Raw genomic sequence first — 72,089 nt, forward strand, 5'->3', positions numbered from 1 at the left:
ACTGGAACCATTAACACATCCAGATACCTCTGTATTTGCAAATATAGGCTTTGCTAATGGAAGGCCTGGTTGTATTGCTATCCTATCTGAGCCACAGAGATCTTCCAGAGACCAATGCATGGATTTGTAGTCAACTAGAACATTAAGGCATCTTATGGCATCTCAGATAATGCTTTTTTTTTTACATTTGAAGAAACTGAGGCTCATAGAGAAATGACTTGCCTAAGGTTAGGGACAGGGGAAAGAACAGAGCCAGGTCTCTGATTCTCAGCCTTCTTTCCTCTGTGTCTTAGTTTCTGGGGCTACCTTAGCAAGTTGCCACAAACAGGGTGGTTTTAAGAAACAGAAATTTATTTTCTCATAGTTTTGGAGGCTAGCAGTTCAAATTCAAGGTGGCAGCAGTTAGTTTATTCTGGAGTGTCAGAGGGAGAATCCATTCCATGCTTCTTTCCTAGCTTCTGGTGGCCGCTGGCAAGCTCAAGCATCTCATGGCTTGCAGAGGCATTACTTTAATCTCTGCCTCCATCTTCACATCCCCTTCTTCTTAGTCTCTGTGTTCTCTCTCTCATAAGGACACTCATCCTTGGATTTAAGGCTCTTCCTAAATCCAGGACGATCACATCTCAAGAACCTTAATTATATCTGTCAAGATCCTTTTTCCAAATAAAGTCATTTTTACAGTTTCTGGGGGTTAAGATGTGGACATCCCTTTTGAAAGGCTAATATTTCGCCCATTATACACCTTCCCATGCCACTCAAACTTGTCCCAGACACCTGCCAGAGCCTTTCCTTTTGGCATTGATTTTGATTCCATTTTCTCTCTTGCTTCCATTTGTTTCATCAAACAGCTCCAGGATGCCTAAGGAGGCTTAATTTCTTCTGGATTCAGTAAATATTTAATATTTTTCTGCTACTGAAATCCCAACAAGTCACTGTGTTATAGAGCAGAGAGAAAATCCCATCCAGGCTAAAGCATTGTGGCATTCTTTACCCATAGGCTTTGTAAGGATGTGGGAAAGTCATGTGTACACAGCTGGTCCCGTTTGGTTTTATGCCTTCTAGCTCTCCTTAAAAACAAAACAAAACAATGCAGAAAGACAACATGAAAATAATGCCACCAGAGAATCCTGCAGTGCACACCACCCAGTCCTGTCTTGGAGCCAGGAAGCCATGCTTTTCTGGAGGCTGAAAATTTATAGGCAGATGGGCTGACCTGGATATCTGCCATCATCTTACTGATGCTAAGTGTCCTGGGAACAGCCGGTGCTCTCGCTTTGTGAGTGGCTTGTCTCCTTTGGGTGCTCTTGCTCCCCAAGTCTAGGAGGAGACTTGGACCTTGCCCTGGGCTGTGATCTCCTCATTTTCAATTTCAGGATTCCTGTCGAGGGCTCAGCTTGGAGACATTTTTCCAAAGCCTTCTGTACTTACAAGTCTTTCTTCCCTCTTAATTTGCCTGGAGCCAGGCTTTCATCTCGACTTATAGCCAAGAGGCACCTGCTGAAATATTCATCAGCAGAAATTGTGCCACATGGGTGCTTTTTCCTATTTGTCCAGTTCTATGTCATTAGAACAAGGGTGAGGCAAGTGGAAATTGATTTTGACACTAGAGAATGAGATTCACTCAGAACTCTAGGTAAGAGGCAATTAACCCTTTTAAGCATAGGAAGCTAAGTACTAAGAACCAGACCTGTTCAGACATTCATTCACTCACCTGTGGTTCAGGTATTCCTAGTATCCATCTATTCTTTCGATATACTTTATTGAGTGGCTACTGTGTATGAAACCTCCAGTGCTAGGTCCTGGACATACCCAGATGAAGGCAGTTTAGTCCCTGCTCACCAAGGCTCACTGGCTAATGAGATTTGATAGGTAGAATTATGTTCTACAGAAAAACATGCTCTTAATCTTAATCCATTCCTGTATGTGTGAACCCATTGTAATTAGTACCTTTTGAAGATGTTATTTTTAGTTAAAGTGTGACCCAATTGAATCAAAATGTGTAGTAATCTTGTAATTGGAGGCCTTATAGAGATCACAGAAAGAAAGCCACCAAAAAAAAGTAGAAGCAGGAAATCAATAGAACTTGGAAGAGACAGGAGAAGACATCACCATGTGTACTACCACATGATTGAAAAGCCAAGGACCAAGAAGCAGCCAGCCCCAAAACACCCTAGTTTTGGGGGAGAAAGCATCACCTTGCTGATGGCTCGATTTTGGATGTCTACTAGTTTCAAAACCATGAGCAAATAAGTTCCCATTGTTTAAGCCAACACATTTCATGATATTTGTGATCATAGCTGGAAAACTAAGATATGAGGGAGAACAGACTGGGGTACAGATAACTGTAAAATAATCAAGGCACATGTAGTTATGAAGATAGATGCACAGGAGTACAAAGCATGACTTAGATTTAGGGAAGGATAGGAGAAATAGATAAGATTCCCTGGAGACAAAGAGCTCCAAACTAATTATTTTAATAAATTTCATTTTATTAATTTTTCTTATTCACATTCTATATTGACCAAATATACATCCCTTCCCTCACTCCCTCCATCCCCTGGTAAACATTACTCTACTTTCTGTCACACTGAATTTGATATTTCTAGCCATTTTTTCCTAAGTAACATTTTCTATAACTGTTCTTTAATTCCTTCCCTATTACACTGAATCTAACATTTTCAAGGTTCTTCCATGTTGCAGCATATCTCTGAATTTAGTATTTCTTATGACTGAATAATATTCCATTATGTAATATGCATCATATTTTGTTTATCTTTTCATTTGCAGTACGACACGGGTATTTTTCACCTTTTGACTATTGTAAAAATGCTACTATAAACATTAATGTGCAAGTGTCTTTTTTGCAGCCAAGTTCCTACTCTTTTGGGGAATGTACCTAGAAGTGGGATAGCCAGATTATATGGTGACTTGAACCACCATATTGCTTTCCACAGTGGCTGCAACTTTTTACGTTTGCACCAACAATGTACCAGAGTTCCAATTTCTCTGTATCCTTTCTAACACTTGTTATTTTGCATTTTTTTAAAACAAGGGCTATTCTTATGGGTGTGAAGTGGTATCATTATGATTTTGATTTGCATTTCCTTAATGGTTAATGATGTTGAAGATCTTTTCATATGTGTACTGGCCATTCACAAATGTTCTTTGGTATATTGTCTACTCAAGCTGATTTTTTAAAGGCTAATATGAATTTTTCAGCTGCATAGAAATTGGGTGGCAGGTAGAAATTGGTAGGAAAGATAAATGGACCCTCAGACAAAATCAACATCAGGCCCCAAAACATGGATGCAATGAAAAACAGCATCATGTATATAACTTATGAGATTTCTGGAATGCTGAGGAATATAATGTTATTAGATGGTAAGAGATCTGGAAAGAGAAATAGCCCCAGTCAGGTAGGGGTCTTGGTTGCATGCTAAGGAACTTAAGCATTGTCCTCTATTCCTTGGGACAGCCACAGCTGAAAGGTTGCAAGTAAGAGAGGTTTAGTTAGATTTGTGCTTTGGAAATATCATTCATGTTTCAATAAAAGAATACACTGGGAAAAGATTAGTTGGAAGGTTGTTAAAAATCAGCAAGAAATTACAAAAGTTTAAATGACACAGAGGTAGTAGGGAAAGACTGAGTTTAGAGATTCAAGAATATTAGACAGAACTTTTTAAATTCAGTTCAATAAGCATTTACTGATCTCCTACTATCTGTCAGTTGTTATTCTAGTAAAGAGTGTAGAACAGCAAAATCAATATCAAAGTCTGTTTTCTGCTATACAATTTCTTAAACTTCTAAAGTGGATTTCATGGTCTAACCTAGTTTCATAAGAGAATCTTATAATTATCATTGTGCTTAAAAAAAATTCAAGGAACTACATTGATCTTTCACCAAAGGCAAGGGAGTTGGAGTATTGAGAATCAGTTATTTTAAGTTTTGTACAGTGGGCATCCTATTTCCGAAAGAAAGATTCAGTCTACACAAGGCCCTTAAATGAGATTTCTGGTTGGGATGGGGTTGGTAAGAATTCTGCAGGCCTTTCACATCACCAGTGATGAAGGGATGACTGAATCAACTCAAACCACAGCAAAGACCTGGCAGACCCAAATGAGTGTTGCTTGTCTTTTTTTCCTATTCCCATCTCCATTGAAGAATTCCAGCTAACATCCCAGACAGCATTTTTTTTTGCATGGGCAGGCACCGGGAATCGAACCCGGGTCTCCAGCATGGCAGGCGAGAACTCTGCCTGCTGGACCACCATGGCCCACCCACCAGTCAGCATTTTAACAAAACAAATCACTGGTTCTTATAGGCTGGACAATGTTAGTATTTAGAGAGGAGCAATGATTTAAAAAAAAAAATTTTTTTGTCTATAAAGTAGAATGAAGCAGGGTCTGATTTCCAGTTTATCCCCACAGGCAGTCTCATTTTTTTTTGTGCTTATGCCCACATATGCATAAATGCACATCTGAATTTTAGTTGGAGTTAAATCACTCTGAATGTTCCTGGCTGTATACAGTGGGACAATATTGTACTAGGAAGCCTGGCATGGTAAACAAGAATTTTGAAGTTGCTTCTGCACAATTGAAATGTGTATATATATATATATATATATATATATATATATAAGATACCTATGTACACATAGTGGTAACTGAGAAGGAAAAAGCAAGCCACTTGAATTTTGAGTCAGGTTTTTTCTCTGTTCCTGCTACAAATTCACAGTGTCCACATCCCTATGACCTAATTTCCTCATCTGTAAAATGAGGATAATTATATCTGTGAATAAAACACTAGGAGTTCTTTGGATGAAAGGGAATGCATGATTGGGAGGAAGCAATTTTATGACAAACTATAAAAACTGTGCATTATTGGGCACCCAGGCACATGCTCATCCTGAGGCCAGATTATTTCATTGGTAGTCAGTAGATGAAAAATACTGAGAGAAACTCTACTGAAATGCAAGTTGCAGTAACTGCTGTTGCAAAAGGATGCATTTTAAGTCATGTTAGCATGGCTGGTTGTCTGTGGAATACTTACCAGTTTAGTCCCTAGCAGAAGTCTCATGACATAGTGTGGCTGGTTAAAAACTGTGCCACTTGTGAACTTGAGTGAAGCCTTTGTCTATCTTATTGCACTCCATGGAATCTGAATTAGGTCAGTGTCCTGCCAAGGTGGAGGCTCCAGGTTTTCTATAAAATGTTTCTGTGTTCACCTCCCTCATTATATTAGTTCATGTAATGCTGCATAACAAATTGCCACAGAGTTAGCAGCTTAAAAACAAGGCAAATTCATAATCTAACAATCTCTTTGAATCAGGAGTCGGGCTACACTTAGCTGTGTTCCCTGCTCAGAAAATCTACAAGTTGAAGCCAAGGTAGAATCTCTCTCTTCAGACCTATGTAACATCATCTAATCAAGGGGTGACTGTCAAATTCACATGCACCCCCCCGCCACACACACACACACATTCAAGAAGGTGGGGGTTGTGCAGGCTGCATACACCAGGGAACAGCAATCTTGAGGGCCATCTCAGAATTGTACTTGCCACATTTGTCATTCCTGATGACTGTTGTTCTATGATGTTTAAGTTCATATGTTAACTTGGCTAGGTCATGGTGTCCAAGTGTTTCGTCATGCAAACACTGGCCTGATTGTAATGGTGAGGACATTTTGTGGACTTAAATCATCAGTAAGTTGATTGCATCTATGGTTGATTACATCTACAATCAACTGAGCAGATTTCTTTCAACAATGAGAGAAGTTTCATCCAATCGGTTGAAGGCTTTATAAGCAGTGATGATTTCAGCAGTCAGAAGAGAGAATTTTCAGCTCCACTTCAGCCAGTCAACTTCTCCTGAGGAATATATCAAAACTTTCATTGAAGTTTCCCAACATCCAGCCTGCCCTACAGAATTTGACTTACCCATCCACAACATCATGAGACAGTTCTTATAAAAACTCATATATTTACATTAGATAGATAGATAGATCTCCTGTTGGTTCTGTTTCCCTAGAGAACCCTGACTAATACACTATCAGTTCAGGGATCTGAACACATTTTAGAGAGGGGATGATTCTAACTTGAGTTCTGAAGTAGGCGTTATAGTTTAAAAAGAAAGAAGACCATGACGGGAAAAGGACCCAGAGGGTATTATGATTTGATCCAGGGTTAATAGCCATGACTCCTGCTGTTCTCTTTTCTGGTTCATTTCTTCTGCTGGGATGTACAAATGATCTCTGAGAGTCTTTACTTTTCATGTTTCTGTATATGTGTCCAATTGCCCTAACAATCTCAAATCTTATAGTATAGCTAGAAAAAGACAGTTGAAGGCAAAAACAAAGTTACCTTCCTGCATGATTCTAACACAATAAGAATGAACATTTATATACAGCTGCATTCCCAGGCCTTAATACGTGTGCAAATTACCTGGTATACTTGAAAAATATGTGAATTCCTGAATCCCAACCCAAGAGATACTGTATAGCAGGGCAGAAATGATATCCAGGAATCGGCATTTTAATATGTCTTCAGTTATTTCTAATGCAGGAGATTCAAGGGCAATGCTTGAAGACAGAGGTTTAATGTTTTCCCAAGCTCTTTCACAAACATTTTCAAACATTTCCATTTTCCCCTCGCTGGTCTACTCAATGTGCTATGAGGCTCATAATACAGATGGGGCCAACTGAAGCTTAGAAAGCTATTTGCTAAAACTGCTAAACCATTCTATAATAAGAATAGGGGACAAGTTCAGGTGTTGTTTCAACATTCAAGTTTTCACTGTACTGTCTCTCAATGCATGATTTATAGTTGCTGTTATTGATTTGGTCTACTTTCAATGGCAGTTTGGGGTTCTTATCCTTTTTTCTTTCTTTCTTTCTTTCTTTTTTTATTACTACATTTCCTTAATATTTATGCAACCTGGACCAAAGGCCTACCCTTGCTTCATTCTTAGAAAAGCCCTGTGGAATTCACATTAGCACTTCCGTAAAAGTCATAAAGTTCCAGCAAACTACTCAGAATTTAAATATGAAAGTCAAAACCCTAATCACAATTTAATATAACTAAATATGTACATACTTTATGGTCAATCATCCAGACCATTTACAGGGTCCCTTGGCTTTGAAATTACTAAATCTCAAATGGTGTCGCAGATGAGCCTTGCCTGACATGACAGATATTGAAATAGACTGTGGAGCAATCACTTAGGGATGAAAACCTCGCTACAGTCTTAGTGAACCAAAGCTAAGAGGCAAATTATTCAATTACAGTAAATTTACAGTAGCTTAATATTGGATAAAAGTGGTTCTTCCATCATCAGAGCATCTTATTGAAAACCCTTGAGCAGCAAAATAGCGCCGGAAACTCTTAAGATGTTTTAACCACTTATTAAGAAAATTCATCTAGCTTGATCTTTTATGAGCAGTTTAGTTTCAATACGTTTTTCTTTCTTACTTTCTTTCTTTTTTTTTTTTTTGGTGGTAATTTTCTGGTCCTTTGTGCATGCAGTCATGGCCTGGAAATCAGCTAGCTAATTTTTCTACTGCCAGGGTGGGGGTGGGATGCAGGCATGGGCATGGAGTATGCAATGACACTCTGGAGAAGAGGTTGGCCTTGTGAGAGGGTGAAGGGGTCCACTCTTTGGGCTTTAAGTGAGGTCTCCATTTCTGAGGCCTGTCCTTATGATACCTACATGGCAAGGGACAAACCACTGCTTTGTGAGGCAGTGAGCTATACGTCACTGAACATGTTCAAGAAGAAGCCACTTGTCTGTCAAAGAAAACTCTAAAGCAGCACTTTCTAAATTTCAACATACAGATGAGTCACCTGGGCATTTATTTGGTTAAAGTGCCTTCAATTCAACCTGAGACTCTGCTTTCTTACAAGCTCCAGGGTCCTGGATGCCCACACTGCTGGTCTGCAGACTGCCCTGTGAGTATAGGTTGCTGTAGGATGCTGCTCAGTCCCCTGGATTAGGCACCTTTATAAAGGTGGACCAAGTGACATGGCACCTGGCTTGCAAGACAATATATTATACCAGACACAACTCTGCTGGAGCCACAATTTCTAGCTATGCAGTTTGGAAGAATTTTTTTCCCCATTTGGGAACATTCTGTTGCACTTGATTTGAGGTACAAAACTGAACTCCAAACCAACTCTGGCCAGCTAGATTGAGGGATCATTAAGGAAGTTTATCTAGCCCTCTAGTTTCCTTCAATGGGTGCATTTAAATACAAAAGCCTGCAATACAGCTCTCCTAAGAGTCACCACCATATAAATAAATACTCCCTCTGCCCAAACCCCTTCCCTGTCAAGCAACACCCGCTGGGAATGTTGATTTTTCTAACTTCCAGAACCGGAGTGCGACTTTTTAATCTGGGTTTAGTTAAACTTCCCCTACTGCTCAGGCACTTGTCGTCAAATATAAAAGAAGCAAAGAGAGGGGGTGGAAATGCTAATTAGGCCCTGTCACAATGCCAGCTACTGTTGTGTGAATTCACAGTATGCAAATCAGATTAAACCTACCCTGAGCTTCACAGGGGCTGTGAGGGCAGGGGCGGGGGATTGGATTGACAATCCTAGGGTGAAAAGGTAAAAGCTGATCCTCAGTTGCCTCCCCCGGTTGTCTCCTGAGCACCGGAGCTGAGAGATATCCCAGAGGAAAAGCAGAATCCGATCAGATGTGAGTGTGGTATGTGTGCTTAAATAAAACACTTTCTGCTCCCCAATATTGTAGCTGCATTCAGAGTAAAAGTGAGCTAAATATCTTTAAATATGCATGTACACACATACACACACACACACACACACATACATGCAGCCGCCATTCAGCTCAGTATAAATGTCACAGCATCAAATACCAAATACAGAGAATTATTAACGTAAGTGGCCTCCTATAATAAAGCTCATTATTAATAGGCCTATTAGCCCAGCATTCATTTGAACTGACAGCAACTTCTTTCTGCAGCAGCTGTTTGCTCCCTTTTTACATCCAAGACCCCTTCTGACACCTCAACATATATTAAGAGGGGGAGGATGGGCTGGGGATGGCAGGGAGGCAGTGATGGAAGTAATGTACATTATTTTAAAAGGGGAAGCAAGGTGGGGAGTTACTACTTATTGAACACACATTATAAAATAATGGTGAGCATTAGTGAGCATATATCAAGTGCAAACTTACTGCCTGAATTATTTTATCTAATTCCTGAACCACTCTCTGTAAGGTTGTCAGAGAAAATATAGGCTAAGCAGTTAAATGGAATTTCAGATAAACATTTTGTTTTAGTGTAAGCATGTCCCAAATACTCTATGGGACATACTGATACTAAAACTATTCATTGTACATCTGAAATTCTAATTCACCTGGGTGTTCTGTAATTTTAGTTGCTAAATAGTGGACAATTTCTATTATTAACCATATTTTACAAATTGGGAAACTGAGGTTTAAGGGATAAAATAATTACGCGAAGGTCAGACTCCAGGTTAAGGTTAAAGTCTTTGACCTTAAATCTGATTTATTTTAGAGCTCGCTTTCCCACCACTGTTCACAGTAGGCTTCCACTTGTGAGCAGTTATGACATGCACCGCTCACAAGTGTTGTATCATTTCATTTTCCCAAAGTTTTTTGTGGTTGCTCTTTTTGTACCCTTTTTGCAGATGAAATTAAAGTTATGTGCTGTTAAGTGACAGCAGAGAGTCATTTTGGTCATTTGTTGAACATTTATGGAGCAGCTACTCTGTACAAGTACTCTGTTATATATACAGGGGATACAAAATCAGACACAGGCTCAGTCCTCAAACCTTCTGAATACAGGAGATGGAATCAGCCAAGAATACAAACCACATATGTGAAATGCACAATGAGACAGATGCTATCATTACTCCCCCAAATTGTTAAGCTAGATGTCAGTATGTCAGTTCCCCTTTTCCAAAAAGGGTCCACTTGGTGAAGATCTTTTAGGGGCAAATAACCTAGAGTGATTATTTTAAAATACAATCTTAAAGGAAACCCTGGGTTATTACATGTAAAAAAAAGTCATATTTTCAGCTTTAAAATACTGTAAAAGTCAAAGTCCTGGGGGGATGAATCGTAAGGGAAACATATGAGAAATTTAATAAATGGGAATTTGCAGAGATCAATTTCATATCACACAGAAAATGACATGAAAAGATGGCGGCTCCTTCATTCATCCATCTCAATTCAGTATCGAAGGATAGAGAACAAACTGACATTCATTTAACTAATATTTATGAAACACCTAGTATATGACAAGCCTTATGACAAGAAAGCCCATATCTTGCTCTCAAGAAGTTTAAAATCGTTATGTACCTTCTCTGACCCTCATTTTCCTCCTCTCTAAAATGTGAATATAACAATATTTATATCAGAGGGCTGTTGTGGATATGAAACAAGTTATACTTACGCTAATAAAACAGAGCCTGACACATAGAAGGTGCTCAGTAAACGTTAGCTCTCATTAGTATTTGTTGGGGACTGGGAGAGTTATATGATGAGATAAACATATTACACTGTGAAAAGAAACATCTGGGGTAGACACATGGTGAAGTCAGTTCTCTCCACAAGGCCCTGTAGACCTAAAGGGAGGCCTCACAGAGGAGAGGAGAGGTGGCCTTTCCCTAAAAGATAGGAAGAAAAGACATCTGAGCCTTCACATGGGCTAACATTGAGTACCTATTGAGTGTTTATTCTTGTATGAACCATCTGAGGTGGGTGCTATTTTCACATACAGAAAAGAAACACAGGCTGTATATTGTAGATCTGCTTGTGGACCAGACAGTGTCACAGCTCTTGCTCCTAATCACCTTCTCTATTAAATAGGAAGAGAGATGCTCTGGGGCAGCAGGTGCCCAGTCACAATGGAAATGAAATGGAGGCTGGCCGATGGGAAAGTGCGAGACCAGAGACAGCCTTGATGTTCAAATAAACAGGTTGATTATTGAAGAGTTTATAACATGGGAATGAGTTGACCAGAAGTTGGGTTGTAAAAAGAAAATAGTGGCAATGACAAAAATGCTTTGGAAAAAAAAGATTAAGAGAGATTGAAACATACATGCATGCACATACATGTACATCCACTTGAGAGAGAGAGAGGGAGAAAGAGGGAGTGGAAGAGGCAGAGGGAAAATCAGGACATAGTTTTCAAGTTAAGCCTTTTTTATATAGCTTGGAAGTCCAGTGCTTTGCCAAATAGCTCTAAATTTCATTAACAAAATGTATGTGGGCTTGTGGTTCAAAGGGAGGCAGATTTCCAAACTCCTTTTCTTTCTTTTAAGAATAGTTGTAGTTCTGAAGACCATCTTTTTGTTTGTTTGATTCTCTAATTTCTACTATTAAATTACATGTAGCTCTTTTTTCACACTAAGGACATCTTCTATGGAGACAAATACCCCAGGAATAATAAGTTGAAAACCCTAAGCTCACATATTCATTAATCATTTGTTCAACTACTCATCCATTAAACCAGATTCCTATCCATTTATCTTTCCATCTTTCAGTCTGTCCAACCATTCAATTTTCTGTCCATCTGTATTTATATCCACATTTCATGCATCCATCTATTCATCCATCCATTTCATTTCATTCACCAAATGCTTACTGAGCATCCATTATGTGCAAGCACAGCATTAGGATTTACTGAGCAGAGTCGATCTCTCACAGGACTCTCCAGCTTACTAAGGAAAACAAGTGGGCAGCCATATTACACTACCTTGAGAAGAGTTCAGCAGGAAGGTGTTTCCAAAGTCCAGAGACAGAACAAAGCAAAAGTGACCAACTCGGGGCCATAAAGAAGACGTTAGCCTTCTTTGGAAGCAACTCTGTTGTTGCCTAACAAGTTTTAGAACTATGTCAGCAAATGCACAATGGCTAAACGCATTTGTTTTACTTGGCATCTATCCCTCTTTCCCAAATCTCAAGTGTTTTCAGGGGAAAATGTCTTTACTACACTAAATATTTCAGAGTCACCAACACAGCAGGTTCTGGTGAAAAAGTAGAATTTCCCCTACCCCACCTGATCCACCCACTTTTTTTTTGTTTTTTGGAGAAAGTAATTTATTTCCCTTGGGCTCTACTTACCAGTGTTCTGCCTATTCAGCAGTGAGACACTTAGGAAAGAGTTTACTTGAGACAGTTCTTCTGCCTTGGAAAGGTTGGCAGTAGGAAATGAGGGGAGGTTTCTGGAGAGCTGGGCACTGTCTTACTGGTCCTACACACATGATTTATTGTCCAGGTCAGCATGCTCTAACTGGAAGTAAGAGAGCCATTTCATTTAGCTTGTTGGTGAAAAATGTAGGTTATGACTGCAAGCTTGAGACCTGGATCTGGAGCCAAAAGTACTTAGAAATTATTGCAGGTAAGAACAAGGAACACCTATCAAATATCTAAAACTAACTCCTTTTATATCTGGCTACTTTTCTTTTAATATGTTTAATGAATTAACATTCTTAGACACATGGCAGAATTTAGGCAAATTTGCTTTTGGAGGCAACAAATACCCATTCTCCCTGGATCTTTCAAATGATTAAAATGGGCCTTGGGCTCCTTCTCTTTCTCCTTGTTTTCTCTTTGGTATTTAGAGAGGATCTAGGGTTCCCCGGACCAGTGCAAAACTCTTGTGCCTTGAGGGCATCTCCCACATTGTATTTGGAGTTTGGTCATTAAAGAGCTAATTTTCCAAGAGAAAGATATTCCTGGTGGGTATGGTGCACTTGATTATCAACGTGGAAGTTTTAAATTTACTTGGGAGCCTGGTTTTGAGGGCATTGGCCCCTCTGTGACAACACATGGAGAAGTTAAAATCAAATATGAAAATGAAAACAGAGTCAGAGAAGGTGGATAGTGAGGAAAGGAGCAGGGCATGAGTAGTAAATCCCCTCTACCTCACAAAGGGACCTCCCTGCATTGCACCCCAAGCTATTACCAGGCTACGCTGCTGCCGCTGTCCTGTTCCAAAACCACCCCACCACCGTTACCCATCCATCCATCCATCTAACTATGAACTCCCTGAGGACAAGAATATTGTTTTAGTCATTTTTTTAATTCCCCAACACCTAATAGCACTTGGCACAGAAATATTTATTTCTTGTGTGGATGGAGACTAAATGAGAAGATTCCAAGAAACTGATTACGTGCCAAAGGTAAAAATTATATAAACATCAAAGAAGAGCAAGATGCAGTTGAATCTGTATGATAAAGTAAATTTGAAGAGTTATCATAAAGGAATCATCAGATCTCTATATCACCTCTTCAATGTGAGGTGTGGAACTCACTGGAAACGCAGAGTCTGATGGATGTGGGATGCAGAACTCTGTGTTCCAACAAATGCTGCAAGTGGTCCTCTCAAGTCTGAGAAACACCAGAATAAGCTGCATCACCTTTAATTACTGCACTAGTTAGTTAAGGGATTCAACCTGATATGTACACAACCAAACATGGAAACAGCCTTTACTCCTAGCCTTCTAGAATTGGTACAGTCTGTAGTTTTTCTGATAAATTTTTGGCAGATTTTACAATGAAAGGGAGGAAGAGGACATAGGGAGGAAAAGGGGAGATTAGAAGGGGTTATTTATGATGTAAATCCACCGTATGTTGTTTGCTGTGATTGGTACTTCTCATGTGTTAGAGTTGAAGTTGACATAGGAGTGAGTATCTCCTTCTTCGGATCCCACAGTCAAGACTCCTCTGCACCAGGGATTTTGCCATTAATCATGGAGTTGGGTGTGTTCCTGATGTGGTTTGCTTTAATGGCCTATCTGGGGCTCAGATCAGATTAGACCAGCCTAGTGTCAACTGCTCTGATCACCTTGATGATCTTACAGTGCCTGACTAAACTCTTCACGTGACAGCCATGGGAACAGCTCATTTATCTTCAAAATGCAACACAAAAACCCACTTGACAATGTTATAAGGATTAAATGTGTTGATAAATATGAAAGCCCTTAGAATTATGCCCAACACTTGTTAGAAACGTAACGATGGTTGAATATGGATGAACTAATGGCTAATCTTTAATGCCTAGGTTTAATTAATTTTCAAACTGGCAAAGATTTTAATCTTACTCACATTACAGGTTCAACATATTGCAGGTCAACACTCAGGGACCTAGGCTGGTGGAAATTCCATGATCATGCAGTTGACCCACCTGAAAGATGTGGTTATTGAAGTCAACAGGACAGTGGAAGAGATAGAGGTGGTGAAAGCATACCTGCTCTAACTGCTATGGTCTGACAGTGTCCTTGTCACTTCCTCTCACAGTCAGTTGGGCAGAATCTGCCACATGTAATGGAGATATCCTTTTGCTTCCTCACACCTCCATCAGGATAATTCTATGTTACCTTCTACACTGGTTCCTGAGTCTCCTGATGGGATTAAACTTCAGTTGTCCAAGGTGAAAATGGATTGATAACAGACTTTTTATTGGCGTCTATCCCTTTCCCTTTCCACTGGGAATGTTGCCATAGATGATGTCCCCAAGGTACAACTAGCACATTCATTTTGTCTTGGAGTTTTCTCCTGGGAAACCCATACCGTGAAACCATCCTACAACCTTAGTGGGAAATTTGGAGGAATACTGGAGATGATTAGACTCTACTGTCTCTGCCATACCTATGTCTTAGTTTGCCAAGTCTGCTATGGCAAACATTATGCTGTGAGTTGGCTTAAACAACAAGAATTTATTGTGTCATAATTTTGAATGTTTGAAACCCGATATTAAGGTATTGTTTTCTCCTGAAGTCTGTAACATTTTGGTAATGGCAACCCTCTGTAACATAGTGCTCTCTCTCTCTTTATGTTTGTTCCTCTGATTTCCAATGATTTCTGGTGTCTACTAGCATGCCCAATTTTCTCTGCTCATAAGGACTCCAATCACATGGATTAAGTCCTGCCCTAATTCAATTTGGCCTCATCTAAATGGGATCTTCAAAGATTCTATTCACAAATGAGTTCACACCTTAACTAATAATAACATCTTCAAAGGTCCTATTTACAAATGCATTCACACCCATAGGACTGGGGATTAGGACTTGCCTTTAGTGGGGATGTAATTCAATCCTCAGCACCACAAATTCTAGCCCAGGGAGGAATGCCAGCCTGTTTGCAATCTATCTCCAAGTCCATAGAGTTGGAATAGAATTTAAAAACTTGTGGTTTCAAAGAATGGGTTCTTAGAGTCAGTAATACTTGAATATGCCCCCATAATGGGGCTTTGTAATCACACCCACCCTCTTTACACTCAATGCTAAGCTATGGCTCAAGTAGTGATACCCATTGCACAGATAGGAAGAGTGATTCAGGGCTGGGTACTTCCACTCAATTGCCCACGGTTCCTGTGATAATTGATATAGCATACCAACAATTCCCTATTCAGAGTCCATTCCTCTTTTTTTCTTTGCTTCCTTGTCTCTTCATATTACAACTAAGTCCAGAGTTATTCATCCTGGTATAAAGCCTTTAATTCCTGTCTGCACATAAAAGAGCAGAGAGAACAACACTGCTCAGGGCTTTAAGCTGTTACTTAACCTTGAATCTTCTTGGCTCCTGATTTAAAGTCTTTCAAACCTGTTTTAAGAGGAAAAGGCATTTCTTCTTCTAAAATGAATATCCTCACTCTTCTTTCCCACTTGATGAAAGTTATATGATGCTTAGGGCATGAGTATAGGCCAGAATAACCAAGAAAGGATCCAGCTTCATTCATTAATTCATTCATTTATTCATCATATACTCATTGAGCACCTTGTGTGCTAGACACTGTGATGAGAAAAGAAGTGAATGTGATTCTGCCCCTGAGACATACCAAGCTTAATAAAGGCAACACAATGCAAACATATGGCTAATACAAGATAAATAGTGATATGTAGCCAAAGAAGGGTACTTTAACATGAGTTCAGAGAAAGGATTATTTCCAGCTCCTTAGATATGTAATTTCATATAGAATTCAACAGGTATTTATTTATTCATTCATTTAAAACAATGTTGGTTATCTACCATGTGCTAGGTAATGTGCTAGCTCAAGGGATGATATGGATGGCTAAAAACAACCCAGTGCTGCTCCCTTGTAATACTGAGAGCCTAGTGAAATGAAAAGGTGGACAATATTTGGTTACACTGAAGTGAATCAGATGGATGAGGTGTGGGGAGATGAAAGCAGAGGTCACAAAATGGATATGCACAGTACAGTGAAAAGTAAACAGTCCAATTGGTGGGAAAGAAAACTCTAGGAGAGGATTAAGCAGAAATCAAGTATTTCTGTCAGATCTTGGAGGAACTTGGCTACCAGTCCAAAGAGCTTGGCAATTATGTGATAGATAAATAGAAGCCTCTGAAGTTGTCTTAGCAAGAAAAGAGCATGAGGTTGCAGGATTGACTTGTCAGAATAGAAAAATGGAGGCTGGAATCAAGAGTGTGGAGAGGATGTAGTTTTAACAATTGAAGTGGAAACTGCAGAAGCTGACTCAGGGTCCTGGAGGGAATTACGGGAAGGATGTAAGAGGTGTTGAGGAGAGACAGTCTTCCTTCATCCCCATGGATATGGCTGTTGAAGACAAGAGCAAAAGATTGGACAGAGACTACTGGTGACCACTGATACTGGTTCTCCTTCCTCCTGGCACTAGGATAGACTGTTTTCTGTATTCTGAGAGATGTATATGTGTGGATATGTGGCTAAGTTCTGGTCAACAGAATTTGAGCAAAAGTTTTGCAGATCCCTTCCATTCTTAACCCATTAAAAACCTCCTACATGGGAGCCCTTGCTGTCTCTCAGCAGCTGCCAGCAGATTGGGGAGACTTCAAGAACCCAGGAGGCAGTAGAACCACAAAACTGAAGGAGAGTGAGTCCCTCAATGGCTGCCTAGAACAGAGACAAATAAAGTTTTTCAGGAAAGGGCCAGATTTAGTAAAAATTGTAGGCATTGCAGACATTCGATCTCCATCACAAATACTCAACTATTGACCTGGTGGCAAAAAAGCAGCCATAGACAAAATACAAAGACGTGGGCAAGTGCTGTGTCCCAGTAAAACTTTATTCATGAAAACAGGCAAAGGGCTGGATCAGGTGTGTGAGCCATAGTTTGCTAACTCCTGCCATGGAGTAAAATGCCTCCTCCCACTGACTTCATTGGGAAAGAGACAGAAGGTTAACATATTTGTTAAACTTCTGAGCCTTGGGAATTTATGTTATGGCAGTTATCCTTGACATATACAAGAGCAGAGAAAACAGGCCATAAAATCTTCAAATGTTCCTCAGTGAAAATGAGATAATCTATGGGTTATAAGGCACAAAAGACTACCACATATTCTAAATACTCCCTTGAAAACAAATCTGACAGGGGATTTGCAAGGAAAGAGCCCCCCAAAACATAAAAAATTCATGGAAGTCATAACCTGCAAATACCATAAGGACTCAGTTCTTCACTTTTTAAAAGTGGAGAAAATTGATGGCTAAGAGATCCTTTTGCTGACATGGCATGATAATTGGGTTTAGACATATTCGTTTACTGATGGAAAACTCTGCTGTCTGCATTCCAGGATTGAAAAGAAAAAAAGGACTAAGAAACCTTGGATTTGTGCCAGATGGAGGAGAACTGAAGCAAGTCTGTCAGCAAGCCCTCAGGTAACAATATCATAATTTAAAATTTTTCCCAACAATGAGGGAGTAATTAATAGTACAGCTTTACCTTTTCTTGTTTCCATTTCAGTCAAGCAGAATTCACTGGGTGTATGTGTGACTGAGAGAAGGGGGGGGGGGCGGGGCGTCAGAGGCAGAACAAATGGAGGCATTGGTCTCTGAAAGTCTTGAAAAGTGGATTTATTTACTTGAGAATCATCATCACCGAAGAGGGGCTACATTTTTCCCCTGTTGTAACTTGCACAGTGTTTTAATAGACCTGTGGCCTGTGCAACCCATTGCTGGTTGCCCCAAACCATCCATGAAGCATTTTTGAAGGACAGATTTGAAGGTCTTTTGTATCTGAAAGGAGAGTAGGCAAAAAAATATCATTCTTTCTGGCAACTCCATTGCTTTTTCACAGAGAGATTTCCCCTTACGTCCAAGTGGACAAGAGATTTCAAGACTCCTTAAACGTCCAGTGACAAATGTTCCAGGACAAGGTTACCTAAAATAGCTCAGTTTCTCTGTTCATGAGGTACTCTACCATTTATCATTCATAAATTGGGTGGATCTAACATTATTTAGAATTGATCTGGAAAATGAGTGTGAGAATGGCAAGAGCAAAGCACTAATTAGCAGGTTATTGGGCCAAAAATCCAGATTTTAAGTCGCTTCTTTTCTCAGGGCCTTGGTTTCCTTCTGCAGATGCAAATGCTGAAGGCAGAGTCAGATCTGTCTTATCCAATGTGTATTCTGTGGGCTGCAAATTAAGCCAGGAATTGGGTTTCAGGACTAATAAAAGAGACCAGAAGTACTGAGATTGCAATTTAATTTTCTCTCAACTTAAAGAACTCCAGAGGTTAACAGCCATGTGTTGGTATGATGACCAGCCAAGACTCCTTCTATCTTTCTTTTCCACCATCCTTAGCACATAAATTCCATCTTGAAAATCACTCTGTGGTTCAGGGCAAAATAGTGCCTCTCTTAAATAAGCCATCTCCCTTTAAATAGTCTTTCCTGAAATCCCCAAAACACTTCTATTTTATATCACAGTCAAAAATGCAGTCATATGACCATACACATCTTCAAGAAATTCTGGGAAATGTGATATTTTAACTAGGGGTATTGCTTATGTGAATGAAATCAGTTTCTCTTACCAAGGAAACTGAAGAGAACAGATACCAAAAGGCAACTGACAATACCTGTCATAGTGACCAAGGAAGGGTATAATAACCGGGTGACAACTGTGTAGATTTCTTTACTGTACTTTTCAGAAATTTTTATTTGGATATGTACATTATGACACTTCCAGTATGAGAAGTGTCCCATAATTTAGGCTTTTCCTAAAATGGGAAACCATTATTCCTGCCAACCTTTCCCTCCTGCCACCCCTCTGGGTACTCCTGATAATCTCAGGCATGATTTTGGAGCCTGCTGTGGACATTGCCTTCTCTGCAATGGAGGGGACATGTAGGATCTCTTCTCTTTCACTGGCATGTTTAGTCATGCTTTGATGGGTTTTTATTGAGATGAGATCATGGGGGTGTTAGGCAGCAAAGTCTTGATTTGATTCACATCAAGTGAGTAAGTAATTGGAAGCAATCAGGATGAAGTGTCCCATTTTAGGAAAAGCCTTTTTTATATAACAAAACTTAGTGGCAGTGTAGTAGTGATTTAAAGGGACAGTTTGAATTAAAAAAAGAAAATAAAGAGAAAATTACTCTGCCACAAGTTCCCTTTATGCAAGTCTCTGCATTTTTTTCCATCAGCAACACCATGATACATGATGATGTCAACATATCCTTCTAAGTTTCAAAACCTTTAATGGGCATCACTACCTCATTTATAAAATTTTGTTGAATCCCTCCCATGTGGAAAGCCTTTTGTCTTGTCCTTCAGAAGCTCATAGTCAAGCAAGAGAGAAGAATGTCAAACCATAAAGTCAGAAAATAGTTCAGAGGTCTTCACAGAGTTGTGGATGGATAGCAAAGAGGTATGCCTGATGGTGAGAATGCAAGTTCTAGAATTAGACATGCAAGGAATTGAATCTTGGCTACACCCTTTCCTAGACTTAGGGAACATTGTGTAATTTCTCTGTGCCTCAGTTCCTAACCTGTTAAATGCAGTAAAGGTGAATGTGAACCCTCATAAGAAAGTTCTAGAGAACAAATGAAATAATGTGCTTAGCATTGTGCTTGGCATCTGAGCATTCAACCAATAATAGCATTATTGTTATTATTATTTCCATAGCAGTATAACAATGGGAAATGCAAAAGATGAAAGGACAATTATATGTTGGGGAGGGAGTTGAATTAAGAATAAATAGGCTTGTGGGTTTAAAACTTTACACTCAGTTGCAGAAGAAAAAAAGAAGTTCTAAGAGATGAAGATAGTTCAGGGGTCATCTAGACCATCTGAAAATGAATATGTAGGCTATTTTAGTTTGCTCATGCTACCTGACTGCAATATACCCGAAATGGAATGGCCCACATAAAGGGGATTCATTAAGTTACAAGTTTACAGTTCTAAAGGCCTTAAAAATGTCCAAACTAAAGCATCTAGAGAAAGATACCTTGACTTCGAAGAAGGCATATGGGTGGCATCTGAGGTCCTTGCTCTTGGTTCATTGCTTTGTGCTTCTTATTCCATTGGCTTGCTCCCTAAGTGTCTGTGGGCCCTCACCTAGATGCTCTGGGGCAAAACTCTGGGTTCTGGCTTACTTATCATCTCATGGGAAGGCACATGGCAATGTCTGCTGGCCTCATCTCCTGGCTTCTGATTTCAAACAGCTACCTCAGATTCAGTGGGTCCTTCTGGTGTTTCCTCTGCATCTTCAAATGTCTGTCTGTCAGCTCTCCAATCATCTTCAAATGTCTGCGTCTAAGTCGGCTCTGAACTATTTCTCCATGAGCTCTCTTAAAGACTCAGTAAGCCAATTAAGACCCACTTGAATAGGGTGGAGTCACATCTCCATTTAATCAAAGGATCACACCCACAATTGGGCATGTCACAGTTCCATGGAACTAACGCAATCAAAGGTCACAACCACAATTTGGTTTGTTGCATTTCCATGAAAACAACCTAATCAAGAAGTCCTACCCTACACTATTAAGTCAAGATCAAAGAATATGGCTTTTCTGGGGCACACAATGATTTCAAACCAGTGCATAGGCTCTGGTATCACCATTATCCCTTCCAGCCTCTGATTTCATGTGCATAGTTTTCTAAAGTCAGAAAAGAAGGGTTTTTTTTCAGAAGAAAGTTTATTTCTTCACCCATAGATCCACATATGCTGCCCAGAAGCTTCTTGGAATTTCTTGGACGAGGTCCCACCATCCAAAGAATAATCCCCAACCTCACAGGTTCTTTTAATAAGCAGTTACATCATCTTTTTAGACACTACCACCCACGACCTCACCACAGATGCGTTGTTTGTAAAAACGAAGTCTTCGGGTGTCAAGGTCACCCAGAGGAATGCAGTATATGAACATCAGGTTCTGCCCTCCTACTCTCAGCCCCCTTCCTTCTGCTCACAGACCAAAGCAGCAGGGCAAGATGAGTTCAGAGTTTTTAAAGAAGATGGTTCCATACATGTCAGCTTTATTCCTGTTTGCCCTGAAACGGGCTTAGCAATGTTCCACAGTATTGCTGTTGATAAAGTGTATATGGGGGCACAAATAAATGTAGAGCTTGTGATGAACATAATAATTCTTTCCTTAAAGTTATTCTTAAGGTGTATTGGGGATTTATTTATTTATTTTTCTTTTCATGTATTGGGGATTTTTAAATGACTTGTCCTAAGTCCTCATTTTAGTTTACTAAACCTGATCAAATGCAGTCTACCAAAAATGGGTTGGCTTTTAAAATGGGTATTTATTAATTTACAAGCTTACAATTTTAGGCCATGAAAATGTCAAACTCAAGGCATCAACAGGCAAAGATTTCTCTCCAAAGCTCCGCTACTGTTGATACTTAGCTCTTCTGCCACATGGTGTCTACAGGTCTTTTTCTCAGGTTTCATTGCCTCAGCTTCTTGGCTTCTTCATCTGTAGCTTATCTCCCTCAGCTTCTCTAGTTTTCCTGTCAACTTCTCTCTTTTTTTTGTTTGTGTGTTTGTTTTTTTCTTTATCTTTCCTCTGTCTTTTGTCCTCTCATAAAAGACTCGACTTTGAGGATTAAGACCCCCCCTGGGGCATGAATGGACTGAAATAATGTAATAAAAGTGTCCCACCTGCAATAGGTCTACACCCACAGAAATGGGTTGAAAGAACATGATCTTTTCTGGGGTACATACAGTTTCAAACCACCACAGTCATGTACCTTGCTCTTCCCATTTATGTAATGAAATGTCATGGTTAATTTTATGTGTCAACGTGACAAGATATTGGTATCCATTTTTTTGGTCAAACGCTGGTCTAGATGCTGCTGTAGAGGCATTTTGTAGCTGGGATTAGCACTGACAATCAATTGACCTTAGGTAACGGAGATCACTCTCCATATTGTGGGTGGGCCTCATCCAATCAGTTGGGGGCCATAAGAGCAAAGAACTGAGGATCTCAAATGAAGAAAAATTTTACCTCAAAACTGCACCATCTACTCCTTTCTGAATTTCCAGCCTGCTGGCCTACCCCATGGATTTCAGACTTGCCAACCCTCACAACTGTGTGAGCCAATTCCTTAAAATAAATTTCTTTATGTATAAAATCTGTTGGTTCTGTTTCTCTGGAGAGCCCTGACTAATACATGGGGGTACTAATCAGTAACACTTTACTGTGAGGTCTGGGAACAAGCGAGCGAAAAAGCGAGTGAACAAGGAGGCTTCCAGAATGTCTCTGATAAGCTCTCACTTATCAGAGCCACAGAAGAGAGAAAAATTGCACGTTGAAAAGTGCTCTTTTCAAGGCAGACCTATTCAAAGGTCTTGGAAGCAAATGTCATCTGGGTTGTGTCTTCTTGTGTGGGAGTCAGTGTGGGGTTTGGGAAGGAATTCATGGCCTTGGCTAGACTCCTCCCCTACTCGATAGCCATACAACTATACCAATCTGGCTTAAAATCTATATTTGAAATTTGAGGATTATCATAATTTTCTCGTGGGATGGCTATGCAGATTAAATGAAAGAGCAGATGCTTGACATATAGTAGGGACCAAAAACTTGCTGTCTTCATTTCTTTTTGCCTATTCACAGAATGGATTCGAGTGATGTTCATCTCAAAAAAAAAAAAAAGAGTCCCTTCTGTATTACTGTAGCTTTAGAGGAATGCGGTAGCACTTCCTCTCCTTACTGGTCAAAGCAGCAGTCACAGATGTTACCCAGGTTCAAGGAGAGGAGACACAGACTCTACCTTTGGATTGGGAGTGACAGAGTTTTGGAAGACCAAACTGGAAATAATATTTTGCCATATTTGGAAAATCATTCCCAAGTATGAGTACATGAATGAATGCTTTGAGCTGTGTCTCACTCTGGTTTATGCTGCAGTGAATTGATTGGAACAGGTGTTTCAGGAAACATGGGGCAGGGAGATCCTGGAAGTAGAATTCGATCAGGATGTTGAAGAATTAGTAAGCTTTTTGAAAGTCAGTAGTGAAGGGCTTTCTCGGAATTTATGAGCTAAGGGCAAACTGAAAGACTTGTGCTAAAGGGAGATTGGTTTGGCTAGAGAACTAGAATCATGTGAAAGAAAATCCAGAGGGAGAGCTGGCTGGGAGAACATTTAGGGCAAGGTATTCATGGCCTTGGAAGCTCCATCTAGACTCACGTGCTTTCCTGCCCTTTGCATCTACATTCCTCGAAGATGGTGGAGAGGCACATCGGCTATATCTTAGGTCAGCATATAGGGAATCAGCAAAACATGCCTGATAGATGATGAGAGAGAAGGAGTGGACATAAAGGAATAACTCCTAGTACCCTGGAAGATGGGAAGAAACTACAGAAAAGACAGTTGCTCAACTGCTTTCATTTAAACCCACACAAACATTTTCTTTCTTGAAGGAAACAGAAAAAGGGAAAAAAATAATCTACCTAATTTTTTTTTTAACATCAGAGGCCAGCATAGAGCCTGAAAGTGTTCTCCAAGGAAAGCAATGTAAGGTCACTGCAGTTACCTAACTTTGTCCCCTGAGCACAGAAAGCAGGCTGATGTAGGAAGAACTTTCATTTTTCCTCCAATACTAATGGACTGTGCAGATAGGGAGGTACCAAAGTGACTCCATTAAAATGAAATATGTCCCCCAAGTACCTACCTCCATCCATGCTCTCTCCCACTGCCCTCCACCCCCATAGAGTGATAACATTTTTCTGGCCAGCAAAAACTAACTTCTGTTATTATTTCTCTTTGTCTCTTTTCATATCCCTTAATGGAAACATTCCAGTAGCTTCTGGCTAGAAAGTTAGCCATCTGAACTCTGATTCTCTCTCTCTCTCTCTCTCTCTCTCTCTCTCTCTCTCTCATTTTCTTTCTTTCCATGTCTCTCTTTACTCATCAGATTAGTGAGAAAATTCAGCATTGAATCTCTTTCAAACTCTTTGCTCTGCACAGTCTGGTTAACACATGGAAGGGGCTAAGATTAAACCTTAATTTAACTCTGTCTCTCACCCAAACGTCACCAGACTCCTGGCCCATTTTAACTTTCAATCATCTTCTAAATAGTCTGGAGAAGTGCAGCTCCCCATCACTCGCTTCTCCACCATGGCCTTTGCCTGGTCACATGCCTGTGGTGATATCCAAAATGGCATTAAGGAGGATAAGGGGGGTGAGAAAAAATGAATATTTATTGAGTTCCTGTATACGCCAGGCACTCTAAGTGCATTATCTCATTAGATAGAACAATCTAAGAAGTAATTACATGTATCTCTATTTTTCTTGGAGAAACTGAGGCTCACAGAGACAACTATCCTGTTCAAGTTCATACAGATAGTAAGTAACAGTGTCATGCTTTTTCAACACCAACTGCCAATGCTGCAATTGTCTACCAGGTTCAATTAGCCAATAGAGTGCACAATGGCCAGGGGAGATTCAGTGATAAGAAGTCCTCACAGAAGTCTTCTTCCAGGTAGGTGTTACCATCCTCCACTTTCAGTTAGAAAACTACAGTTCACAGAAATTCAATAACTTTGTCACCTACACACTCATAGGAAGTAGAAGAGTTGAGAGTGGAATTCAGCTCTGCTGTAACTCTAAGCTCGTACTTTTCCCAAGTAGAATCATGATTCTGAATGGTTGTACCATAGGCACCTACCCCAAACTAAATTAGAGTCCACTTCAATTTAGGCATACCTGGAGTTCCTGATAGTTTTATATTTAAAATCAAATTAGAGAAAATAGAGAGGCCAAAATGCCTTCAACAAAAAGGTGCTTATTTGAGAGAAAGAAGATTAAAAAAATAAATAAATTGAGACTAGGAACTTTAACTCTAGTATGACTAGCAAGAAAAGATGGGACAGGAGTCCAGGCCAGTGAGGGGAAGAACATGGAACTCAGAGACTTGAGAAGAAAATAGTAGCCAAACAAAAAATTGTTATCCAGCAGTGATGAAATTTACAAGCGTAGAGGAGTGAAACTGAAGGATGGAGTTTATGACCTTCAGAAATCCAGGCAAGAAAATAAGAACCTAACTTTAGGTAAATCTGTCTGTAAGTCCTTACTCATCCCCAAGTTATATGGATGAGAACAAATTCATCACATTGTTTTTCATCCATGGGAACAAAAAATGAAAATAAAAAACGATTAAACAAGAAAGAAACACCGAACCTTAAAAAATCAGCAAATAACTGAAAATAAATAGAGTTGTGACTGTATTTCAAATTATGAGGAGAGCCTTCAGTACAAGAGTCATGGAATGCATGTGTATACTGCTCCCTAAAGGACTATTAAGCAGCCATTATAAAAAGTTAAAAAAATGACAAAGGGAAATGCTTTATTGGCTCTTTCTACTCCCCCATTAAATAAATTGATATAAAATGGTTCTTATTGAATAAGCCTACCTTTCTAAAAATAGGTCAAATAAACCTGGAAGAAATTCCTCCAAAATATTCATAGCGTGATTCCAGGCACATCATAATTGAAGGATTTTTTTTTCCTTTCTTATTTATACATTTCTTTGCTCTTATTTATTCAAAGTAAATATCTGCCTTTAAAACTTATAATGTGAAAAAAGATTAGAGACCAGAGCAGACTATAGGTATAGGTCAGGTAGTCTAAGCCCTATGCTACTGACAGATAGGAGAGGCTGGCAGTGTGTGAAAGTCAAGAGGCACGAAGGAGGGAAATCTACTCTGTCCCAGGCCTATGAAACATGCAGTCTCAGCTGGTCTTCTTAGTGGCTTACCAAGTGGATATGATTATTCCCATTTTTGTGTATGCAGTTTTTGAAATTAATAAAGATTAAATCATATGTCCTGATTCAGTCAACTCAAATTCATAACAATAGGTAATATTTATTGACACTTATGCTAGGGGGTTTTCGATCCATTGTATCATTGAATCCTAGCAGTACCCCATGCAGTAGGTATAATAATTACCTCAATTCAGCAGACAGGAAACTGGAAGCACAACCAACTCAAACTCCTACAGGTAATCAAGATAGTGTCAGTATTGGGCAGTTGATGCCAGGTTGTGCCATAGACTAATTCAAGACACAACCAGCAAAGTCTACAGCAAGCAAGCTCGAGATTCAAATCACAACTGTCTCTCCAAAGAGTGTGCTCTCTCCAATATAGAGTACTTCTTTCAACTTAGCTTATGTAAGAAGGAAAAAAAAAGCAAACCAGTGCCGCAGTCTGTTATTTCATTTCCACTCAATCACTAATGCTTTATATGAGCCCAGTTAGTCTTCACTGGGATTCTATTTAATTCTTTGCACAATGGAGAAGGGTTTGATTTGAAAATCTTTGAAGAGCCTTCAAAATCTAGCCTTATTAGAAAGTACTCCTATACCCAGTAGTTTCCACTGGCTCCCTGAGACATTGATGCCTTAATGTCCTTTTAAAAATGTATTTGTAAATGTTTTAATGTTTTTCCTTTGAAATAATTTTAAAATGACAAGAAATTGCAAAAATAGTATACAGTTCCTGTGTACCCTTCCCTCAGCTTCCTCCAGTGATAACCAGAAGACTGACATTAACACAACACTATTAATTCGATCCCAGATCCCGTTCAGATTCACATGTTGTTACCTGCACTCATCTGCTTAGCATCCTTTTATGTCATGTGAGGCCCCTCAAAATACAAAACCCACCATACCGTCCATCCCATTTCCATCACAACCCCCTGTCTTCACATTCTACCCTTCAGCAACCTTGACCTTCTTCTGGCTCCTTAGCACACTGTATTCTTTGCATACACCCCAAAAGCCCTCTCTCAACATTATTGCCCTCAAATGTCTCAGCTCAAGAGCTGCCTCCATGTAAAGCCTTCCTTGCCTCCCTTCTCGCAATGCCCCACTTCCACTTTTACATCACCTTGTTGTAATTGCTTACTCGAAGGCCAGTCTCTCCTCTTTATCTCTCCACACTGGCAGGGATTTATCTTCCCTTCCCTGTAATTCCTGTGTTTAAACCATGCCTGAGACCTGGTAGACATGTAATACATATTTGTGGATGCAATGAACAAATGTAACCTAAAGAACCATTCACTTCATATCTTGAAGTGTCCCTTAAAAGAGAGATCCCTTCATTTTTAACCACTTTCCACTGAAGGATAATCAATTGGGGAATAAAAATATACATATATATATTTGATATAGTACAAAAAAGAAAGAATAACTTGTTACTCAAGTTATCACCACTCTTAAAGCTCTATAAGACCACTTTAACATTTAAGAGAGCAAAATCACTGTGCATATAATTGAATTTAAATGGTAAAAATAATATTCATTCTCACTATGCATTAGAGATACTATTTTAAAATTATTTCTAATATAAACACGTTCTCTCCAGCTCTCATTTTTCCCCCTTTTTGTCCCTGCTCTGAGGCACAAATTACTGTTAAGTTGGGCTGAATAATGAATGAAATCAGTCAGTGTTGTTAATGCAAAGGGTAATATTGAGCTGATGAGACCTCTTATTTGCAAAGCTTTTCTTTCTTTCTTTTTTTTTTTTTTTAAATTCCTCAGCAAGGATCACTGGCAAAATGATTTATATTCAACTGAGTATCTAATGGAAAGATTATGAACCCGTGGAAATGTAGACTAGCAGGTCTGATATCCTGAGGAAAAATAAATAAATAAAACAACCTTCTTTTCAGATAATCACACTTACTGGTGCATGGCCGTCTCCTATTTGGAAGAGGAGCCTTCGTTTAGAGCATGCAAGTCTCACAAAGATAAGCTCTCAGCTTATTAGCCTCCATCACTGCATTTAGGAAGGGTTTACTTGCGCAGACGTTAATTTTGCCCTATTACAGCTGCTGAAGTGTAGTGTGCCTTGACATCAATTTCCTGTCCAACACATGTTTGCTGAGATGTGAGGTTCATGTATATGAACATGGCTTTGGTGAGAACCAAACATCTGCCCGTATGGAGATGATCGGGAAGCAATAGGTATGTGTGGGGGGTCTAGGTCTGAAGGATTGAGGGCTGGGAAGATCTGAGCAGACCAAGGCTTCACTCCCATCTGCAGTGATTTTTATATTTATTTCTTGATCTAGTAAGTTAGGTACTATTACTTCCCCCAGCCTTGTACTCTTACAGGCCAAAAATACTAAGATTCTGAATGGTAATAGAATTGCAAAAGTAATTCAACTGATAATACCACATCAGAAAAGAGTAGAAGTTCAATAAATAAAGGACCATTTCCTTCTTTTACCCCCGAGTTATTCACTCAACAAACACTTACATGAGTGTTAGCGTATAAGCGCAGTTAACATGGCTAGAGATTGGGTCCCAAGGATGCAGAGATCATCTTACAGTATCCCTGCTCCTTGGGAGCTTACACAGGATGGTCAGGAGGGAGGTAAGTGAACCCCGCAGATGAGGACTCCTGAAGGCTTCCAGACGAAAAATCTACAAACGGGAAAAACGAATAACACAGAAGTGTGGGTAGATTATTCAGATGGATCTCTCTACTCCAGAATTTGATGGCTGGACTTCGGGGAGATCATTTCCAATGTTGAAGTCCAGCACGTAGGTGGTGTGAGCAAGTACACACATGCATGCCTGTGCGTGTTTGTGCATGTGGGTGCATGCATCTCAGTGTGTTCCAATGTGTGACTGTAGGTGTGACTCTGGGAACAAGACTCAGAAGCCTGTAGCCCATCCTGACCCATATGCGAAGGAAGGAGGAGTCCAATGAGTGAATACTGAATTGTTTACATGGTTGAAGAGTACGTCGGGTTTAACAATCTACTGCAGGAATTGGGAAGCAGATAGAGGGGCTTTTCCTCCACTCTTGGAGGGTGTCTAGCTCTGAAGTGACAAGAGGAGCCATGTCTCCTGAAGGCAGCAGGAGCAAGCATCTGTGGGGATCCCACAGGTTCACACTCACTGGGCTCAAGTACACAGAGCACATTCTTGAAGTCTTGGACATAAGAGGCCTTATTTCTGCTTCAGCTGAAAGAGTGAATCACCTTTCTCTCACCTTTGTCTTCTGCTTCCCAAGTTTAACAAGTCTACATTCTATTGTAGACTCTGCAATAAAATAGAAATGGGCCTACCAAGGCAGTGTTTTGGGAAGGTGTCATAGGGGCCTCTTGAGGGTGTGGATGTCTAAACTGGGGGTGGTCAGAGAAGGCTACATGGAAGTGGTGCTGAGGGTCTGGATAAATGAGCATAAGTTTTGTTATTCATTTATCCAACCAAAATTGATTAAGATCACAGTGCAGAGGTGGGAGTGAATATTCCAGGTTTGTATCTGATAGTAAAAAAATAATGATAATAATAAATATTGTAACCAAAGTAACAATGCCTAGAATAAAATACCAGACATTAACTACTACTGTATTCTAGACAAGAAATACACAGATAGACTTGAGATATCTACATTACTGTAGGCACGGGTAACGGGCCAGGGGAGACAGAAGAAGGCATCAGGGTAGGTTGGTTCAGGTTGTATAATGGTCTCTCGAATGCATGTGCTTCATTTTAGAACACTTTGTACAAAACCTTAAGAATTAGGTTGAGGAATTTCATTTTGACTAGGTAGGATGGTTGTGCAGACTAATCAAATGTTTAGGAGAGAAGGAAAGTGCTCATCTGTAGAGCAGACAGAGAGGATAGATAGAAAAAGCACGTATCTGTAGGATTCTCCTGCAGGCGGATGGAGCTCTTTGTATTATGTGCAGAGATAAAAGTCTTGTGGGATCAGGATGGGGCTCTTAAGACCAACAAGCTCACAATGTGATAGTGTACCTTTACAAAAACCCATAAGGCTCCATTCACCTGGTGTCATCAGCTCAAAGGCCTGAGACATCCTGGGCTCCTCTCCTTCCCATGTGCCCAAGGTGGATAGTTCTTCATAAGCCCAGTAGACTCAAACTCTAGCGAGTTTCTCATCTCTGGGTCTGCCACTTCTCTCATCCTGGTCCAAACCAGCCCATCCTCACCTAACCCACTTTGTTGGCTGCAGAATAGTCCTTCAGTTTTCCCCTACTTTCTTGCAAGATGCTCTTCCTTTTCCTGAGAGCTCTCTAAGAACTACAAAGCTGAATATATTACTCCTCTACTTAAAACCTTCTAGTGGTTCCTCCATCATACTTTGAATTCTGTTAAAACTCCTGAATCACTTGCTAGGTGTCTCAGAATCCAATCCTTGGACATCTCTCTGCCTCTCTTACCTCACTGTTGCTCACCAAACTCAGCAACAGAGGCCCCCTCTGAGCTCATGCCTGCTTTAATGCACTTGCAACAGGGGTGCCTCTGCCCTCCTGTCTCATCCTGATCCTGACATAACTGGGTTCTGTTCAGTTCCTTAGGGAAGTCACCCTGTCCCCTCCCCTGCAGTAGTCACTCAGTCACTGCCCTCTTCATCTCTCTTTCTTAACTCTCTGCATAGCACTTTTCACTGTTGGATATTGTTCTGATTATCTGTTCCTTTTTATATTATCTATCCACCAAGTTGTAAAGCAAGATCCTTGAAGGCCTAGCTTTGACTGTCTTCTTCAGTTCTTACTGGACAGCTCATGACCCAGGGTGGGTAACTCGAAAATTATGTGAAGAGGGGAGTGTGCATATGTTTTTTATTTTCTAGGTGGGGAAACATCTACCAGTGTTTAGTGTGATCAGAGGCCACATGGAGAAAGTGTTTGCCCCAACAACGATAGTACAAATTTCAATAATATTAGATAACGCTGATTAAACTTTCACATCAAACACGGAGCTCAGCACCACCTAGGTTAAAAACATTACAACTACTCTGTGAGGTGATAATATTAGCATGACCATTTTTTTAGTCAAGGAAACAGAAGGTCAGAGACAAGAAGAGGGAGATCTAGAAACTGGCAGTTTTGGGCCATGAACCCGGCTGTTTGGACTCATATTGCTTGCAGTGCAGTATGTCCATGAGTTGCTCTGTGTCACTTTTATGAGTTGTGATATAATCAAGTATTTCCAGGAAATATTTCTCTGACTTGATAAATGTGTATTTCCTCCTTTTATGCAAGAGGTTTTTGCTGCTGCTGTTGAAATGGCAAATAAATACATCTCAGCATCGTTCTCTTTTTGCCATTTGCTGCAAAGCTCAGGGCTGAATCTCTGCTCAATCCGAGTCATTTTATCAACTTGAACTCTTTTGTTATGTTTTCTGGTACTGTGGTCACTGTCTTACGCATGTTTTATTCTAATCCCCTCTGAGTCACCTTTGAGAAGATGTATATAATTAGCAAAAACTTCCAAGTCGATTAACCTTGTTTTCCTATAACGTAAGAGCACAGATGACTACTTTCCTTTTACAGACCAGGAAACAAAGGAAGAAATGGGTTTGCCCAAAATTAAATGAGTTGGTACATTCCAGAACCAAGACACTTTTCAATTCTCCCTATTCTCTCCTATTCACTACATAATGTTGCCTTCTGCATATAGAATATAATTATTAAAAGTAGGGCAGGCAGCGGTGGCACAGTGGCAAAGTTCTTGCTTGCCATGCCAGAGACCTGGGTTTGATTCCCGGTGCCTATGTCCCCCCCCTCAAAAAAATTACATATATATATATATGTATATACACACACACATGTTCAGGGGGTACAAGGGTGGTTCATTGGTAGAATTCTGGGTTCAGTTCCTGGTCCATGGACTAGCCCTCCCCCCAATAAAAGGGAGTACATGGGTGGTTCAGTGGTAAAATGCTCGCCTTTCATGAAGGAGACCCAGGTTCAGTTCTTGGACCATGCACCCCCCCAAAATATATATATATATTTATATATATATATGTATGTATATCATATATATTTATATATATATGTATGTATAACATATATATATATGTTCAGAAAAATGATTAGAAAAAGAGCAGACATTTACTGAGTGTGCTGAATGCCATGTTCCATGGCAAATGTTCTATTTATGCTATTTCAATGTTTTGTCCCTTCAGCATTGATGTATTTGTATTAGTTTTCTATGCTGTGTCACAAATTGCCATACATCTAGCAGCTAACGACAAGGCACATTTATGATTTCCCAATTGCTATGGGTCAGGAGTCCAGAGTGTTTTAACTGGTGCCTTACTTAGGGACTCACAAGCTGAAATTAAGGTGTCAGCCAGGTACTGCCTCATCTGGAGGTTCAACTAGAGAAAGATCTGCTTCCAGTTTCCCTTCTACTGTTGACAGAATTCATTTACTTACAGTTTCAGGACCGAGATCCCTATTTCTAGCTAGCTGTATGCTGGGGACTTCTCAAGTCCTTGCCATATGTCAATCTTCCTTCAAGAAGACTCCAGTTCTTTTCAATACCCAGCTGATTAGATCAGACCCACCTGGCATAACTCCCTTTTGATTTACTTATTTGATTATTTGATTAGAGAATTTACATTTGCATAATGCCTTGTGCCATGCAACATAGCATAATCATGGGAGAGATGGTTCATTATATTCACAAGTCCTCTTCAAAGAAAAAGGGAGGGGGTTATACAGGTTACACACACCAAGGGACAGGAGTCTTCAGGGTCACTATGGAATTCTGCCACCTCAGTATTTCTTAAGAATTTTTATTAATCAGTCCCACAAACAGTCAATGAACTCCTTCTGTGTTCCAGGCATAGTTCCGCTCACTAAAGATATGAAGGAAGTTTCACTGCCCCATTAAGAGAGCTACCTATGCTCACACAAACTGCACACACATCCACATAATTAAATTATAATTTGAAACTACCTTAGGAGTTGTCAAACTGGGGTTCTCTGCGTGCATAAAGGACAAAGGGACCAATTCTACCAGCTGAAATTCAGGAAGACTTTGCAGAAGTGGGGACATTGGAAGTGGACTTTGTAGGTTGAGTAGGGGTTTTCTAGAAGGAGAAGCCAGGGAAAGGAACCCCAGGTCCAGATTAAGGGAACAGTATTAAAAGACTCAAGTTAGTAAAGGAAAAGGGAAATATTTCTTATTACTATTCTAATAACTTGAAGCCCCTGAAATCCTGGTCAGAAAGGAGAACTTCTAGGATTCAAGAAACATCCCAATGTTTTATTCCTCATTTCAGGATGATGCTCTGGGGAAAATATGGACAGAAGTTTAAAGAGTTTAGAAGAATTTGAGGAAATGAGATTCCATTCACTTCACCATATTCTTCAAGTTTAATTTTTAAAGCTACATATTTTTATAGAAGAAAAAGAGATTTTTTTATATGTAGAAAATTCAGAGCATACTGAATTTTGAAAACAAGCAAAAATTGTATCTGGTGGAAGCCTCATAGACACACCACAAAATTTTGCTTTATAAGCTTACATTTAAGGAATTATAAATAAACAGAAAGATAAATGCTTAAATTCAGAAAACCCAATCTATAAGATCTGTGAACTTTTTCATATGAATCTATTTTCAAAACACTAAATATTCATTTGCAGAATTATTTCTAATGGCTGCACAGTTCTTCATTGCATAAGCACATTAAAGATTGTTTAGCCAATATCCTACTATTGACCATTGAAATTTGCATTTTATTCAATATTAAATACTAATAGGTCTGACCATGATTCAAATGCATATGGATACAAAAATGTTGTCAGAATAATTCATCAGTATCCAAATTGTAATGTCTCCTAGCTCCTGCTTGTTTATGCAGGAATCTTGCCTCCTTATGGTGCCTCTAGTTGTCATTTTATTTTTTCTTCTTTTCATTGCACCTTATATAAGGAATATAAGGAAATACAAAAAATATAAGGAAAACAGACTTATATTTATATAATTCCACCTTCTTGAGGAGACACATGTCCCCAAGTTTGCTGCCTGAGCCTCTTAAGGATTGGTGTACTGCTGGGCCAGTGCCATCTATCGCCACTCTGGCTTGGGGAAAGAGTCAACCTTACCAGTTATTGAGCCTCAAACCCACTTTTCTATGTTCTGCTTCATGATGCTAGAGTAAAACCCTTCAAGCTACCTTTCTCCTTTTCTGGTTGGTTCCCTGTTAAGTTTGTCAATCACAGATGATAGAGAGATTTTGGATGGAGGATTATGGGGAGAAAACAAGCTTCTTCTCTTTCCCCTTGCTATTTCTACCAGTGCTGTCTCAACAAAGTGTCATCACACGGCAGCAGAAGTTGGTTCCAACATCCAGACCCTTCTTCCTCCTAGTATGTACAGATTTGGGCTCAGCATGCCTTCTCGAGGTAGCGGCACCAGCCAGGGTTCTGGGTCCCATAACTCCCTTGCTCCTCGTTGTAGCTCCAGAAGTGCCAGTACCAGTCTGGGGGCTCCTTAACCTCTCCAAGCCCCAGATCTGCAAGGCCTTCCTCCAAGTCCTAGGTGCTTATTTCAGTTTCCCCAAACTGCCCTAATACAATGTACCAGAAATGGATTGCCTTTTACAAAGGGGATTTATTGGGTTACAAATTTACAGTTACCAGGCCATGAAAATGTCCAAATTAAGGCATCAAGTGGGAGATGCCTTCTCTGAGGAAAGGCTGATCCCATCTGGGGTTCCTCTGCCGCATGGAAGGCACATGGTGATGTTCGCTGGTCATTCTCTCCTGGGTTCCAGTTTCAAAGTGGCTCCCTCTGCTCTTGTGGGTCCTTCTTGCTTCTCCTGGGATAGTTTCTTGCTCTCTGCTCTTTCCAAAATGTTTCTGCCTTTTATCCTTTCAAAAAGGACTCCAGCAAGAGGATTAAGACCCACCTTGAATGGGCTGGGTCCTATCTTCATGGAAACAACCTAAGAGAAAGTCTCACCCACAACAGATCTGCCCCTACAGGGACGGATTAAAAGAACATGGCGTTTTCTGGGGTACATAATACATTCAAATCAGCACATTGCTAATAACCCACCTCTTCAGTGCTCGCCGGCTCTGAGAATTTCCTGTAATCATTACTCCTCCCTGCACTACTCCACTATTCCCTTTCTTTCAGTTCTTCAGTACTGTTCAGCTAATTACTTATAATATATTCTCTCATTAACATAAGAGAAGCTTCTATGTTTGAGCTGACCTTTATCGCCGTACCTAAATACTCCTATTCAAGCATGTCCTAGTTTGCATTTTTATACATAGTAGATAAAATGCTTCCACTCTTGGCAAAACTTTACAGAATACTTGTAGATGAAAGAAAAGGCACATAAAATAAAGCCTAATTAATGTCAGTCCTAAAATAGAGAGTTTGGGCATCCTGATCTGTCTTCAACACATTTAAAGTGACTCTTGAATGTCTTAGGTACAAGCTCAGGTGACAAGGTCAGGATAACTGTTATCTCAGGCTGTACTCTGAGCTCATTCACACTTGTTTGCTCTAGTTAAATAGACCACATAGGACCTCATCTCTTGTAACATACTCTTTTCAGAATGATTGACAGTGGGGAAGTTTCATACTTAAGAAGAAAACACACTCTTCCCCAGATATGTGTGTGCATATGTGTGTGTGTGTAGGGGAGGGGTAGGGTGGGTGTTATCACTGTCTGAACTTAATTGCAGACTTATTTCAAAATGTGACAGACCCCTTCCCCATTTTTGGCTATGTTAAAAGAAGCATACCAGACTAGCCCATCTTTTGTCGTAAACTATATAACTGGATGATCTGGGGTGGGCCACGGTGGCTCAGCAGACAGAGTGCTTGCCTGCCATGCCAGAGGACCTGGGTTTGATTCCCGGTGCCTGCCCATGTAACAAAACAAAACAAAATTGGATGATCTGAACTAATTTCAGTCATTTCAGCAAGCCTCATAGGATTGTAATACCTGGGTAAAATGAAGCATATAAGGTGAGGCCCACGTTTGCCTAGGATATCTACTCAAAGGCAATTTTGGACAACATGGAAAAAATTTTACACCAAATACAACACAGTAATATTACTGAGCTGAATTCAAAGAAAGTTCAGGCCTGCATTTTGAGGTTCAGAATAGCTGAGAGGCTGGAGTTTGGCAGGGAATGTACTTAAAAACCATGAAGACAGCTACTTTAAGTCTAAGGCCAAATACTAAACTGCACATGTATAAGAAGAGAGTCTGTGAAGCCTGGGAGAGAATAACTACTGGGGCAGGGGGGCAATGAGCACAACAGGTATTTTAGAATTTGTATGGAACTAAGAGGTGTTGGAGGTCTGACAGGACAGAGTGGAGAATGCTCACTCAACATTTGAATAAACATTTGATACCCCAGAAAAAAATTTTAGGGATAGAGTTACTCTAGCCTAAAATAAGGACTAACTTAGACTGGTTGTCCTCAATCAGCGTGATTTTGCCCCATCTCCTTTGCCCCCAGGAGTATTTGGCCTTCTTAAACAACATTTTGACTGTCACAGCAGGGGGTTAAGGTGTTATTGATATTTATCGGACAGAGGCCAAGGATGCTGCTAAACATTCTATAATAAATAAGACAAACTCCTGCAGTGAAAAACTAAAGTACAACATTTTGAAAAAATCATGACTGAAATGTATTCAAATGTGAAAAAAAATAAAAATTCACAAGGCCAAGAATCTCAATAAAACTAAAGCAGGATGATATAAAGAAAACTACACTTAGGTTCACCATAATCAAATTTCATAAAACAAAGGAGGAGATGAAAATCTTAAAAACATCCAGAGAAAAAAGAAAAATTGCATAGGAGGAAAAGATAGAAGAATTATTGCTGACTTTCCATCTGAATTAATGCAAGTCAGAATACAATTAGCATGACTACTCTAAAATGCTTAAATATGAAGAAAAAACTTTCAACCTAGAATTTCATGTCCAACAAAAATATGCCTCAGATACAAAAGTGAAAAAAAAAGTCAGATTATGTAGAGAAAATCTGACACCAGTAAATCTCCACGACAAAATATGTATGCAAGTTCTTCAGATTGAAGGAAAATGATATCAGATGGAAATATTTGGATCTAAGTGAAGGAATGAAGAATGCCAGAAATGGTAAATACAAAATATATTTTTTTCGGTTAAAATTTTTCTTAAGGATAACTGATGTTAAAACAAATTTAATAAAAATATATTCTGAGATTTGTAACATATAAACAGTATGCATGACAATAGTAGCACAAAAGATGGGAGAGGGAAAAATGAGAATATGCTGTTTTGAGAAACTCATTGTAGACTGTTAGAACTTATAGATGGTTATTGGAAACCTTAAGAAAATTTGTAAAAATAAAATTAAACAAGAAGAATGAATAGAAGCCAATATAAAAGATAAAATGGAATGGCAAAACAATACACAATCCAAAATAGAGAATGAAAAGAACAGAATATGAATGAAGAATAGAAAAAAGAGAGCATCAAAAACAAAAGAATAAAATTCAGTGCAATAATATGAATAAACAAATTAAAGGCAAATGAACTAAACACTCAAATTAAAAGGCAGAAATTATAAGATAGATATAAAAGCAAAATCCAACCATGTTCCAACTATCACTTTAAATGTAAAGACACACACAGATCAAAAATGAGTGAATGGTAAAAATAAAAAACATGTAAACACTAACCATAAAAAGCCCAAATTAGATTCTAAGACAAAGAGGGTAATATCAATAATAGGGGGACATTTCATAATGATAAACAGCCTAATTTATTAAGAACACATAACAATATGAATGTCTATAAACACGATAAATCTTCAAAATACATGAAGTAAATATTGAAAAATTAAAAGGGGAAAGAGAAAAACCTACAATTCTTGTTGGAGATTGTAGTCTTTATTTTCAATGCCTGATAGAACAAGCAGACAAACAAGTCAGTAAATATATAGGAGATTTTAACAACATTATAAACCAAACTGAACTAATGGAAATTTACAGTACACAAGATACAGACCCTTCAGTGAGATAGACCTTATTCTGGGACCTTATCCTTCCCTAAAAAAAAATTTTAAATGATAAAGGAAAGTAAAATGTCTCATTAATGAAATTAAAAAACCTTCTATTGAAGAAAAATTCATTAATCTAAGATATAGCTGTAATGCACTTTTAAAATTCCAACAGTTTTTTTTTCCCAACAGTTTTAAGATACATTTTATCACCTTGTAAAGCTAGTCCACACTCACTACTCCTCCTTTTCATAATCTTTTTGTTCATGATTTAGTCTTGATTATTTATGTTGCCGTATGAACTTTGAAATCAGGGTTTTTTTCCTTCTCATCCCTTCACAAGAAATAGATCCTGTTGATATCAAAATTTTATAAGAATCACAATAAATTTAAAATGAATTTAAAAAGAGAAAAATAAAATTAATGCAAATAAATTGGCAAATTTATATTAAATGGTTAAATTCCTTGAAAGACACACATTAGCAAAACTAGACATGAAAATAAATTTGAAATTTTCGTAGTCACATAAAAGTAAAAGGAGTTATATTTTGTATTTCAAACCTATTCACCAGATGGCATCACAGTGAATTCTATCAAATGCTTAAAGAGAAACAAAAATCTTATCCAAAGTCTTTCAAAAAAAAATAGAAGGAGGCAACAATTTCCAACTAATTTCATGAAGTTGGCATTTCTCTGAAGCTAAAATTAAAAAAACATCATGAGAAAAGAAAAACCTTAGATCAATATCCCTATGATCATTTATGCAAAAATCATTAATAAAATGTTAGCTAATAAAATCCAGTTGTACCAAGTGACCAATAAACTTTATCCTAGGAATGAAAGTTGGGTTGACATTAAAAAAGAAAAATAATCAATATAATTTACCACCTTAATGGAGTAAAGGAGAAAAATATCAAATGATTATTTAAATAGATGAAGATAAAAAAATTAATAAAATTAAATGTGTTCATGATAAAAATGTTCAGCAAGCTAGAAAATAGAAGGAAACTTTATCAAACAAATAAAGGGCATCTATAAAAAAAAACTTAAAATTGCCATCATATTTATGTAGAAATATATGTTTTCCTTTACGATTGAGAACGATGCAAGAATGTCCTTTCTTTACCCTTTATTCAACATTATATTGGAGTCTCTAGCTGGAGAAGTGAAGCACAAAAAAAAATGTAGAGAGGCACAAAAATTGGAAAGAAAAAAGTAGAATTTTTTACATTTGCAGTTGGGAAAATTACATACATAAAGATCCTAACAGCTTAAAAAATAAAAAATAAAACAAAAAAATGCTAAATGAAATAAACAAACTAGAATTAAAATGTGAGTTTGACAAGATCACAGGATACATGCTCAATATGGAAGAATGTGTTTTATTTAAAATACTAGGAGTAGATAATGGATGGAAAATGAAATTTAAAAGCACTATTTACCACAAAATGCATGAAATACTTAGGAATAACCTAAACAAAAATAAGCAAAAATTCTGATCACCGAATACTCCAAAAGTTGAGGAGAGAAATTAAAGAAATACAAGGAGAGGCATACTATGCTCATGGATTGTAATAAATAGTATAGTTAAAGTTCCCTGGGAAGAAGTATAAGGGAGCTTTCTGGTGTGATGGAAATTGAGAGGGTTTTAGCTTTTGTGGATACATACATTCATCATAACTTACTGAAATATACAGATAAGATCTGTGCATTTCATCAAATGTATTATAACCTCATTAAAATATTTTTAATTAACAAGGGAGAAGAAAAAGCAGAACACAGCAAAATTATGTAATGCCTATTCATAAGTAATACCTGATTCAAATTGACCTGTGCCATATCCAAGTCATTTCATATTATATTCTTTCTTGTATCATTAAGTGAAAATCATGTATTTTCTTCAACCTCCTTTGTTTTCTTCTTCTCTCAGATAATTCTCAAAAGAGAACACACACACACACACACACACACACACACACACACACACACACACACACACATCTCAATATCTCTAGGGACCGGAAACACCAGCTCTCTCAAACTTCAATCGCCAGCATCAGGCAACTGTGGATTCCTAAATTCACAATCATGGAACGATCTGGTGCATAAGCCTCACCCTCAGAGGAGTAAACAGCTATAACTCCAAGGCTCTATGCTCTGATATTTCCAGAACCAATCTTATTATTTAAACATTACCATTTGTCTCATTCACCATGGCAACCCAATTTTTAGGTCATCCATCATTACTTAATCTTTTAGCTCCACATTGCTCTGGAGCCGCCCCTAATCAGACCCTCTATCTCATCATTATGTGCTAATAAAAACCCAGCAATGCTATGCTCTGAAACTCATAGTATGCCAGCAAATTGAAGGCATGTACTATATCCTCAATTTCTTTTTTTGAAAATTTTCATCATCTTCTTGTTCATACCTAAATTTGGTAGTTGTTTTTTTTTGAACATACTATTTCTACCACAGAATTATTGAATGGGAGTCAGATTTTCTTCCACATCCCATATATCTTAAAGCCTGAGCCCTGAGTGCATATGCTCTGTATTCCCCAATGCCACTTCCAAGACATCCTCTCTTCTTTCCACATTAAAATCATTGAAGTGTGTACATATCATCAGAGTTTGCTATTATCCTTCTCATTGCTGTCATTTATTAATAATCTGTTTCTCCCCATTATTCATTGATTACTTGAGCAACTGGCACCCTGCCTTCTTCTCTCTTACTTTTCCAGTCATCATTATTAGTAACTTTAAAGACCTCTTATTCCTTGAACATCCATTCTGTTTGGTAGAGGTCATCAGCATTACCTGGGAACTTGTTAGAAATGCAAATTTTCAGGTTCTACTACAGCTTTACTAAATCAGAAAGTCTTGGTGGTTGGAGTCCAGGAATCTGTGCTTTTATAAACCTTTTGGGTGATTCTGATGCCTGCTATTGTCTGAGAATGACTGCTATAAGGAGCTTATCCTTCATCCTAGCTCAGGTATCTACCCATGTGGTCCTGCCTTTAAGCTGTCATCACCAATCGCTTCACCATCTCTGGAAACCTAGCATCAGCCATTCAGCACACTCTATCAAGCTTCCAAATAAATCCAGTCCTCCCAGATCAGAAATTCTCCAGCCACCTTACAACCTCCAGCCCATATAATACACTTTTCCAATTATCTGTATTCTGTGGTTGTCATTAAGAATATACTTTTTCAGTTATCTGTATTTTGTGATTGTCATTAAGGCTATTTCACAAATAAATGATTATTCTCATTGGTGAAACATGGTAAAACTGCTCTTCTACCATCTCTTTAAATTAAGATGAAGCCTTGTGATTTATTTTGATAAATGAAATGTGAGCAGAAGTGACATGTGACATTTAAGTGCCAAGGAAATCATTGACCCTCTCTTCTGCCTCCTTCAATGACTCTGGAAGCAAAGGTCAAGATGGAACCTTCATCAGTCCATGTCCTTGAGTGGCCAAAATGAACAAAGGCCATTTCCAGCCAGCATGGGAAATAAAATTTTGTTGTGATTGGCCGTTGAGATTTGGGCTTATTTCTTATCACAGCATAACCCAGTCTCTTTTGACTGGTATAGTCTATCACTATGTATGGACTTCCTTCTTTAATTAAGATTCCATGACCCTAACAATTCCTTGAAAACAGTCTTCACTCTCTTGCCCCATCTCTGCTCATCAGGTTCCCCTAGTAACTCACCATCCTCCAAAACATAATTATAGTTGATTGCCCACTTTCTCTGCATCCTCATCAAAGTAGTTGATTATTGCTGGAGAAATTACAAAACTGGACTTAATGGATTCATTTCAATACATAGTCATGTATCTGGAATAGGCATTTAACAAGCTAGACAATCTTTCTACATTTGCTTAGTAAACTACTTTCCCAATCTAGAGATGACAGTATCACATCTTCTCTTTCCACAAATATCTACCCCTTGCCCCCACCATACTCTTTGCCTATGACCTCACCTACAGATGTAAAGCACTCCATCTTAAAATTACCAGAGACACCTTCTTAACTATTTCTGTATCCACAGATCCTGGTTTCCTCCCATTTAATGGGGAAGCACTCTATCTCATTCCCAAGACAAACTCTGCTACTTGATCTCCATGCCCCATGCCCTCTTGCCTTCTCAGAGTCTGGCTTCCTCCATATTTTCTCAATCCATGAGGCAAAACCAATTGCTCCTTCTCTACTAAATCATTCTCATAAGCCCAACATTGACTATAAAATCATCCATCCAAATAAGACCTTCCATGTGCCCACATTCCCTCCAACAACCACCCCCTTTTCCTGTTGACTTTCACAGTAAGAATCCCAAGATATCTATATAGGAATTGCAGTGCCCCTACCCCCTCAATCTCCCCTTCACATGCCATGTATGTCACCTCCTCAGAGAGAGGCATTCTAAGCTAAAGTAGCCTACTCCTCAAACTCTATCATAATATGGCAGTTTTCTGATCATAGGCTTATTAATACTTGAAATTGTGTGTCTTTGCATCCACTTACTTGGGTATACACTTATTTGTCCTCTTGAATTGGGGGCAGGACCTTTGGCTGTAGACACGGCCCCTCCACAGCTTGGACCCTACCTTGCTAGGAAGAGCCTGTGTTTTGCATGGCTAAAGGCTTAATGACTGAACTTTACAAGCAAGTTGCATTCAGCTTGAATCCATACTGAAAACAGTAACAGGCTCTAAAGGTGCGTCTTTCTCTGCAGAAATGTAGTTCTGGCTGAAAACAACACTTAACGATTTATATTACAAAGTAGGGGCTTAACTTTGCTTCTAAAACACCTGCATTCTCAGATTTGCCCAGGAACACCAGGGAGGATATTTGCTTAATATCCTTCACCCTGTAAGTGATGTTTCCAAACAGAAGAGTCACTTCCACCAAAGGCCAATTCCAGCCTCCAGCCTCCAGTGCTGGGAAGGGGAAGCTGCCTAGAGCTTTGAAAGGACAGAAATTTTTTGCTTGGTCTCTGAATTGTTGTGTTGTTAGGGTGATTTGGTTTTTGTTTTCTGCTACCCCTACCCATCAAGGAAAAGAAAAACTAAAATCCTGCATCGTGCTTCCAGTCACGGCACCCTTGAGCTAAATATTCAACGCACTCCTGTTGTTTCCTTAGGATCATTTTCCAGATGCAGGTCTGAGGTGTCCAAGGGAAGGTGCATTTTAAAAGGTTTTAAAACAGAATGCCAAATTGCCCTCCAGAAAAGCAGAAACAGTTTTTCCTTTCCCAAGCCAGGTCTGAGAGGAACAACTGCCCTGTAGCCTTGCCTACACTCAGCACTCTTCTCTGCCTTTCCAATTTTAACACCAGGGTATCTTTTCCTTGGTAGGGGAGCAGCAGAGTTGGCTGGCGCCCTGCTCTCCCATTTCCACAGGTGCTAAAACTCTTCCCGACATCCTTACCACACTGCCCACATGTGTTTGATGGCAGACCCAAGCCACCTCTTCTCCCTGGCCAGGGTTCTGAGCCCCTTATAAACCAACTCAGACTCTGCCTCTTTGAGACTGAGGTCCGGGAGGCCCACTCTCCACCCTGGGCTCCCTGATCCACCACCCTCTCCACTTCTAATTCCATCTCCTCCCAGCAGCCTCCACAATAATGGACGCATTTTCAGCTTTCTCAGGTCGGGCAACTTATCAAAGAGAACTCAGAGGTCTCACGCAGAGCTGCAAGTGATTCTTAGCAGCTTACCACACCAGTACATCATGCAGGGACTTGTGCTCCATTTTCATGGATTAGGGGCTCTGCCAGTGCCTTGAAAATAAAGTCCCTGTCCAATATACTTGGGGCTGCACTGAGCTGCAGAAACTTTCTAAGGCAAACAGGCTTTCTTCTTTTATTTTCCTCCAAATTTTATTACTCTTTTGGGGAAGATAAGGATGCAATATACAATTCATTGCCACTAGAATTTACAGGGCTAAATAAATCTGTGACATTACCATTAGCTGTAGGATAAAGAAGGTGATGGAACCACAGGCATCTGGTTTATACCACCATGTTCCCATCGGGTGGCTAATCTCATTCCTGCTCTTGCGAACACGTTATTAATAATAACAGTAATGATGTCCACCAAGGGAGTGGGGGCTGTGGCCAGGCCCTTGGCTCGGGGTCTTATCAGTATTGTTTCCTGGAATCCTCGCAGCATTAGAAAACATTGGCCTCTACACTGGACTGATGGAAAAAACAAGACTCAGAAAAGATAAATCACAAGATGTAAATCTTTATTCTTCAAAGTGGGGTTCAAGGACTGTCAGTGTGAGCATAACCCATGGGGGAGTTTGTGAGAAATGCCCAGCCTCAGACCCCACCCCAGACCTACAGAACCCAAATCTGCATTTGAACAATCTCACAGTGGACTCTTATGCGTCTTATAGTTGGCAAAACAATGCTATAGGTCATGCGTTCTCATCATGAGAGAACCTGGAATTCGAACCCTGGTCTCAAGGATTCCCAAAGCCTGACTTTCTTTCAGTTATGTAGGGCTATTTCTCACATCATGGAAAAATAGAGAAGTTCTCTAGCTTCAGAAGGACATTATTATTGTACAACTCTTGTACCATTATTTTGCTGGAAGTGGGTGGGTGGGTTATATGTGCGAGTTATTGACTATCAGTGCTGGAACATAGCTAGCGTGGTGGCAATATCTCTGCTGTAATGGGGTACAAAAATAAAGGTGTTTTCATGAATAAAGAATGTCTGTCCATCACATGTTCATCTGTGACACTAAAGGATTATTTACCTATCATTAAGACATGAATGCTTTATCTGGTACTCTTTTGCCTGTAGCAGAAGTCACATTAAACATACAAACTATTCTGCTGCCCTTCCATTAGGTTGCTTTCCAATCCTACATAATATAATATAATATAGTGATGGGAAAGAAGAACCCAAGGTAATTTGTTAAGCAATCTTTCCATTTTCAGTCCCCTGCCCTTACTTGAGTTTGATGGAAGGAACTAAATCCAAAACACTGTGTGTCACTTAGATCTTCAATGGCTATGCCCATATCAGTGTAGAATCTATAGCACAATTAGAGTGAACATTTGAAAAATCTTTATTGCTTATAAAACGATAGTTTTCTCCTCAATGATGCACTCATCCATATGCCATCTGTGGTGGGTTAAATTATGTACCCCAGAAAATCATGTTCCTAATTCATTCTTATGGATGTGAACACACTGCAAATAGAATCTTTGAAAATATTATTTTTACCAAGGTGTGGCCAACTGAATCAGAATGGGCTTTAATCCTGGAAGCCTTCTAAGGGAAAAACCAGGGAAGCAAGATGCTTGAAGTCAAGAGAACCTGGAAGAGAAAGGGGAAGATGCTGAGTATTGCCACGGGATGGAAAAGCCAAGGACCCAAGGACCGCCAGCCCTCATCCCTAGAATGCCACAGTCTTTGGGAAGAAAGCATCTCCTTGCTGAGACCTCAGTTTGGACTTTCAGTCTCAAAAATGTGAGCCAGTAAGTTCCCATTGTATGGTTTGTGTCTAAGCAACCGGGAAACTAAGGCACTATCCACGTGGGTTGGCCAGGACAGTCTAAGGTGTTTTGCATCTCCCCAGTGTAATTGCTTCCCTGCCTCCCAAACAACCCCCATCCCCCACTTTCTTCAGCATGGACATGCTCCAGTTTTGCAAGGGTTTAATAGAGATATTTTCACTGTGAATTCAGCCTTGTCTTTTGTCTGCCTGTTTTATTTATTTTCAACTTTTAATATGTTAGTACTCGCTTACAGAAACAGCAGAAAGCAATCTCTCTTCTTTAATAATGAATATACAATGTTTCCTTGCTGTCTTATTCTCTATATTCCCTAATAACTACAAAAGAAGGCAAGAAATAAATTCCCTTATATTGGACACTTACTAGGTGCCTTGATACTTTACGTCTATCATATTACTTAGCTTCCAGACAACACTCTGAAACTGGTGTTATGAAACCCACTTTGCAGTTAAGAAAACTGATGCTTACAGTCTGCTAATAAGAAGCAAGTAAAATCCTTTAATATGATTTTTTTTGTAGTTATACCAACAGCACTGAGGAAATTACTATTAATTTTTAAACAAGGATTATTATTCTTTCATGTAGAAAATTCATGTTCCTTATTGAAGCCAAACTCTGCATTTATTTAGTCCAGTCTCACTTTTTTGGCTGTTGGTTCTTTTCATCTCACACCAAGTTGTAACTAAATCACAGATCCTTGTGCATTTTTATCCATTATGAATACAAACGGTTTCTTCAAGACTTTTGAGATAGTTCAAATTGAAAAAAAGAAAGAAAGAAAAGGAATTATATCCGGAGCATATCACTTCAAATTTGACTTATTGTAATTGCCTTCTTGCCGCACAATTTATCATTGATTATAAAATTATAGAGTGTAGTTGGCTACTAGAGAATTTTGAGCACGCCGAGATGACAAGGAGCACTTGAGCAGACAAACTCTATCTGCAAGCAGGTGGAGACAAGTGTTTACACGATGAACTCTGGGGATGTGAAGCCACAGGGGTTTTTCCCTACATCAGGAGAAAAGTCAATGGGAGATTAATAGCAAGGGAATGGGTTGTGGCTACTCTGAATTGTTCCCATCTTGAAGAGGAGAAATAATATTTGTGGAGCAGAATTTCTAAGAATCTTAGCTGCTGTGATGGAGGGGACAGCAGTGTGCTAGCAAAATATTCAATAAGCAGAGCTCCAAGGGAAACCACCCTTGCTTTATAGCATTTGCTGGTTTCTAAGGTGTAAACCTATTGACCACAGTTGATGGCCACCAATGGTATGACACTGATTCGGTAAGACATATGCATTGGTGGTGCTCATAAGCAGGTGCCTGCTGGCTCTAGCATGCCACTGGATGGAGGTCCTTTTATTCCACTTTAACTGGGTGGTACCCTGTTGTTAGTTTGCTTCCTCTAAGAAGGAGATGTCAAAACTGAATCTGTACTGTACAGGGAACGTCCTGAGAAGGATATTTTACTTAATACAGTACAGGGAATGTCCTGAGAAGGATAAAGAGAAGAGGGAACATGAGTAGGAGGGGGGTGGGGGCTTCAGAGTGAGACGCAGGTCTGACAACCCTGAAAGGAGAGAGAGAAAAGAAGAGTGTGAGTTAGGAGGAGGAGTGCAGCACAGAGGAAGTTCTGGCCAGGCTGATGGGGAGCCTCAGGGTGAAGACCCCCTTTAGTGGAGTCTGCTGGAGGCAGAAATCACTGGCTCAGGTTGCCCCCAATAAAACCTCTGGTCATTGGCTTTGAGCACTCAGGGTAAGATGCCGTGCTGTGAATACCATGGCAAACACCAGACAGGAAAGTTACAGCAACTGAAGAGTGTCAGCTAATTACATTTCTCACAGCAGGCTTTCTCTTGAAAGAACACTGCTCAGCCACATCCAGGGCTACCACACACCTGAACCCAGAAGGGATCGAAGGTAAAGGTAGAGCTGTGCCTCTGAGGGTGGGCCATGGATTTCCTGTATCAGAACCCCCTGTGTTACTTATGAGGATTACAGATTTCTGGGATGTCCTGACCTGCTGCATCAAACAATCTCTGCTTAGGACTGAGATGACTCTTCCTTCATTTCTAACAAACTTCCAAGGTGATTTTTGTTTTGTTTTGTTTTGTTTTTGCTGATCAAAGCATAGAAGAATAATTACTGGCTTCAGAATCTGATTTTGCCAAACAATCATAGGGGAAAAAACACTTTAATTCTTTAACTTCAATTTCTCCATCTATAAATGGAGGTAATAATAAAATGATCACTGAATTTTAGTTTGCATTTTGAAAGACTTATTTCTGACAACAAATTACAGGAGTAGTTGTCTGTTAAGTAATCATTATTTGAGACAGTAAAATTGAGTCATAATCTCCAGTCTTCTGGACGCGCTTGCATTCATAAATTGTACAAGAGAATTAAGAATTATGTAAATCACTAAAATACAGGTTCCTAATGCCACAGGTTTATCCTGGAGGCTATTGGCCTGAGCAATCCAGACTCTAAGCATGAAACAGATGCATATTTTAGAAACATTTCCTAACAAAATAGCATATAGTAGAAAGGACATAGTCTTTGGAGCCAAATAGAACCAATTACTTAAATTTTCTGAGTCTTAGCTTACCACTCTGTAAAATTATTACACCACCTCCTTATTGTCAGTTTCCTAATGAAGGATGAAAAGAACTCATGACATATTAACACAGGTGATTGCAGTGAAAAGAACACTTGATACTTTTAATGTGGTAATCCAATTTCTCAGAGTCTATGGCAAAGGAATAATATAGAATACTGTCAAGCTTCTTGCAATGATGTTCATTACAGAATTATTTATCACTGAAATAAAAAACACTTGGAAATAATTTGTCTTTTTTTTAAAAAAAGAAAAAATATAATTGACTTAGCCATCATTCCTCTTCATCCATGGTCCTTGCCCTGGATGTATATTAGCACTACCCAGAAGCTTAAATAAATATTGATGGCTGTATTCACCCATTGCCAAGGTTCTGAATGAATTTGTTGGGGAAGAGGTTTCCCACGCATTGGAGTTTTGTGAGAGCTTCCCTGTTATTCCAGTGCATTGCATCGCAAATATTATAGAATGATTCACAACCATGAAAATAATGTTACTGAAGGTTTATAATAATGTACATAAGATGTATTCTAACTAAAAATATACGAAGCACAAACACAGTCGAAAATATACCTAAGTAAAAGATTAGAAAGAAATTTAAAATAATTATTGCTACTTCCAAGCATTGAGATGGTTGATTTTTTTTTATCTTTCTTTTTCCCTAACTTTGAAAACTTTCTTCCATGGGCATTTGTATTTTTTAAATGATTATAAGGGGAACATGGGCATAGAGTGTGTGATTATCCATAAGCAGACATTCCAGCTGCATCCTAAAGTAACTAGTAAGGGACCCAACCCCTCTGCTACTCTCCACTCCGGTTGTTAGTTGTTCTCTTTCGTTCAACAGCTCTTCCAGGATGGGTCCCGTGCCATTGCATTGCTGCGGCACCAGCTCATAGAACCGAGCTTGGCATAGAGTCAGTGCTCAATAACTATTGTTAAATGAATAATGGAATGTCTACCTGACACTTCAATGATAATTGGCAGTTTAAATTGCACACACCCTCACTTCATAACTTAGGGACAACAAGCACTGAAGATCTTGTATTCTACCAAGGTGTGTGCTGATAGCTGTAGAACCCTGATATAATGAGACTGCTTATTCATTCTATTGGTTTGAGGATGATTTTTAATGTGTCCATAAAGAGTGCTTTTCAAGTTTAATTGCAGCACTACCCTCTTCATACTCACCCTTATCTTTGACTGAACTTTTCTCACTCAGGTTTTTATGACCCCTTCACACATAATAAAGCATCCAAACAACTTTTTCACGTCATCTTCAATGAATTCAGAGAATTGAACAGTGTGTGCCTGCCTCTACACAGTTTATGGTGTCCACTTCATTCTCCAAGGCTAAAGCGAATCGGGTGATAAATATCTGTCTGACTCTGGTGAGTATGATAAACTGTGTGCTTCCAGGATCCACTCGCCCCTCATAACTTACAAACCGAGAGAAAGAACTTTCCAAGACTTCCTTGGTTTTTTCCTCTATTAATTCTACCACATTTCCCAACAACGAGATTCCCCCCTGTGTGATCGAATTTCCAATAAGAACACACACCTTTACATACACATACAGCAACAGTTGTAGTATGTGTCAGTAGACCATAATTGTTATAAATCTGAAGAAAGCGAAGGGAATTAAAACAGACAACATTGAAAATAGAACTAACGCAAAACAGAGATATCCTGAAACAAGAAGGGGGACCTGGTTCTCAAGTTGTCAGTGCCACTTAATGAGTCATGTGACTGCTGACAAATATCAAGAGACTCCAAGACTCAGTTTCTCATCTTGAAAATGAATGTCAAGAAGTTCATAGACATTTTCACTTGCAATTTTAAACTCAATCTCAGAATGCTGAATGGCACATAAGGATACACTTCATTCACTCATTTATTCAGCCAACAGTTGATGGGTGCCACTTATATGGCAGGGGCTATTGCAGACAAGGCACTGTCAACCTTAGATCCAGGCACCTGGGGACCCCCCACTAGATGCTGCACTCTTGAAGTTCCCCGCTACTTACCCTTCTCTGGCTTTCCCACTCCTCTCAAAGTGATGAATTTCTGAGGCCAAAGGAATCAGCCAACCCAGAGCAGGCTTCCCCCTTTAGGATCACAGTTCTGTAATCGAAGACCCCAGAATTCCTTTCCAAAAGTCTGGACCCTACTTCCATGGCCTGTATGGGCCTCTTCCTTGGCTCATCATCCTGGGAGTATGTTGTCACCAGTGGTAGGGGACATCAGTCCTACGGATGTACTCAGTGGTCCACAGCCTGGAAGGAGGTCCTTGATGGCACAGGATGGAGGCAGGAGGGGAAAGGGAAGCAGAGACACAGCTTGCTTCTCTTTTTATACTCTTATCCCCACCCTGCAAATAGTAGGGTGGCCCTGACTGAGGAAGCAGTGTTACTGAAACAAATTCTTGCCCTCATGAACATATTTAGGTAGGAAAGAGGGTAGCTATTAAACAAATAGATTAAAATATTGCATATGATTCATATTCATGATAAATATTAAGTATTTTATTAGGTAAAGTAAAATAGTTATAATAATTGTGCCATTGCTGAGTTTTCTTTTACACACATATTTCTCTTATTGTATCATTAGTTTTCAAGAAAAATATGATCATTGGGGAAAACACCAAAAAAATATAAAGAATAAAATTAAAACACTCATATATGTCCACTGTTTTTTTTTTGTACTCCCTACTAAATTTTACTCTTTGCAATGTCTTCTAACATATATGACCATAGTTGGTATAGCATACCTGTTAGGAAGGGATTGGCAGACCCACTTCACAGGTGAACAGACTGAAGCTTAGGGAGAGTATTGATGTTGCCCAACGTTATTCAGCTGGTAATTGGCAGAACGGGCTTAAACTTGCATCTTTGGAATCCAGATTGCATGCCTCATAGTTGTTTCTGCCAGACTAATTTTGAGAATTTACCTATTACCACATAAAATACATGGATATGGTATAGGTGTAGGTCCAGGTCCAGGGACACAGACACTGACATAGATATAAACTTCCTTCTTAAGGCACCAAATAACTATAGGAACATATTAAAATATTCAAATCAGATAATGCAATATTTCTCAAAACCCAGATGCATCCAGAATATGCAGTAAGAAAAGATTTCATAGACAAGGATGTCATCTTCATTATGGTACCCCGAGCCTCTGAGACTGGGTGGGAACCCTCTTCTCCAGACAACCCCTGTCCAGAAATCTCCCAGGGGTGACCCCGTTGCCATCCTTTTCTTTACTGACCTGCATATAGTAGAGTAGTTTATCATGTCTTTCTAAAGGGGCTTCAAAATCTCCAGAAGAAACTCACTATTAGCAATCTCGTCCAAGTTTTTTATTCTTTCATCTAAAGGAGTAAGGTTTAATAAAATTTGCAAACAAGAACTAGGTACAGTGTAAAAAAGATGGACCTGCAAGCCAAGTGAAGACAGAGCTGTGCGTCGTGGCTGCTGTGAATATGGAACACAAAGTCTCAGCTGCGTCAATGTAGTGAGAAAATAGTTTTCCAAGTGTGAACACTGTGGAGGACATTTCCCTCAGAGCCTCGATTTCCCAACTTGGGCAGCCTCACTGTACATAAGCGGCAGCGTTAACCTACTATATTATTAACGTGTTACATAAGCCTTAATACCCAATCTAACATTCATCCTGCAGATTACTTCCCTGAAAGAGAATAACACCTCTCCACAGGCCTTCAATATCTCATGGAATGAAACGAAGTCTCTAAGTATTAGCTACAAATCAGCATTTACAATTATGGATGCTTTGAACAGCTACCAGCCTTGAAGGTGACTCAAAGGGGGAAAGACAATTGAATAAAATATTGATCAACTTGAATCTGTGCATATATACTACTTTAATAGAGCAGGAATTGGCTGCAGTTTTTCAGAAAACACTCAGATTAAGGTCTTATTTTGTATAGACCATGATAGACAAAGAAAGTCAACTTTCTACACTACTTTTATTCCTCATGAAATTGGGATCCCTGAGGATAAGGAAGGGTCTTTAATTCACACTTGACAGTCCAAGAACAGGGCAGACACTCATCTGAAACATATATATACCTGCATGGAGGAAGGAAACAACGTCCTATTCTGAGTTGCTGTGTGACCTTTGTCACGGTGTGGTCTCTCTGTTCTCCTGTCTGTGTGGATTGAGAGCTGAAACCATCTACCCATGCACACTTCTCCAGTAAATCTCTGAGGATTGAAACACCTTTGCCTCACACAACTTACTGTATCTATTAATGTGACTTTGTTCTCTGACTTCCTTGGCATGTCTTTACAGAGACTCTTGCCCTGATGGGTGGCTTGATTGTTTATTACAGGGACTTCTGGAAAGAGCTATCAACCCTTGTTCTCTGAAAAACATCAGCCAGCAGTTTGCAGCCTAAGATTCTTTTAACCTCACTTCAAAATCCTCACTTTGCTTTTTCCATCAATTCTAGAATGTTGTATCATGATCCTTACCCGTTTGCAATCAAGTCCCTTCTTTGGAAGACTTGCCCCCCTATCTCCCCAACTCAGATACACTGCCCAAGCTCCTCTGAGTTTCTCCCTTCCTGTGGTGAGCAATAAACGTAGCTTTGTTTTAGCAACAGTTTGTGGGATGTATGGGGAGCCAGCACTTGACAAGATAAAGTCCAAATTTTTATAATGCGAGGATCAAATGTGGCAGTGAATACACAAAGACCTTTCAAATATCAACTACAGAAAAATGTTCCCCTTGTTCTTTGGAACATATTCTAAAAAGGGGGGGGGCAGTGCTGGCTCTGTATTTGTAGCTCCTTTATTTAACTACTTTTTAAAGATATATCTGTTTTGAATAGAAAATGAATATTAATCTAAAGCTATTATTCTAATGGCTTACATTTTCCTCTTTTAATTTATTACATTGTGAAATAAAGATAAATATGTCTCCATTGTCAAGAGACATTTTAATTTAAGAGACATTTTAATTTAGGAATTTTCTTTTTCCAGCCCTGGGTCCTTTACCCATTGTCTGTAATATATTCTTTTTTTTATGTCTCCTTATATGTATGTATTTCTGTATCTATACATACACACACACAGAGGCAGATATGTGATATGTATAACACATTCTTAATTTTAGAATTTGGTTTTACAAATTAAATAGCTATAGAGTTTTATGCTTTACAGTTTAACAGGAGTCTTTGAAAAATGAAATGTCATGAAACAAATCATAAAGAGAACCAAGCTCTTTAGAAGCACTGATCATTAATAAATAGAAAAGCTATTTTGTTGAAAAAACAATCATTTATTTACTCACATGTGCATTCAAATACAGTTTTTAAGCCTCTACTCTGCAGAACCTTGGAACATGACTTTTAACTATACCCGACTCTCAACTAGCAAATAAGAAACATGACACAGATACAAAACCAGCCACAGACAAGACAACAGGTGAGAAGTCTTCTGAGAATTGTAGAGTTTCAAGGCCAAGGTAGCTCAAAGTTGTTCAAGGTCATTTGCCATTCGTTTTTTGGAGGAGCAGGTGAAGTAGGATGAGGGAGGGATTCTTTTAGGGAGGTCTTCCCTGGAGAATTGTGTTGCCTCACTTGGTTGTGAAAGTCTGGACAGATTTGATCAGGCAGACGTGGCTGTATGAGAATATCCCAAGGACCTGAGAATCTGTTGGAAATAAGGCCAGGAGAAGGAAAGCAAGACGTGGGGGGACCAGGATGGCCAGAACCAGAGGGATCCATGGAGCATTTCTTCTTTGAGAACAGGAAAGGCTGGTGGTCCATGGTGGTCCCGGTGGAGAGTTCAGACCTTCTAGCAGATTTATTCCCCCCAAAGTGAAAAGTCAAGTCATATAAAGACTTTGAAGTCAAATCAATGGGAAACAGAAACTCTTCTTTCCATTTGTTCACATCAACGATATATTTTCAACCTCCCCTTGGTGCCAGCCCTGTCCTAGGTTTGGAGTCTGAACTGGCCAAAGAATGGCCACCCTTGCTCTCCTAGATGTCACAGGCTAGTTGGGGAGACCAGCATTCAACAAATGAGTGTGCCGATCCTCCGTTAGGGTTTTTGAAAGAAGGAAAAGGATGCAATAAGAGAGGGTAACAGAGGTCAGAGGGAATGTAGAGTGTTGAGCAGTTGTAGCTAATAGAACTTTTTTGATGATAAAAATGTTGTATAAAATAGCCACTAGTCACATGTAGCTATTGGGCACTAGAAATGTGATCAGTGAGACCGAGGTCTGTATTTTTTAATTTAATTTAATTTTAATTAACTAAAATTTAAATAGCCGCATGTAGCTAGTGATTGCCATACTTTCATCCAATCACATCCAGAAGTTCTTTCCAGTACTTCAGTGCTTTTTTATCCAGGTAAAAAATGCTAGGGAAGGAAAATGCAGAGTTGAAGGCCTAAAGCAAATACCTCTTGCAAAGTTTGGTGTGACCAGAACTATGGAAAGGGCTAAAAGAAAACTGCTATAAGGTTTGGAGACTCAAGGGGCTGTCTTTTTGCATACCTGAGTGCACCAAAAATGTTTGTGAAATGGATGGGAAGAGGGGAGGTGGCATTGCATCTAAGCCTTGAGGAGTCTTAGGATTTCACTGGGTGGGGTCAGCAGAGTGGGGATTTTAAGGAGGTAGGGAAGCAGTGTGAGTGGGTATGCAACAGAAGACACACATGCTGAGGTATGATAACTGGTGACTGTGTGCAAAGAGCTGCCCACAGGCTTACACCCAGAAGCCAGTGGTTGTTCTTATAGGCTTAGCGCAGAGGCCAGCTTCAGCAGAAGATCCCAACCTCCCTTTCCAGGATCCTCATGGTCCCAGCTCTTGAATCTAGGAAAAGTGCTGCTGCATCATCATTTCCTAGCCATCCACAGTGTAACTGGTCTAGTTCTGGGAAGGAAAGCAGGGCCACTCATAACCAAATTGCCAGCTACTGGGACCTTCTGTGAGCCCAATGCTTTGTTCCTTTTGTCATAATCTGTCTTCCAATTAGCCCAGAAGGTAGGGATTAATATCCTCTTTTCACAGATTAAGAAAGTTTCAGTCAGTTTATGAGCCTTGCCTAAGGGTACACAGCTGGTGATGTTGGGACCTGCCACTCCATCAACCCCGTCTGCCTCCAGACCCTGTACATACCCCTAAGGCACACGGGTATCAATTTTGATACCTGTGATATTCCAGCTGTGTGCTGGGCATCTTCTATGATATGCATGAGCTCTCTTTGTATATACTAAGCATTTGTAATGTAGGTATTAAACGGTCACTAATTAAAGATGAGGAAATAGACTTTAAGAGGGATGCAGCCCAAACTCAGTGGCAGAGCTGAGGGCCCAATTTGCTTTTGCTTGATCTCAGAGCCTGCATAAGCTTCTACCTTTCTACCCGGTCTCATGGAACAACACAGACCTGAGAAGCACATCTTTTTTGAAGCCCATCATCTACAGAGGCTTGTATTACTTCAGGTGAAGTTCACATGCTCAGGAGTTGGAGGAACCTGGGTGAGACACCCACCTCTGCCATGCATCTGTTGTGTGATCTTAGACAGGGTATGGCACATCTCTGGGTGGGAATTTCCTCACCTGTAAAATGGGGAAAAGAAAGGTTTGCATCCCTGATGGTTGCATTGAGGCTCACGTGAAATCATGCATATACTATGCCTGAAAGCAAAGGAGAAACCCAGAAAATGATGAAGATGATGATGATGATAATAAAATACAGCGATAGCATATATTTTATATATGATGTAATGTCTTATATTATATAGATTGGAAAATACACATAATTAAATAGTACATATCTACACATACTATAAGTATAAACATACATGCATAACTGTACACAATACATTATATATTATATAATATGTTATATGAATCCCTATCTATAATATATAGTATATATTTATAAAATCATATAATTATGTCATATAAAAACACATAATATAATTATCTAATATGCATAATATGATATAAAACATAATAAGGATAATGATAATGTTAATCATCACTGACATTTATAAATGAGCACCCTGAAGTTATCTAGAATCACGCAGCTCATGAACGGTGATGCTTGTATGAAGACTACTTAGCCCTCAATCCAAACCCCTTCCAGCCAGCGATGGCTTGGCAGCCTACCCTCTCCCCAGCCATGTAGCTCACGTGTAATCAAATGAGGACGCTCTGTCCAATTCCTATTGTTTTCCCAGTGGATGTCCTCTCTGCAGTGGTTTAGATATGGGAAACCCCTCAGGCGAATTTCAGATGTGTGGACAAAGGGCTTTCACTTGCCAAGGGACCTCACCATCCCCCTTCCAGGGCTGGGAGACCTTGAAGTCACCACAGCAGCAGATGGGATTTCAGAAAACACAATGGAATAAATCACAATGAAGCGACCTGAGGGTTTGGATCAAGTCTCTGCACAAACGGTGATTAACCAAATACCTCTGCTGGAATGTGGGCTTGGCAAGAGGTGAAAGGCACATGAATGAATCTGTCTGCATACCTGGGAAGTGCTTTTAACTCTCATTTTCATTTAAAATAATATTCTCTAACCTGCCAACTCCACTTAATTTCCCCCCTCCTCTATTCTTACTTGATAAGAGGATATGGTGAAAAGAACAGGAGCTTTGGGGTCAGATCATCACTCACATAGCAATAAGTGATGGTTTGAACCCAGTGCCCTTGCAATTGTTTGCCAGTCCTCATGCTGTCCCTGCATTAGATTTATGTATCCATGCCTTTGGCCATGTGACTTTTCAATACCACCCACATGTGATATTTCTCTGCCTCACTGGTATCGAGCTTGCCCACATGACTTGCTTAGGCCAAAAGACTGTTGGAAGAATGAATGGATTCTGTGCTGGTTTGAGGCTGTTATGTATACCAGAAAGCCATATTTTGTTTTTCCTGATCCAATCTTGTGTGGGCAGCTATGTTTCTTTTAATCCTGATTCAATATTGTTTAGGGTGGAAACTTTGGACTGTTTCCATGGAGATGAGACACACCCAGTTGTGGATATGACCTCTTTTGGATTGTTTCCATGGAGATGTGATGTGCCCAATTATGGGTATGGCATTTTGATTAGTCAGAGATGTGACTCTGTCCATTCAAGGTGGGCCTTGATTTGTTTACTGGAATCTTTTAAAAGGGGAATCGTTTTGGAGTTGCTTCAGAGCTGACAGAGACATAGACATTTGGAGATGCTTGGAGTGCCAACAGAGAGAGCAGATGCCTAGACATGGACGTTTGGAGATGCAGAACCCAGCCAATGTCGCCATGTGCCTTCCATGAGATGCTAAGCTAGCCAGAATCCAGAGTGTATCCAGGTGGAGCTAAGTGAAGGCACACAGATGCTTAGAGAGGAAATTGTTAGAATCAGAACTTGGAAGCAACAGAAGTGGAACAAGAACCAGCAGATGCCAGCTGCATGTCTTCCCATGTGACCAACGTTGGCCTTTCTTAAGTTAAGGCATCTTTCTCTGGATGCCTTAGTTTGGACATTTTTATGGACTTAGGGCAGTGAACTTGTAACTCAAAAATCCCCTTTTTTAAAAGCCTTTCCACTACTGGTATATTGCATTGCAGTGCATTTAACAAACCAAAATAGATTCCAAGCCATGAGCTCCAGAGGCATTGTCTATTTTTGTTTTCTTTTTGACTTTCTGACATTTCTGACAGTCACCATGAGAAGAGCATGCACCAAGTAGTTCCTGTTCAAGGAGGAGGAGGAAATCTATTGCACAGACTTGAACGTGGCTCGCATCCTGGATGCAAGTACAGCTGACCAACTTCCTGAATCAGAGCTGCTCAACAAACTCAGTATAGCATAGCCAAACTGCAGATGATCTTCCAACATGTGAGCATGAGAATGTTTGTTGTGGTAGGTCACTGAGTTTGGGAGTAGTTGTTATAAAGCATTAACATAGCAATTACCGATTCATACACACTAATGGGTTAGCATTATGCCTGGGATCATCCTTTGGTCCAGAAAGGAAATAAAATCTGTCTTTATTAAGCTTCTATCATGTGCCATGACTAGACATGTCACCATGAATTTAAGAATTCTTGTTTCAATCATTTTAATATGCATCTCTCTAAATCATTTAAAACATGTTTCCTGGTGATTGCAACTTTGGTTGATCTAAGCTTCACTCTTTACCAGCATCCCTCAAATCCTCATCCTGACATTATCTTGTATAGCCCCCTCAAATCTGTCTGATATGTGTCTGTAGTTTACATTAAATTCCCTGGCTTTAGAGGTCATCAAACTTTCTTACTTATAGTCCTCCTAACTACCTGCTGGCCCTGCAGCACTGCTTCATCCCAACACATACCCAGTAAAAAGGAAGGAAAAATAAAACATAAAACTTGAACATTGGGACCAGGGAGAGAGGCAACTTGTTTTGTTGCTTCTTAATTTGGAAGAAAAAGGGGGGCATCTTTTCTTCTCATGAATAGGCAGGATTGACATAATAAAAAGTACTTCAAGAGCTGAACTCTCCCACTGAACACAAATGCAGAGAAATTCTGTATAGCTTTAAATGTTTTATATGTCCCAGTCATATATAATTTATTATGTTGTGAAGCTGAGTCCTTCTTTGAATGAAAATTTTACTGTCAGAGCCTGGGGTACTTTAGTTTGATGATTTAAAACTCCCAATGTGCTCGTAGCAAATAGCACATTTTTATGACAGTGTGTTTGTCCAAGAGGTCAGTTTTCAGCATGGTAGGAATTTTTCCCCAGTAAAATTGTTTCAAAGAGAAATATGTCTCCCAGCCTAATTCTCCTTGCAGAAAAACACTGGTGCAATTCCAGATAGTACTGGGTGTCCTTCTTTCAAAACGCCACTGAGCAACAGGGAGACTCATTCATTTTACAGCTTTGGACTGGGGCTGCAAAGATGTGGTTTGAATCTTGTCTTCACACCCATTGGCTGTGCATCATGATTTTTTTTTGGCCATAACATGAGCTTAATGATTCAGCAACCTGTGGTATGGGCACCAAAGGGAACAGATGAGGAAGTTTTAGTTACAAAAGCTTTATGAGGAGAGAGGTGTACACTGAGCAAGTACACTCTGGCATTCCCACCTTAACTCCTTCCTTTTCTTCCTTCTATTCTGTGGGAGCTCTAGACTAGGAGAGCCAGTAAAGCTTTCTTCCATCCGTCTATCTACGCATCTATCTACCCATTCACCCATTCACTTACTTGTTTCTTTACACATCTATTCCATCCATCCATCAATCAATCTACCAGCAGTGAGGGAGACCCAAATCTCTGGCAACTGAGCTGAGACCTGTGAACACTGAGATCTAAGTCTGTGTCCATGGTCTTAAGGTATTCAAAGATTAGCTGAGGGGCAAATCAGGCAAAGTCACGTTTTCAAGGCCATGTTCTCAACATTACAAGGAAAAGAGACATGATGGAATGTTAATTAAACATTGAGTAGGAGCACCCCCTTTCTACCTGGAGAAATCCAGGAGAAGCTTCCAGGTAATTGAGGTGAAGGTTATTTGGTCATCTGATGGGTAACATGAAGGACATTCCAAACAGAAGGAACAACAAAGGCATGGCCCAAAGCATAAAGCTCATTCTAAGAATAGCAACCAGCTTCACAAACCTGGCACTCAAGAGTGGTATAGGTGAAAGTGGTGAGAGAAGAGCCTGGAGAGATAAGCAGGGTGAGGTCGGGGGGTGGGTCCTTGGTCCCAGGGCAGGTGAAGACTCACAAACCAGAGTGAGAAAGTACCCGCCAGTGGCAGAAATCAAAAGAAGGAGACTTTAACTCCTCTGGCATCTGCATCCCATTCAGACACTTCCCCTGAAAGCACAATTGCAGGTCACAAAGTCATGCTTATTAAGGTTTCAAAGTTTCACTTTCCACTTCTCTCTCCTTGAGCTGGAGGCTTCTGACTTCAGAAGCCTGTAGATTTGATTGAGGTGGGACTCTCTTCAAATCCAGGTGTACACTGATGGGTTTTGATTTAGTATTTCATTCCCTTTTAGATGATCCTAAGTGGAAGCTGTCTCCAGAGGATGCTGAATTCATTTCTGAGATTTGTGCAAACAGATTAAAACTATGTACATGGTTCCTGTGAAAGTTGCAGCACGGAAGAGGTGGGGGCTCCATTTAAATGGCAAGTGTCCTTCTCTGGGAACCTTGCTACGTGCCCTTGGCCTCCCAAGGAAGCCGAGTGGATGCTCCCTTGCCACTGTGTCTGCCCTCCATCCTCCCTCTCTTATTCTCTGCTGAACTTATTAAGTTGGTATCAAATCAACATGTCCCTCCCTGATGGTTCGCAAATTTTCTGAGTGCTGCAGAATCCTGCGTCTGTCCTCTTACCTGTCACTTCAGCCGCCTGTTAGTGATGTTAAAAGAAATCTTTACTGTCAGTCATATCACCCATTCACTTTGTTCTTCGTCGGTGACAAGCTTGTTGTGTTTCTCCCACCGCCATAACCAACTCTTGTGAATTAGCATTTGCCAAATTTATACACGCTCATTAGTCTGAATAAATTTAAAAGCTGCAGCTCCTGAGTTTTAAAAATGTAACCAGGCTTTTCCTTGGATATAATTGAGGCATCTTTAGAAAAGTAAATTACAGTCTGACTCCCAAGTAGACATTTTATGAGTTTAGAGTCAAGGGGTCTCTTTGTGGCATCATTTCAGCTATAAATATCTGGGGGGAGGAAGCTGGATAAAATAATAAAATCCCACAATCAATTCCATTTTCTCCTGTTTACTCTATCCCCCTCCTTTAATATATACCCAAACACACATGCATAGACTATCAGAAAGGGCTGCCTGCATCGAATGGATACTCCAATTGCAATCATTTCAGGTATTTTTAATAGAAGAACACTGAGGAAAGAGTGGAGTTCACAAACCATGTACCATGGGTCAATGCATCAGAGCTACCTGGGATGCACGTGGAAAATGTGCTTTCCTGTTCTTTTCAGGCTTATGTGTTTGTCAAAAAGCAACTGCTCAGGCCTAGATATCTGCAAACTTATAAGCATCATGTCCATTCTGATGTTCACCAAGTTTGGAAATCCTTCCAGCAATGGGTTAGACACAGACCTGGGAGCCATCTAGACTTGGAGATAATCAAAACCCCGCCAGTTGCTCATATTATACAGTTGTGCAAAATGTTCACCTCCTCGGAAGGGGACCATACTTACTCCATAGTGTTTTTGATGAGATGAAAAGAAATATTAAGAGTAAATCTTGTTGCAGAGAACTGACATGTAGCTAAGGGAACTGCTAGAATAATAACTTAGTGAGGTCAATATTCCATTGATCAGGATTAGGTGGTTAATACTTAAAATCACCTGATGCTCAGCCGATGACAAGATTATTTGCCAACAGAAATCTTTATTCAAGGAATATAATCCTAGTAGCTACTAGGTGAAAGATACAGTTGTAGGTGCTGAGAATATGGCATTGGCTATTCTTACACATAAATCAAATAAACTAAATAAGCAAAAGTAAATGAACTAGGGCAGGCCATGGTGGCTCAGCAGGCAGAGTTCTTGTCATATCAGAGACCCGGGTTCAATACCTGGTGCCTGCCCATGCCAAAAAAAAAGTAAATGAACTAAAATTGTATAATATATAGTATTCTAGATGGTGAGAGCCCCAGTGAGAAAGGCAAGGCAGGGGATAGAGGGAGTGCAAGGGCCAGAGACAGGAGGGTTCCAGTTTCATTACTAACTATGACGGCAAGCCACTTAATATCCATGAGCTTACATGTCTCCATCTTTCAAAAAGGTAATTAATGCCTTCTTGACTCAGGGAGTGGCACCCAATGGCGCTCAGTTAATGAGAGGTAAGGGAAGTCCCTAAGAGCACGGCTGAAGCTAAGAACTATTCTAGCAGGGCTTGGGGACCAGGAAAGTGGCCAAACCAGGACCTCAGCACAGAGAGAAGCCATGAACAGTTTCTAGAATTGGACTAGGCTTTGCAGAAATGACCCATGTATAGATACAGGGGCATAAAGTTAACGATGGGCTAAGAACAGGGAGAATTTAATGTTTTAAAGCTCTAAGGATGTTTGGAGGCTCCAAGAAGAGAGAGAGTACTTTGGGAAGAAAGAGTGAAATAAACAATTAAATACCTATCAGGTAGATGCTTTTTGTAGTAATAATATTATAAATAATATAAGATTAATATAAATCCTATTAATATACACTATGTTGCGGGGAATAAACCAGGCATTTCACAAATTCTCTGTAATCCTCACAATCATTTTGGGAAGTAGGTATTCGCAAAGAGGAAGCAGAGGCTGAGAGAGGCAGACCAGCCTAATGACCCAGAGCTAACAAGGGTTAGCTCTTTCTGCCAAGATCCCTTCATTCACACATTCTTGCATTTGTGCAGGACTAGACCATTCCATTGGCTCCTCCAGGCAAAGACTACCTCCTTCACCCGTGCATGCATCCATGCAGGATCAGAGCTCTTCTTGCTGTCATCCGTGCAACCATGCAGGCTCAGACCCCTTGGTTCACATACCCATGTGTCTGTAAGGCATCTTTGCAAAGTAGGGTGTGGTGGTTAAGAGCACTGGAGCTTCGATCTATCGAATGCCTGAATCTGACTGAATCTCTGAATCTGGTTGGGACACTGTGGGAGTTTGGTCAGGGGTTAGCACACTCTGTGTTTCAGTTTCATCATCTGTAAAATGGGGATACCACAATGATACCAACCTCATATGGAGGTCATAAGGGCTAAACGAGATTATCTATGCCTCAGACTCAACACTGGGCCTGGTGCAAAAGTAAAAGAGTCATGAACTGTTGGTTATTTCCTAATTAATTTACTATTTCATTCATTGTTCTGTTTAAACAAATATCCCAGTAATTCTAATGATTAACCAAGTTTAAAAAAGAAAAGAGAAGCTCAGACTGGATGATTTCATTTTTCACCCATAAAATTTAACACCCATTGCACCATCCCCAATGCACACACACACACACACACACACACACACACACACACACAAATACACACACAGTTCATTCCCTTCACACTGCCCACAGGGACACACTGGGCCATACTATTTCTCCGATGATGTTCCCCCTGATTTTCTATATGGGAAGATCATCCCTTATCAGCTTTCTGAAGCTTCCTCATGTGACACTTCCTCCAGGCAGGCTTCCTTCAATGCCCAGGCTGAATTAAGAGCCCTCTTTTCTACCATGCTCTATAATACTATCAAATTCTATTATAGTTCCATGTTACTCCTGAATCTTCCCTTCAAGACACCAAATTCTTTCAAGGCTAGACTATTTGATAAAAGCACGTGTCTGCAAGGCTTAGCACAGTATCTAGAATATTGTTGATCCTTGATAAATGGTTTATTGGATGATACAATCAAGTTGAAATTAGATGTAATTCAGGATAAAATTGTTCAGTTGGAACAAAGCCCTAGTGTATTCCCATCATCATAGTAGTATAAAATTTTAGAATTGAAGAGGCCCTGGATTAATAGTTAGTTTGATAATGACCATCATCCTCCTCCTTATCTGTTCTTCATTGCCACCATTGCCATCACCTCACCTCCATCATCAGCTTCGTCTTTGCTCCATCCCACTGCCATTGTCATTCCACATTACCATCCCAATCCCCTTCTCTAGGTTCCTAGAGTCTTCTGAATAAAGGCACAAAAACTTGGAACATGTTTGAGAAGCATGTCAAAGTTCCTTTCTGACTGGGCCTTCCAAGGAATTTAGGTTTTATGTTTTCAGAGGCATCGTGAATTTTATCCAGTTTATTCAGAAGCAGGGCTTCAGTTTTGCGAATGAATTGGATAATCTTTCTCTACTTTCTAAATTAGTAGTGTCAAAGAAGCTGGTATTTAGTTTAGAATTAAATGTTTCTAGGCTTTGTCCCTGTGCTGGACTTTCGCAATATTTTGATCCCATCCCATGCTACACTTGCTAGATTTCTGTCCAGAATCTGCCTCTATTTCCTGTGACTATTTACTGTGTAAGGTTTGACAGTAGGTTAACTTCTAAGCAGATACACCTAGCCAAGCAATCTCCAGTTGGACCTCACGTCCTTGTTTGTATTTCAGATCTGGCTGATGAGTAGCTGTGGTCCTTTATCTTCTGAACTTTGGGAAGTGTCCCTTCATAAAAGAACCCAGAATTTTCTAGGAAATAATGCTATAATCTCAAGAAATAGCAAAGTCCTTCCAATCTCTGAAGTCACATAGCTTCCTCCTTGTCTGTCTCAAAGCTTTATCTCTCTCTCTCTAATGAGGACACATGAGATGGTATTTTGGGTCCACCCAGTTAATCCAGGGTAAATACCTCCTCTCAAAATCCTTTACTCAATCACATCTTTGGTTATATAAGGTGATATTCATAGCTTCTGGGGATTAGGATGTGCACATATCTTTTGAGGGCTATCATTCAGCCCATTATATGTGGTAAGCAGGTTCTTGGTGCCAAAATACAGCAGGGTTGGAATCAGATGGTACTTACTAGCTATATGACTATAGCGCAGAGAGAGAAACTTTCATTGTCTAAGTTCTTTCAGGATGATTCTGTGATATCATGGAGTATGTGAGTTTCATCCAAATATAAATCTAGAGGTCAACATAAAGGGAACTTTCTACTGTGTTTTAGCTTTGATGGTGAATCCACATACAGGATGCTTTCCCTTCCTTCTTTCTTGATTATGATAATGTCCATTTCAGATTCAGTCCCAGCCGCGCGTGGCCCATGCACTATGATCCCCTCCCAGCACTCACTCACCCACACACATCTTGGGTCCTTATCTGCTCTTCTGTGGTCAGGGCGAGTGAGAGGATTAGCTCTGGGCTGTTCTTTCCATCTATGTGGGTAAACCAATTCCCCAGGAGCTGCTCTGTGCTGCTAACTTGGATTAGACTGAAACATACAAATCAGAGCAGACATGAGGACAGGAAATTCAAGGAGGTGCCCTCCCACAAAGTAACCGTACATGTCCATGACTGTGGGTACTTGTTGGCTGTGAACCGGGACTTTGCCAGCACTCTGCGTGGGTGAAGTTCTTTCATGGCCCTAGAGCAGACTGCCTGGGTTCTAATCCCAACATGGCCACTTATTTGTGATCACATTATGTGATCTCTCAAAGCCTCCCTTTCTTATGTGTAATTTGGGGAAAACAATAGTTATCCAGGGGAGATGTGAGGATTAAATGAGATGAAGAATAGGAAATGTTTAGCACTATGTTTAATATACAGTATTCATCCATCCATCTATCCATCCATCCACCCAACCAACACAAATTTGTTTAACTATGCAATATTTGAGGGGATGCAGACAATCTAGAAAGCAAACAAATAAAAAAATAAAAATTCAAAAGAAGTGTTAATCACAAGCAAACTCAGACACAGTATAGTATACAAATGGACCTTGAGGTCCTGAAAACAGAGATCACGAGAATTTTATGCAAGGGCCATTAGTAACCTTTGTCTCCAAATAAGGAGTAGGGACATTTGCAGCTCTATCATGCTTATGTTAAACAGGAAGAAAGTCACCCGAAACTCACTCTCTATGACCTTTGGCAAAGCATGTTGCTTTTCTGGTTTCAGTTTTCTCACCTGGAAAAGGGAAAAACTACTTTTCATCTACAAAGTGTGGTGGCAGATTACCCCTCCCTCACCTTGCTGTGGCTCTCTGCAGCTGACTCCAGTTGGGCCCTGTTTGTAGAGTGCTCCCCTGCAGTCTCTAAAATCACTGTATCCTTGCAGGATTTGATAGGCAGAATAATGACCTACCAACTTGTTCAGGTGCTAATCCATGAAACCTATGAATATGTCACCTGGCATGGCAGGAGGGACTTTGTAGACATGATCAAGCTAAAGATCTTGCAATGGAGAGATTTACCTGGATTATCCAGATGGATCCAATGTAAACACAAAGGTCCTATTAATAGAAGGGCCAGAGAGTTAGAATTAGAAGAAAAGCTGGGATTAGAAGCTGGGGTTTCAGAAACAGAGAAACCAATGTCTGACACTTACAGTGAGTGTAATTCTGTATGCTTTTAAAAATCTTTCTAAACCTCAGTTTCCTTTTTGGAAAATAATTGTTGTTCATACCTCACCATGTTCTTATGGGTGGAATTAAATGAGATAATGCACCTCAATGCCCAAAGAATGGCATCTGGCAGATATGCAAATTTTAATCATTTTTAGTACAAACTTCTATTCTGTTGCAAGGTTTCCAAGTATTCTAAAATGCTACTATATTTTGATATATGAAACTCATGTTTTGAGGGACTTGTGCTTACCCTTGAAATACTATGTTCTAGGTGATATAACAAAATATAGGTGGAATGTGATATACCTAAAACAGAACGGCTTTGAAAAAAAGGGACTTATTAAGTTGGAAGTTTACAGTTGTAAGGCCATTGAAAATGTTCAAATTAAGGCATCCAAGGCAAAATATCTTGGTTCAAGACGGCCAATGACATTTGGAGTTTCTCTCTCAGCTGGAAAGGCACATGGCGACACCTGCTAGCTTTCTCACTAGGCTTCTTCAAGGGCTTCCCCAGGGCTCTGTCATTCTGTTGGTTCTGTCAGTTCTGGTGGTTCTGTTGGTTTGAAAGCTTTTTCCAAAATGGCTTCCTCTTAAAGGGCTTCAGTGAACAACCCCACCTTGAATGGGTGGAGACACATCATGGAAACGATCTAATCAAAAGTTACCACTCACATTTAGATAGGTCACATCTGCATGGAAATGATCAGAAAGTTCCCACCTAGCAATACTGAATGAGGATTAAAGAACTTGGCTTTTCTGGGGTCCATAATAGTCTCAAACCTGCACATCGTCACTATAGAAAGAAAACTATACAAACAACATGGCCATACTTTTAGGATTTGTAATATATTGTAACTATGTTGACTTGCTAATTAGTTGACAAATTTAAGGACAAAACTCCAAACCTTGAAAACACATGCCAAAATTACTTGTGTGGGGGCGGGCAATGGTGGCAAGTGGCAGAATTCTCACCTGCCATGCCAAAGACCCAGGTTCGATTCCCAGAGCCTGCCCATGCCAAAAAATAAAAAAATAAAATAAATAACCTGTGTGTTCTTGAACAAGTGACTTGATAACTCTGGTTTTGTTTCCTCAAGTACGAAAAGGAAAGTGCTGAACAACCTGGCCTTCGAGATATCTTTCCAGTTAAGAATACAGCTTCCCAAGGAATAGCCGGGCTTCTTTCTTTACCATTTATTCAATATCCCATCTGAATATAAAGTGGCACCATTCATATCTGAGAAAGATGAGAAATTTTTAAAGGAAAATTAGTTTCGATGAATATGTTCAGTGGAATTAGTTCACATGTTGCAATAGAAATATGCCTAGTACAGTATTTTGCAGAAAAGAAATTTTAATTTGTCTGGCTGGAGCAAATATTTTAGGGTAACAGTTCTCTTCCAAGAACAGAGGGCACATTTCAATGTTAGATAAACAGATTGCTGGGGGTGGGGTGCAGAATAAGAGGCCTTGTTATAATTATTTGACATCAGGGGTGAGAGAGAACTTGGCAGATGCTGGGGCCGCCCAGGTCAGAGCTTAGACCTCGTCCGTGGCACTCAGAGCCCGACGACCAATTAGAAAGACTGTTAGGAAATATTAAATTTCAAGGGGAATGGTTAATTGATGATTTTCTCTTAATGGAGTAAAAGTGTAGAGAAGAGATGTAAAGAAGAAAAGCAGATGAAAGGGCTTGTTTTCCCTGGAATCTTGGGACAAAGAAACTACAAATATTCATTTTATCAATATAGGCAACAAGAGGGAGAAAGGTGAGTTTGAGACAGGTGAGATGAGCATCCAGTCTGTTTCACTTGCTGGCCCTGTGGCATTTGCAAGGCACAAAGCTTCAGAGCCCCTGTTTCCTCTTACCTATAATGCACAAACCCCAACTGGGCCAGCAAAGACTATTTTGAGTTGAAGAACAAATCAAAGGAAAACTTTTTGTAAAATTTCTAATATTAAACTGATACATGTGCTGCCATTATTATGTTGCTGTTGTTGTTTGGAATTCTAAAAAGGGTTTCATCCTCCAAAACTCAAAACTCAAACTAAAATATTAATGAACACTGACCTATTAGAATCTTACATATTCTCTGAAGACAAGATCTGAGCAATTAAGCCTTTTTTATAAGGTAATCTATGATGCTCAATTTTTATTTGTTAAACATGTGCTCATGGTTTTCAATCAGAAATAAGGTGATGGGTATACAAGCAATATATACACAAAACCAGAAATTTATGTCTGGGGGGGGATATGAATAATAATGACAACCATAATTGCCTAAATTGACCTTAAAATTTGTTCCAGAGCTTTCTGATTTTCCAGTTTAAGTGGAGGCACCACGAGTCATGTAATCGTCATTGTTGGAAGAAATGGGTCAGGGAAGGCCAGTGGGGGAAATTAATACATTTCTACCTGTTGATCCTAAAAGCAGTTTTTCATGAAGAGTTTTGTATATTTTTAAATTAAGATCTATCATGGAATAAAATACAATGTACAGAATATTATGCCAATCTCTTTCAATTTCAGTTCCACTATTTCTGCAACATGTTGAGAGGCCCAGAGGTAATATTTACTAAGTGGTCAGCATGGATTCTGGGAGGTTTACAGTTCTCACGATACAACTACTATTATTATTTCATTACTAACATTCTTTGGAAGTCTAGGATTGCTGAACGTTGGAATAGATGATATCCTCCAAAGCATAATTCCAGCAAAGTGGTTTTGTAGTAGCATGGCAGACAAGATAATCAGAAGAAACCCGTATCTAAAATACAACCAGATTTTAGCTTAATTAGAAATGAATGATGCAAGCATAAATAAATGTTATTTGAATGGTTTGGTGGCTTGATAGATTCTAAGGAAAATTTCCAAGTGCAAAAAGCAAACAAACAAATATGCAAACAAAACCACTGAGCTGAAACTAGAACAAGGAACTTGAGCAATAAGCAAGTCCATACTTGTGAAACCAAGCCTGGAAGTGGTAAAATGAAAGAGATTAACCTAAGATGGCAGATTAGATCAGGGACCTGCCAAGGAGCCTAAGATGGTACCAGATCTGTAGCCTCCTCTGGCTCTTGCAAAAGCAAATGAAAATCCTCTCTGGAGATCACACACCAAATGTGCCCCTAAGGTTTCCTACAGATTAAATGCAACAGAATATGAACTTGGAATAAAATGTAATATATATATATATATATATATATATATATTTATTTATTTATTTGTTAATAAAAATTGATTTTTGATGTGCAAATATAAATATATATTACAAAACACATAAGGAAACAAAGTACCATAAATAATAGTCATCGTAACAAATAACAGATAAGACCTACAACAGTTTCAGATGCTGGAATTACCAGATTTCTCTCTCATATATATATATACATATATGTAATGTGTTGTTATATATATGTAATGCATTATATAAATGATATACAATAAGTATATGTGAAATGTTTGGACAAATAAAACATATAATCCAAAAATTGGAAAGTAGCAAAAGTCAATAAAGGCCCAGCAGTTTGAAAAAAAATTACTGAAATTCAAAACCCAACAAAGAGGGTTAACTAAGATACAAATGAGTTAAAAATTGGTGATCACAAATGTAAATCAGAAGAAAGGTACTGGGTGTTTAAAAGAAAGACAAGGGATCAGAGAATTATAAAAGTAGTCGAGAGATTGTAGGATAAAATGCAGGAGTTTAAGGAGCAATTTAGAGTTGTTCTTATGCAGAAACTAGGGCAAATGGAGGAACCATAACACTCAAAACAATCCCTGAGGATCTTCTGGAATCAGTGGGAGACCTCTATCCACAGACAACAAAAATGCAATGTATTCAAGCACAAATAAACAAAACAAAATAAAATAACTTCACACCTAGACATATTGTTGTGAAATTACAGAACTTCAAATAAGATCCTAAAAGCAGCCATAGAATAAAGATCAATAAGCCGACAAGATTTCTCCATAGAAATAACAGAGGCAAGAAAATACAAGAATACCTTCCAAAATTTAAGAGAGAGTGACTGTTAAGCAAAAATGGTATATCCAGTAAAATTACTAATAAAAATAAAAATAAAATAAAGATATTTTCAGATATATCAAAACTGAGAAAATTACCATCAACAGTCCATTTTAAAGGAATTGTTAAGCAATGTCATTCAGACAGATAAAAAATCATTTTAGAAGGAAAATCTGATATTCTTCTATTTCTATTTTTTGGGGAGACAACAGTTGAGATACTAATTAAACTTTGTTAAATATGAACTATAAAAATGTCAAGTAAATTGTATAAAACAAAGTATCATGTAAAACTTTCAAGTCAATAGAAAAGCCAATTCAAATAAGAGCAATAAAAATCCCATAATCAGCTCCCACATTCCACCCCATACCAAAAGTCAAAGTCTAGAAAAGGAATAAAGAGCCAAAGAAATAGCATTATTATTAAATGCATTAAGTAAGAAACATAAAGTAAGCTATTAGGAAGAATTCCCCAAATTACAGAAAATATATATAACTAAACCCAGCTGAGTAAAAGTTATTGATATAAGACTGGGTAAGCAAACAAGCAACCAAACAAAAAACAAGTAAGTATTGTTCACAAAATTATATTTAATGCATAATGACATGGAAAGTTAGAAAATACAAGGTAGAAAAAGATACAAATACTAACAATCTTGAAATCAGATATGTAGAATTTAAGACTAAAAGGTTTATTATGAATAAAGGCAGTCTCCACATAATGACAATAGTTGTTAATCATCAAGAATATATAAATCAATCTAAACTTGATTTCAACTAACATATTTTCAAAATATAGACAGCAAAAATAATAGAACTACAGGGAAGAACAGACAAGTTGGCCTTTATTGTAGAATATTTCAAAATTATAACAGCAAATTCAGTTGGCAAATATTTATTGAACATCTATATCTTAAAAGGTTATGGCCATTTCTTAGCAACATTGGATTGGAGCTGATAACATAAACTTGAAACCCTGTTCAACATAGGAAGCTCTAGGAAGGACGAGAGATAAGCGTACAGACAACGCCAGCTCCCAGGGTTGGCTTGGCCCTGAGTCATGGGGAACTGGAGTTGTGGACATACCGCTAAAGAAACTTCTGTAAATCTTGGCTTTTCAAAGGAACTGAGTAGCAAAACAGTCTGATGATGACTTCTCTGAGGAAAACTCAGAAGGTGTCTGGAATTCTGATTTAAGGACAATTTTGAAAGCCTATTTAGCAGCAGTGCAGCTGCTGTGGGATGGGACACTTCAGGGTCCTATCTGCGACTCTGCTTAGGATGGAAAGCTCTCAGTGACTCTCTACAGGGGGCAAGATGCTCAGCAATCCTGCATCCCTCTTGAAAATGAGAAGCTCTGCCTAATCAGCTACCTGCCTGCTGTTTTTAAACAAGGATAAAAAAGGTTCATGCATGAATGACATGACTTGCAAAAGAGAATTTGACCTTGACACCTGTAACTTAAGTTCCAGGTCCGATCCCACCCTTTAGAAACTCTGTGAGGTACCTTGCCTTAAGCAAATCAATCAACTGTTTTCAGCCTCAGTCTCCTCATTTATGGTATGGGTTTTTTAATCCTGCATATATTCCAAGTTTGCTTATAAACGTACCAAAAAGCAAATGCGGCAGTGTATATAAAATATATAAAATCTCATTGGAAATTCCAAAAGCAGGACCAATGGAAAGAATTGCCATCCTTGTAATTAAGGAAGCTATGCACACGAATGCGCCTGGGTCATCTGCGGGTTGGGTTGTGTTCTAAGGAAAAAATGGAAAATGCAAGGTTGCCAGGTAAACTCTGGGCAGAGGCAGAAGAGCTTTGAAAGTCAACAGGATAGTTCAGGTTTGATTTGTGAGGA

At 39.4% G+C, this 72,089-nt stretch overlaps 1 long non-coding RNA gene across 1 annotated transcript; it reads left to right on the forward strand.

The window, feature by feature from the left end:
• Positions 1-8,561: 8,561 nt before the first annotated feature.
• LOC143651536 (uncharacterized) lies at positions 8,562-49,536 on the forward strand. Its single transcript, XR_013160018.1, has 3 exons — positions 8,562-8,693; positions 17,556-17,640; positions 49,378-49,536. It is a non-coding gene; the product is annotated as an uncharacterized LOC143651536 (long non-coding RNA).
• Positions 49,537-72,089: the final 22,553 nt, after the last annotated feature.

Source organism: Tamandua tetradactyla, chromosome 12, assembly GCF_023851605.1.
Source record: "Tamandua tetradactyla isolate mTamTet1 chromosome 12, mTamTet1.pri, whole genome shotgun sequence".
Classification (NCBI taxonomy): domain Eukaryota; kingdom Metazoa; phylum Chordata; class Mammalia; order Pilosa; family Myrmecophagidae; genus Tamandua; species Tamandua tetradactyla.